Source organism: Gossypium hirsutum, chromosome A12 (assembly GCF_007990345.1).
Source record: "Gossypium hirsutum isolate 1008001.06 chromosome A12, Gossypium_hirsutum_v2.1, whole genome shotgun sequence".
Taxonomy (NCBI): domain Eukaryota; kingdom Viridiplantae; phylum Streptophyta; class Magnoliopsida; order Malvales; family Malvaceae; genus Gossypium; species Gossypium hirsutum.
In genome coordinates this window covers 44,255,860-44,324,387 of record NC_053435.1, presented here as the reverse complement: position 1 = coordinate 44,324,387, position 68,528 = coordinate 44,255,860, and the positions used below count along the sequence as shown (strand labels likewise).

The following is a 68,528-nucleotide window of genomic DNA, read 5'->3' as shown; positions in this document are numbered from 1 at the left end:
CGTTATGATCATCGGCACTGCCCTATTGACTCCTCCAAGAATTTGGTTCATGACAAGAAAGTTCCTCCGCCGCCTCCCTTCTCGAAACAGCCGCTACCGAAGAGGAGTGCATCGGTGAAGGGCTGTAGGTGGTGGCCGCAAGACCCTTTTCTTGCGGCTTATAAAGAGTGCACCAAAAGTGGGGGAAATGCTAAGTTGACGAGTGATGCTAGCAGAAATGGTGGCTCCAAATTATTAAGGAAGAAGAAGATTAGTTTTTCGTGCAAGGATTCGGCTGATGTTACAGATGATAATTTTGTGAGATGTTCCAATCTCCCTTCTCTTCCCAAAACGAGAATTCGTCCTCCACCGGAATTTGTTTATCCACTACAACATTTTTTCTGAAATAATACATAGAGCTATGAAGATGTAGAGGCATTGTATTGATGAATAAATTCATAACATGTATCAGTAGTTAATCAGTTGTTGATATAGTAATAAAAAGCTGCTGATTTCGTCGAAAGGAGCTTTTGGTTGATATATCATCAAGCATGTAGTAAACTAATCTTGTTTGGCTCACATGCAGATGGTGGTAAGAGCTAGGGGCATGCCCCGAATAAATTAAAATTTTTTTATTTAATATCTATCTATCTATACTATATTTAAGCTCTGAATTGAGTTAGTCTAATAAGTTAATTAAGTACTAATTCAGTTGAAAATTTAATAAAATGTTCTTCTATATACAAAGTAAATTATATTATTATGAAAATGATTTGTCTTTTTTATATAAAAACAATAAAAATATTAAAAATTTACACATTAAAATTTGAATAATGACACAACAAAATTTATTTTCTTTGGTGAAAAAACTAATTAAACTAACTACTTAAAACCTAATGTTCAACTACCCTATCGTTCCCATATCTTCCTAAAATATCCACAGTTTGTATAGAATCTCTTCTAGATGACTCCAAACTATACACTATACTATACTGTTTTGCCCAACTTATTGAGATCTTAATAGTGTCCATAAAATTCCAGGATAAGTCTTGAAATACAAAGAGATTCCTATTTTTCCATATGCGCCATGCTAACAAGCCAAATAATGTGGACCAAGGGACCACATTCCTTTCCATCCACCCAAAATTTCCCAAGTTTATCCTAGCCCATTCCAAGAGATTGAAAAAAAACTGTGCCTATCGATTCTTTGGCACAAAAGTACTTCCAAACATCTTTAATAGCCGAACAATCTCTAAGGCATGTAAAATACTTTCTATCTCATGATGACACACTAGACATGACGTATTCTGTCCAATACCTCTTCGAACACGTTCCTAGTTGGTAAGCAATCTTTGTTTGCAGGCTACCCATAAGAAAAACTAAACGCGGTGTGGTCTTTGATATTTCCAAACGGCCCTCCATCTAGTATCTTTTTTGTTCCATGAGACTGCTTTTAACATATGGTATGCACTTTTAACTGAAAAACCTCCAGTTGCAGTACGTGTGCAAAATTTTTTATCAAGGTCGGCTAGAGGTTGCAGTGGCGGAATGCTCGTAATCTTTTTGACAACTTCTAGTAAACATTTCTTAAAGGCCTTAAGATCCCAAGCTCTATCCTCTGTTACCATATCTTTAAGGAAACAGCTTCTGATTTGCCTATCCGTGGGAGATACATGTTTTTAACGGTCTTATTTTTAGGGCCCAGTAATCCTCCCAACAACAAACCGATATAGCTGAGCAATTCTGTTTCTTAATGTCTTCGAGAATCCTCTCTTTTATCCCGTATTTTAAGCGTAAAATCCTAACCTATAGGCCATTTTCTTTGGTGACGAAATTATACCCTAATTTTAACAAGAATGAGATATTTTGGTCTTTTAGGTACCAAAGGGCCTAAGCCACCACACGAGCGTAGTTGAAATACAGAGCCTTAATCAACTATTGTCCTTTTCTACTTGCCTGTATTGGACCCCCAATTGAATTACCTTGCTAGACGTTCGATTTCTTTACATACCCCTTTTGGTATTCGCATGGATTGCATGAAGTAATTCGGGAAGGATAGGAGGACTAACCGTGCCAATGTGAATCTTCTTGCCAAAGAGAGTTGTTTAGCATCCCAATTACATAATTTAGTTATGACCTTCTTAATTACGAATCTTAAGGTAGCATTGGCGACTCGTTTATGGAAAAGTGGCACTCCTAAATATGATCCCAATTATTGGACTTTTTGGAAACACAATAGCCTATTCAAATGTTGATAAGATTATCATCTACTTCTTGAGAGAAGAACACGTTAGTTTTTCGTGCATTAACCCAGTGCCCTGAGAAACTGCAAAATTGGTCTAGATTTTTTTTTGAGCAGCAAGCTGTGCTTGATATCTACTTTAGCAAAAATCACCAAATCATCTGCAAAAAATAAGTGGGATAGAGTTGGTCCTGTTGTAACGCGTAGTTTTGTGCAAGTGTACACAGTCGTTATCAAGTAATAGGTAAGTGTCAAGTTCTCGTCTCCACAGGGATTGTATTTGTGTTAAATCACTTGATTGTAAAATTACCTTTAACAATTTGGTAAATAAAAACACAATATGGTTGAGAAGTGATGATTAAAATATATTAAACTAAATGCAATGATCCCTAATGCAAATTATCCTAAGTATGCAACCTATATGAATGAAATAGATTTTAGCAAAATTTAACACAATTTGCAACAATTATAACGTAAATAAACTAGGACAATTACTTTAATTAAACTTAATTTATTATCAACATGCTTAATAACATTCGGAAAAACATTCCATAGCAACTCGATCTTTCATGAGTTTGGAAACCACATTAGGTCATTTTGGAATCTTTTACTTAGTAAATACGCATTTTACTGATCCTTATTTACTAAGGGTTTCTTTGTATTTGTGTGAGGTAACAGGGACGTGTTAGGTTTGAAACAGTTTAATCACACAAATCTAAAAACTATGCAGATAACAGAGCTTGATTAGAGTTGTTATGCAACCTACAGTTTAATCGGGTTAGGATCTAAATTGAGCATGCACATTTCAATTATGTGACACTAGCCATCGTCTGGTTAGGATCGCTCAGCTAATTCAGGTGCATTTCAATCATGTATGAACGAAATACGTACTTGATTTTAATTGAAAACATGATTGATTGAGGCACAAACATTGTAAGCATGAATCAAATAAATATTATTTAATCAAACATCCTAGCTTAAATAAAATTAAGCTAACATTGTTGTAAACAAGAACAGAGAACACATAGCAAACATTTTTAGATTAAATTAAAGAAAAGAAAGATTAAACCCAAATTAGAGTGGCTGTCACCTAAGACTCTGACCGACGAGGCTCCTTCACTCCTTCACTTTGCTCCTTTGCTGATGGCTCTCTAAAGTGGCCAACTAAGGGCTCTTTAAGAGGCTTAATTGCTAAAATCTCTATAAAGAGATGTTGCTAGGCATAGGGAATGGAAAATTCTAAAGAGAATTGAGAGAGAAGAGAGAATGATAAGGGATGATTGATGAGGGATCAAATGATGTCTTATTTATAAGTGAAGAGAGGTGTAACACCCCGAACCCGAGGCCGTCGCCGGAGTCGAACACGAGGTGTTAACAGACTTCAGACCACTTATTAAAATTTTTCCAGACAAGCTGTCAATCTGCGTACTAGTCGCTTTAAAAATCATATCTTGAGCTCTGGAACTCAAAATCCAGTTCCGTGAATTTTCCCTGAAACTAGACTCATATTCCCATCTACATATTTTTTTCTAGAATTTTTGGTCGGGCCAATTAGTACAGTTTATTAGTCAAAGTCTCCCATGTTACTGGGGTCGACTACACTGACCTTTGCGCATTACGACCTGGATATCTCCCTGTACAGAACTTCCATACTGATGCCGTTTGTTTCTATAGAAACTAGACTCAGAGAGGAATCTATACATATATGGTATGAATCCTAATTATCTCTGGTTAATTTATAATGAATTTCCAAAGTCGGAACAGGGAATCCAGAAACTGTTCTGGCCCTGTCTCACGAGAACCTGATTATCTCTTAACATACTGTCCATATGATCCTTTCGTTACTCTATATGAAAATAGACTCATCGAACTTCGATTACATAATTTATTCATCAATTAATTCTACTCCTACTATTTTTAGTGATTTTTCAATCTCATGTCACTGCTGCTGCCAGCATCTGTTACGAAAGCAACTATGCCCACTTCGTGTTTACTCCTTAATCTAACTAATAATTCATCATGCATATCACAAATTATGATCATGACTAACCATGCCAAAGGCTAATCATTGTCAAACTTCCCCCTACTACACTATTGCCATATCATGAATTTTAACACCAAAATAATCAACCATGACGTATGGCATAAAGAGGTCGAATTATCAAGATTTGCGACCTAACGTTATGAATCCAAACTCAACCGAACATTTATGCCATTTTCGCATGGCTAAAAGATTACGTACCAAAGTTCAGACACAACATAATAGCCTATACATGCCGAAATGTTCTCCTAAGCCAACTAAGAAGAAAGTACCAAAACTTGCTATCCGGTGTGATGACTTCGATGACGGCCCGACCACGCAAAAAGAGACGAGTCCAAGAAACCTAGAATAGGTGACAAGGAAACACCGAGTGAGTTTATAACTCAGTAAGTCATAAGCAATGCACTACCATCCATTAATAACATTATCACAATAGGAAATAAAATGGAACGAGGCTAGTTACTCCATCCATACCGAACCATGCCATGGTTCCTCAGACCTATCGGTTCAATCTCATACCAAATCATGCATTCACATTCCGTATACTCATCAATAGGATATTTGAGGCATTTTCATACATCATTTTATTTTCGTTACAATCATACAACTAAACGGCCTTTCACCTATTCCACGATAAATCTTATGTACGTGACTTCAAGTATATTTGTCACATAGGTTCAAACTTACCAAGCTCAACTCCAAATATAGACATAGCACCTATTAGCCATGAGCTCAAGATACTTACCCGATCCGCTGTCCGTGATCGACTCAATAGTGTCGCACACTTAGTGTCCATAATGATTCAAGAACATATTAAGTCCGCACACTCAGTGCTATATAATCAACTCGCACACTTAGTGCTACATAATCAAACTCGCACACTTAGTGCTACATAGTCAAACTCGCACACTTAGTGCTACATAATCAAACTCGCACACTTAGTGCTACATAGTCAAACTCGCACACTTAGTGCTACATAGTCAATTCGCACACTTAGTGCTGCACAATTTAAACCTGCACACTTAGCGCCAATCTCATGGTCATAAATGTTTATACCCGCACATTTAGTGCCGAGATCAACAACTCAATACATCTCACCTCTTTTCTTTTCATTCAACACTTTCATCATCACATACGTACATGCATATATATATTTATTCATTCCATTCAGCATCATTACATAAACGTTATGACCATTTGAATTAATACCAACTATATGCTTAATGACTTACTTTATGTTGGGTAAAATAATTCCGAGTCGGCTACTCGATGACCTTCGATTTCCCCTTGTTGGACGCCTCTCCTTTAGGTTCTTGAGCTTAAATAATACAAATAAGAGTATTCAATATTTAACCCAATAACATGAATTTATTTATCACATTCGGCAATCACATATCATTAAATTTTCAAACCAAAATGTAATTATATGACCACATATACACATATCCATATACTTAAGCTCAATAATTATAATGTAATATCATGTACCCACTTTAAGTATATTGCCGAATATACTTAATCATACATACACCTAACCAAAACAATTTCCTAAAATCTTTATATCATTTATACACTAAGCCGAATACTCTCACCAAGTTCACCTATATTCTTCAACAATTCCTTCATTGATCAAACACATATTCGGCTAAAGAAATGGCAATTTTAGCAACCTTCGATTTAGTACTTAACTTTTACCACATATCAAATAACTCATTTCCTTACTCATGTGACCACGTATATTCGGTCATGCATACACACATAAAATCAATTTGGAGACTCTATCAATCCAACATACATTCGGCACCTTCATCCACCATTCTACCAAGCATGTAATATTCAAACACAACCAAACTCACATTCGGCCCTAGCTCATAACAAGGTAGCCGATTCTTTTTATAGTTCAAACACTCCTCTATCATCATTCACCTAACTTTAACATGAAACAACAAAACTCACCATTTCTCATCCAAATAACATGAACAACAACCATTTCTTGAACACTTTCTCATGACCGATTGCTCATGTTACCAACAAGATTCAAGATTTGAACATGGGCTATTTAGAACTCAAGTCAATTACTAAAACATGCATGCATCTCAAGGACAACATCAAACATACCTTAGTCTAGCAAACCACCATAGCCGATTTTCTCAAGCTTTTCCCCTTCCTTTCTTTCCTCTATTCGGCCAAAGATGTTCAAGAATGAACACTTTTTTTTTTGTTTTCTTTGTTTTCTTTCTTCAATTCACGGCAACAAGGGGGTATGGATGAGACCATATTATTCTTTTTTTTCATCACCCTTCCTTTCATTATTTAATCACCATGCTCATTATTTTATTTTTCTTAACATACATCACTAGCATAACATGTTGGAGACATGTTTCCACCCATAGCATGGCCGGCCACTATGCTTTAGTTTGGCTAATTTGACATGCAAGGACAACACTTTCCCACTTTAATACTATTTGGTCCTTACTTATTTACCTATCATAATTTTCCAAGTCTTTCAACTAGATCCTTTCAAGCAAAATTCATATTCCTAATATAAAATTAAAACATCAAATTTTTGTACAAGTACTATCACACATATAAGATATGCAAATAAAATTTTAACTAAATTTTATGACTCGGTTTTGTGGTCCCGAAACCACATTCCGACTAGGGTCGAATTAGGGCTGTCACAAGAGGAGGGTAATTTGCTAAAAATAGTGAGGTTTAGTCTTTTCAAGCTTTTCCAATGAGTGGCCGGCTATGCGTAGTGGATTTTGAGTTGAATTTTGCTTGATTTTTAAGCAATTTAAATTCCATAACTGATACGATTGCGTCCCGGAGTGCATCAAATTCGAACAAGGATCCAACGGTGCTGCCCCAAGGACCAATCACGCGAGCAACTACATTGTCAATTACTTCTCATAGGCGATCGGGCATTCTTCATACGATTCGACTCATCCTGAGGCGGTTCGTATCAATAACAACTGAAGACTCAGATTCAGTCAAATGTAAATCTTCGGCCAAATCTCTAATTTCTTCAAGATTGCAAGAACCTTGTGTAATTAAACCAAAATGTGGTTTATGTGGATAGCCATGTCTAACCGAAATTGGGTTGATTTGGTCTTCAATTTGGACGGTTTTTGTAATCCAACAAAGCTATCAGACTTGTCCAAAATAAATCAATAAATTAAAAGACCAAAGAATAAAATAAATAAATTATTAATAAAATATTTTAAAATGAATTATTAAATATAATTTTATATTTTATTATTTAATATAATCATGAATGGCCCATTTTATGTCTTACAAATATAATATGTTCAAATAAATATAAAGTAAGTCATTTATGCATGAAAACTATATAATTTTAATAATTTCTATGCCCTAATTTCATATTTTCACATATTTCATTAATTTATTAAACAATTACTTAGTTTTTACAATGAATTTAAGTAAAAGGTGATAAATTGCATAGGAAAAATCCTATATATATATTTTAGTTTACACTTGTCCATGTAAGCTTTATAAGGCTCCATTCACCGAAGGACTCAGTCACTTTAATGCTATGCCTTAACCATTCTATACATAAAACAAATAAATAGGGTGACAGGGGAAACCCTTGACATACTTTTCTTGCGGGTTTGAACTTTGTTGTGGGAACTCCATTCCATAATACTTGCACAGTCAACGTTGAGATGGTAGACATAATCACTCTCCGTAAAAAATCCGGTATGCCTACTACTTGGATAAAGCTCTTGATGAAGTCCCAGCGAACCCTATCACAAGTTTTTTCTAAGTTTATTTTAATAGCCATCCACTTCTTACTTTTCCATCCCATAGAATGGATTACTTCTTGAACAATGATAATATTATCGGAGATATTTCATCCTGCGATGAGCCCAACCTACTCTTGCACAATAATTTTGGGAAAAACTACTTTGAATCTATTTGCAATAACTTTCATAACTAATTTATAAAGGACAGAGCAAAGACTAACAGGCTGAAATTGTGAAATTTCCTCGGGATAAGGAATCTTTGGAATAAGAACAATGAGTGTGTTATTTAAATCTTGATAAATGGGTCGTCTTTTAAAGACCTCTTTAACCCAATCACATATTGTGCCTCCAATGCTATCCCACTAATTTTGAAAAAAGATAGCATGATATCCATCACTTCCAAGAGATTTTAGTGAGGCCATGTCGAAAAGTGCCACTTTAATTTTGTTTTTCGAGACTTCTTTTCCTAGAAAATTAATATCTATTTTCTCCAATTGAGGAAAGCGAATAGGAGGTAGACTCCTCACCAGACTTGGATTTTCCCCATACAAAACCGCTTTTGATTGAATTTCATCTGGGTCATATAGCTATTCACCATGTTGGTTACGTAGGGCATTGATGCGATTCACTTTCCTTAAATGCATTGTATGCCTATGAAAAAACTTTATATTTCTATCTCCTAGTTTGAGCCAATCACACCTTGATTTTTGTTTCCATAATAATTCTTCATGATTTAGTACTTCTTCGAGCTCCTCTTTTACTTCCATTTCTTTCCTAGATATTGTTCCTGAATTTGACTGTTCTATTGCCTTTTGTATCTGAGTTAAAGAATGTATTAACTTTCATTTGCGAGTCCCAATATGTCCATATACACTCTTATTCCACTCTTTAAGGCTCACAGTGGGATTCCCTTAAGTAGTGGCCCTATTCCCATTATATTGCCACAAGTCCTTTACAGCTCTTGAAAAATTCTAATGGTGTCTCCATCCAACCAGTAAGCGAAAAGGGATGTCCTTTTGGTAAGTTAAACTCCAGGCATACGGTAATGAGCAAGGGTCGATGGTTTGATTTTATCCTTATTAAATGTGTCATGAGGCACTTTGGGAAAGTTTGTAGCCAAGCAGTATTCCTCAGTGCTCTATCAAGTCGTTCAAAGATCCTCTTTCTCATGTAAATGATGGCCCTCTAAACCCCAAGTCGTGGAGATCATTTGTCTCAAAAAAATCACCAAAGAATGAGCATCATTTTCCAATAGAATTGCCTTTTTTATCGCTTTCTAAAAGAACAACATTAAAGTCTCTTATTGCCATCCGAGGAATAAAACTGGTAGGGGCGGTTCCTTTTAGTGCTCCCTAAAGTGCTCTTCTTTTGGTTTTATTTGGGCTACCATAAATGAATGCAATTAAAGTAGTCCGTACAGAAAGCGTGAAGGATACCTGTGTTAAAATAGATTGAAGGTGATTTTGAATAATCTCGAGGTGTACCGAATCTTTCCATCCAATCCAAATTCTGCCAGAAAAGCCTCTTGCTTTGTTTTGATATGAATATTGAAATCCCAATTTTGCAATCATCCTATTTGCTCTATCATCACTGGCTCTTGTTTCCATTAGGCTAACGATGTCTGGCCTGTGGTCCATGCTGTACTCTCTAAAAATACGCAGAAACTTTATGTTTGTGCACCCTTGACAATTCCACGTAAATATAATAATTCTGTAATTCATTAGTTTAAATAAAGATGGCACTTCTTTTACTGTCGGGCATTGTCTTGCACGTTCTTAGTCTCCCCCACATCTTTAGGTGCTTCTGTTATCAAACCTTGCACAACTGATTTTGGAGCAACTCAACAATGTTACTAACTGACGACCGAAGGAACTTTAGGGGATGAATACTTAAAAGGGCTCCCTTTCTCCCTTATGGTCTAATTATGTCTTTTATTATTTTTATAATTAATATTATTTATTTTAATCCTACTAATATTCCCTTCCCTACATCTTAAACTGCCGGAGTCTATTCGAAATCCCAAGGCCTATGCACTGCTCATTGCTACCCTTGTCTATTGCTTGGGCCGAACATTTTCTTTAAAGGCCACCACCGATGTCTTATTGGGTCGAGAATTCCTTCTATCGAGGTCACTAACACTTTCTGCAATCCTTAAGCTCTGAGCAAGGCTAGACAAACGAATAACCTCCAAATTGTTTTCATCACCACAGCCCTGAAGCCCTCACTCTTTTCTTGAATTTTCAGTCATTATCGTGTTACTCTAGTGACCGTTGACTCGCGAACCCTCCTGCTCTTCTACCCCATGCTTCATTGGAACATGAGTTGTTTGCGGTTTTTTTAGGAGAATGTTGTTTTGCTCCAGATGCGATCCCCTTATTTCCCTACTCCTAATCGAAAAAGTAACCGGGCTTTCCTCACCTAATTCAATTTGCAGCAGCCTAATTTCCATTAACCCATCTTTGCAAACTTCATTGGGCCCCTCCCTTCCAGTGGGTCGGTGATGTCCTAGACCCAAAAAGATTGACTTTTCATTGTGGACCCACTGCTGCTGAAGGCGTATAGTTGATGCGTTGACCCCCTCTCCCACTCTTAACTCCAACGGGCCTGACCTTTGTGACCCTTAATTATTCCAAGTCCACTTCTATCCATAGGCCCTTGGATTCCCCTTCCCCCATCAACTGAATGATCCTCACCCTCTTTTTGTTGATCTAGGCCCAAAGGAGATGAGCCTCTTACTATTGCTGGAGACTGATCTGTTGGGCCAGCTCTCCTTTGGCCCGTATCAATATTTAACCCAATCCCCTTCCTCCTCTGCTAGGGTTTTTAATGCTTGGAACTTGGAGGCGTGCAATTGACCTGAGGTTTCTCTGCCCTTTCCTTTCGCCATTATAGGAGGTTGCCTATGTTTCCTCTCCACTAGCATCCACAAGCCATAGTTACTTGCGTCTATCATCGACTTAATCGGGTTCAAGGCTAAGTTCGTCCTCTATTCTTCCATGCCATTCACACCTTTCCCTTCCAAATCCTTTAGTCTCTTTACGTCGTTAGGGCAGAGCTCTTTCAAGTGGTCATAGTGCCCACACGTGAAATAGACAGTAGGTAGATACTTATATTCTACTCGTTGCAAAACCCCATTGACCAACACTTGAGATATCAATGCCTTCTCCAAGTTCACGTACACCGCCATCCTTGCAAACCTCCCCCGAACCTCATTATTCGTGTTAAAATCAAGTTTAGTAACTTTTCCTATTGTCCCCTTATTTCCCACAAAACCTTTCTTTTGTACATATGCCCAGGTAGACCCAAGAGCTGAATCCAAGCCATGACCATGTTTTGGATAAGGCTATGCTATGCTAAAATCCACTGTCGAGGGTTGAACCATTAGGTATTGCCCATACACAATCCATGGCCCTTGGCACAACACTTTCTCAAAATCTTTTAGATTCTGAAATTTTGCCAGAAAGTAACTGTTTCTACATCCATTAAGCTAAATGGTTGAAAAGGCTTCCAAAGGGTGCAAACCTTCTTATGAAGCACCAAATATCTGATTCTTCTTCTTAGGAGCTTAATTACCACCGTTTGAGCCATATATTTGATGAGAATTTGGTTCACTTGTTCGGATAACTTAATTGATGGGACCCCATTAACTAATGAGCGCAAAATGTCAGCTTCTGAAATCTCAAAGTCCCTACCATCATCAAGAGATCTCGATGTTTCTAATCATTCCCCATCCTTAAGGCCAGTTCCCACCAAACAATCCTTCCATGACCTAGGTTTTCCTGTTATCGGGTTGGTTGCATAACCATATCTGATTCTCCTTCCACTTCTCGGATGAGGACTTTCTTAGTTGACCGATTGGTACAATCACCTTTGTCACTACTCTCGTGCTCCGATTGCATGAGAAAGTCTTTTTTTTTTGTAAAATTTTATAAAATTTAAATTTTTAATCTCACCATTTCAACTAAAATTTTATTTAATTATCATATAAACTTTTAATAAATATATTTATTACATAAATATTTTAGGCGTACCTAGTGTATATTTATATATTTATATGTCAAATCAATCAAATTAGTCCTAACAATTCTAAAAATCTTATTATATTTTATATATTTAAATTAAATTAAATTACCCACAAAAATAAATTTTATAGTTTTATCTACGCTTTAATAGATTTGTTATGGAATTTAAGTTACAAACATGTAATATTAAACTAAGGTCATTTTAGATTTTTCTTAATAAGCTTCACTTAAAATTTCAATAACTTTTCCATTTTGAAGCTTCTTACTAAAAAAAATAAAACATTTTCTATGAAGGCTGAGATGCGAAAATTTTGGCTGTATTATTTGTTTATTTTTCGACTCTAATTTTGCTTTATTAATTGATTTTTAAGGCTCCGTTTGTTTCATTGAAAATAGTTGCTGGAAAATGTTATCTATATTTTTCTGTATTTGTTTTATGTTAAAACAACTTGACCAGCAGAAAATGATTACAAGTCAACGAAAAATAAGTTTCTTTTTCTGTAAAATAACTTGTCCTTTTAAAAACAGTCATTTTCTAGAAATCAACTCATTTATATGTGATTTTATTTTTGGGTAAACTGCAAAAATGGTCACTTTTGTTTGCCTCAGATTACATTTTAGTTACTTATGTTTGAAATGTTATGTTTTAGTTACTTAGGTTATCGTTTTGCTATGAAATGGTCACTCTACTGTTAAATTCCGTTACCTCTCTAACGTCAGTCCTACGTGGTAGTCCAAATGGGTTTTAAATGCCAACTTGAATGTCTAGTTGCTGGGATGAAAATAATTTTTTAATTAAATAAATTTAATTTGGACTGCCACGTAGGATCGCCGTTAGGGAAGTAATGGAGCTTAACAGTAGAGTGACCGCTTCATAACAAAATAATAACGTAAGTGACTAAAACGTAACATTTCAAACATAAGTGACTAAAATGTAATTTGAGGCAAACATAAGTGACTATTTTTGTTGTTTACCCTTTATTTTTATATAAAAATTAACTTAAGTCAAGCTTAATATTATTTTATTAATAATATTTTTTTATTTTAAAAAATATTTAAAATTATTAAAATATTAACATAATGTATTTTAATTTTTAATACGACTAAACATTCATATTTAATTAACTATATCTAATCATCTAATAAATGATTAATATAGTCTATTATTTTAATAAATTATTTAATATTTCAATTTTATTTTAGTAATAAATATTTATTACAATTATAAACATATTAATAATAAATATTTTGTAGTATAAAGGTTAAAATATGCCATAAGTTTATGTACTCTTCACAAATTTGAAATTTAGTCCCTGTACTGTTTTTTTTTTCAGATTTGAAAATCAAGTCCAACTGTTAACATTGTTAATTTTTTTCAATTTTTTTGATGTCACATTTTTAAATAAAAAAAATACTCGGTATTCATGTAACTAAAAAATGACGTTATAATGAACATGAATTTAACAAATTATTTTTAATAATGCTAACAGTTGAGCATGAATTTTGATATCTAAAAAGTAGGACTAACCCAAAAATAAAAGTACATGGAATAAATTTCAAATTTATGAAGAGTACAAGAACTTATGACATATTTTAACCTAGTACAAAAATATGAATATGTTAATTATATAGATTGTAACAGCCCGATTTTGGGCCTAGTCGGAACAGTGATTCCGAAACCACTATTTCGGGGCCGAAAAAATTATTTTTAGTATTATTTTATGTGTTATAGTGTGATTATATGAGTGCATGAAAATTTTGGTGAATTAATTTTAGCGTTTGTGAGCTTAATTTCGAAAAATGACTAAATCGCATAAAGGGAAAAAGTTGTGATTTGCTAGCTAAATATGTTAAATTGCTAGAGAATCATAATTGGGGGTGTTTAAAGTGCAAATAGACCCCTTTCACAAGCTTGGCCGGCCATAGAGACAAATAGGAGTTGAAAAGTCAAAGTTAGGTGACTTTTTTTGGTAATAAATAAAACAAAAAGAAAAAGTTGTCATCCTTTCATCCTTTTTTTCTTCTTCCATCGAAAATGGCAGCAAGGACGGGGCTTGGAAAGCTCAAAATATCAGCCACTTATATTCTTTGCAAGTAAGTGATTTAGATGTCTATTTTTGATAATTTTTGTACTTTTGGAACCCTTGTAGCATGAACTAGCTAATGAGGGGACTATTTTGTGAAATGGTTGATAGTCTAGGGATTTGCCATGAAAGGATTTATGTTGTTTGCTGAATTTTTATGGAAGAAAATGAGTCTTGGGTGTCTTATAAACAACTTTTGTGAAAGGTGTTAGTATGAAAACACCTAAAAAGACTATATTGCATAAGTTGTAAAATAGATGTTAAGTATGTGAAATAGTGGAAAATTGGATTTGCTATGAGAGTAAAAAGGGTTCGGATAAGTTTAAGATGTGAAGAAATTCGATAAAAATTAATTTTCGGACTTAGGAGTAAAATGGTCATTTTGCAAAACTCTAGGGGCAAAATGGTTATTTTACCCAAATATAGGTTATTGAATACCTAGATCGATAAAGTGATTAAATTTGTGAACTTTTGTTATTTTAGATCAAGAAAATCGAGATTTGGGCTTAAATTGAGAAAGTACGTGGTTAAAGACAAAAAGAGAATAATTAGCTGAAATTGCATTTGAAGTAAGTCCGTGTGATTAAATGAGCATGATATTTATGCCATTGTTATTATACTTGAAAATCTATCTTTCCATGATTGTATTAAAGTTTAGTTTGATGATTTTGTATATGAGAAAGTAATGTCAAATGTAAATAACATTTATGTGTTGATTGAATGCTTGGAGATTTGATGGAAATGATATTCCATTGGAACGAGTAAGTTGTATGTAAATAATACAACTACATTGTTATTATATGTGTTTAAATTGATATAGCATGAATTGCTTGGTTGTGGAAATGATTATGTTTGATGAATATTGAGATAGTAGAATTCCCGTTTGAACCTTAAGAAACAATTCAGATATTCATGCCATGACATTCGGGTTATTTGTGAGCCAGTGTAAGACCATGTTTGGGATATGGCATTGGCATTGAGACGAGAGCTAGTGTAAGACATGTCTGGGACATGGCGTCGGCCTCGATTTCGATAGTCAGTGTAAGACCATGTCTGGAACATGACATCGACTTGATGGATGAGCCCGTGTAAAACCATGTCTGGGACATGGCATCGGCATTATACCCTATGTTTGAGGCTTAATGAATATCCGATAGCTTTCTGAATGGTTCAGCGGTGAGAGTTATGGTTTAAGCTAAATGAGAAAGGTTATGACCATATTGTGAGTGGTACAGGTACTTACATGAAATTGATGAGATGTGAATTCAATTCATGTTATAAGAGTAGTATGAAATGAAAATGAGCATGTTGAGTAACACATGTATGTATGCCAAGCTCATGAGAAATGATTTCAGTTTATGATGCACCTTTAGTGAAGATGTAAATAGGTAATTTAGGCTTATAAGAATGATTTTGTGATGACCTTGTGATTATAGGTCTATACTTATGATGTATGAATATGTAACCTTACCAATATGGTGAAAGTGAATTAATTTGGTGTGATAAACTTAGTATCGTTAATTTACACTAAAACAGTTTTGGATAGCAGCCATAGTCCGAATTTGAATGTAACGCCCCAATTTTCGGGAATTCTGTGAATGTTGGCATAGGTTTAATTATGTTAGTGGGCCTCTAGAAGGCCCAAGCTTAAGATAGAACCCGACAATTTTAGTTAATTTTTGTTCCATAAGAAAAAGGAGGTGAAATTATGAAATAGAACCTATGTGAAAATGTTTGAAAATGCTATAGGCTAAATTGAAGTGGCCAAATAAATAGGAGTGCAAAATAGGAGGATTTGCATGACAAACCTCCCATTTTACATGAAGTGGCCAGCCATCATGTTGTTGTAGACAATATGTGCACTTGATATCCATAATTTATGGTACAAATTGATAAAAAGTGATAATGGGTTAGGTAAATATTCCATGATAATGGGTTAGGTAAATGTTCCATGATGGGCATTTCATGTCTTTTGTATTAAAGAATTAAATGGATGAAATATGAAATTTTATTAAAAGAAAAAGGGGTGAAAAGAACAAAGTTTTGTCCATCTTTGTTCATCATAGCCGAAAGTTAGAGAAGAGAAAGGAGAGGAGAAAGCTCTTGAATGTTTGGTCACTTGGGGAAGAAAATTGAAGGTAAGTTCATGGTAGTTTGCTTTTATCTTGATGTTCATGAGTTCTTCTTGATTCTACCTTAACTCTTGAAGCATACTTTGGTTTTTGGTTGTGTTGTGAGCATTTGGTCATGAATTAAAATGAAGGAAATGGTTGTTGTTTCATGTTCTTTTGATGAAAAATAGAAGATAGGTGAAGTTGAGCCAAACAAATGAACATGCATGTGCCTTAGATGCTAAGGGGAAAAATCGGCTAACATGTTGTGCTTTAAAATGATGAAATGGAGATTATACTTAAGTAAAATCATAGATATGTGATGATTGATTGGTGATATACATGTTTAAATAACAAACATGCAAGTTAGGTGTGAAAGAGTGATTTGGTAATAAATCTGCTTGGGACAACAGCAGTAACGTGACTTTGGAAAATCACCATAAATTGTGGGAGATGAGTTAGAAGATGCATAAATTATGTAATTAAATCTTAATAAGTCTAGTTTCAAATGGAATAAGCGAGAACATATTTTGAATTCTTTACAATGAGAAATTTAATTCGTAATGAAGAGTGGTCAGATTAGTCAAACAGTGAAACATGGGAAACTTTAAGAAAGATCTGGTATTAATTGGCTAAACCAAAAATTCTTAAAATTTTATGGATAGAAGATATATGAGTCTATTTTCAGGGAAAATTAATGGCATTTGATTTGGAGTTTCATAGCTCCAGTTATAAATGATTTAGTGACTGTTGCTCAGGAAGACAGCTTGCAGTGAAATTTTGATTATGTGGTAAACATTGACAAAAATTGTTAATGAGTTGCTTATTGATTTCTTATAAGCTTACTATGATCTGTAGGTGTGGTTGGCCGAATATTGTAAGGGGTTAATACGTAGTTCGTATTTGAATAGTTAGATTAACGTGTTAGTAATACAATTGTAGGCAATTCGTGTGTGGATCTCGTCAGCATATCGTCGTAAACAGGTGTGTAACTAACACCCTCTTATAGACTAGATCGGCACAAGCCGAAAAGCCGAAATGCCGAAAAGCTGGTATTTTGAGATCTTGCGAGTGTGTGAATGCTCATGAGATTAATAGTTTGATGTATATGGTAAATTAAAGTGATAAGACTGCAGAGTGCGCGATTCTGTGCATTTCGATATTTTTGGGCTTAATGGGCCAAAAACGGGATAATAGGCCAACGGGCCCAAATTTTTAAGAAAATGCGATAAGTGTTTCTGATCGTGCGTAAATGGCTATGTTATGTATGAAAACCTTAAGAATAGTTAAATTACTTGAATACCCCTATGTATGCAAAATTACCATTATACCCCTAGGGTTACTTTTGACTGAAAAGCATGACGATCTGATTCTGTATGATGTATGCGATGATTATATATCTGTTGCATGGGGACTTGGGTTATACTATGGAGGAAGCGTCCTGGTGGCTATGCCACAATTATCTGATCTGGTGGCTCTGCCACATATATTTGTCCTGGTGGCTATGCCACAATTATCTGATTTGGTGGCTCTACCACATATATCTGTTCTGTGGCTCTGCTACAATATCTGTATCTGGTGACTTCATCACAATATCTGGCAGCCTCACTGCGATTTCTGAGGTGTGTAGCGGTTGGGTGGGTCGAGTAGTCTCCCCACATAGTGTAAGGTTGGTACGGGGGTGTTATAGATGAATCTGGGTTGGGTTTCTGCATAAACATGTAATATCTGTTCTTTTCTGTTATGGGCCTATGGGCTTTATTCTGAATTTCTATTCTGGGCTAAGGCAAACTTATTCTGTTTCTATGGGTTGAGATGATTTAGACTATGGTTGGGTTATTTTACACACTGAGTTTTCCCAAACTCACCCCTTATTTTTCATCCACGTAGGTAAACCCCAACCATAGTGGGCTTGGAGCTGTGAGGGAATTCGGAGTGGCCACACGTTCTGCAAATTCTTGTTTTCTTCCGGTGAATTAGACATCTTTTCTTTTATTTTTATGATTTGGGTTTTAAGTTGCAATAAGGCCGCTTAATTATTTTTGATGGTTTTAATATGTATTCCTAAGATAGGTATTACTTATTTTAACTGTTGAAATTGGATAGCTTTAGGGCGCGTTTTCAAAAACAACAATTGATTTCAAAATAACACGATAATAAGCAAAGATTCCGCAATGAAAGTATTTTCCAAAATTAATCACTTTTCCTAAAAATGACTTAATCAAATTGGTTTCCTAGAAATATCCATGACGTTAAGGTGTGGCAATGGCGGTATGCATGTTTAGGATTGGATCTGAAGGGAGCTTGGTACTTAAGCAGTTCGATGGACTCACCAGCTCTTTTCCGGTTTCCTACCTGGTGCACAGCTTCCATTCACTTTAACCTATAATGAAATTATCTTTAAAAAAATAAAGTAAGTTTTTCTGGATCAACAATATAAAATGTTTTGAACGCTTCGATGTGGCATGTCGGATCCGGTCATAACGTCTGGGCCGGGTTTGGGGTGTTACATTGAAAATCCACCAAAAATTGTGAAAATTGAGCTACAAGTTGAATAAATGAAATTAAAGCCTAATGAGTCTAATTTCACATAGAAGAAACGGTGTAAGCAAAAGAGTTTCATATTATGAAATATTTAAATTGTTGTGAGATAGAGTCAAAATGACTTCGAAATCCCCTGTTATGATTTGAGAAAATCATTTAAAATTGTAAAAAAAATATTAATGAGTTATAATTTATATACATAGAATTCTTAATGAGTCTATTTTCAATATAAACAAACTAGAACATCATCCGAGTCTTGTATTATGAGATAATTAATTTTTAGCGAAAAAGGGTAAATTTAAGGAATAAAATGTACTAATTGGATGAACCAAAAATTCTAAAAATTTTATGGTAAGAAGATATGTGAGTCTAGTTTCAGGTGAAATTAGCGAAACTTAATTTGGAGTTCTTTATCTCTAGATATAAATAATTTAGTGACTCTGACTCGAGAAAATAGCTTGACTGGAACATGAGTAAAAATGCAAATAGGGTTGTATTACCATGAGAAGCAAGTTGTTAAATTGCTTATTATTTTCATACGGCCTTACTAAGCTATAAAGCTTACTCTTTTCCTTTCCTTTCCTTTAGTGTTTTCAGGTTAGCTCGGAGTTGGAGATCGTCGGAGGCAGCATCACACTATCAAGTCACTACCTTTGGAATAATGAAGTATATATTAGAATTTTCAAGTGAGTGGCATGTATAGAGATCTAGTTGATTGACATATATTATTTTGCTTTGGCCAAATGTGTTGGCTTAAATTGAGTTATATGTATATGGCCATGAGATGTGGCTCATATTGATCTTGTAAGCCTAGCTATTTATGTTATGTCTAATGTTTATAATGTGATTACGTTTGTTTGCCATGCGTGGTTAGTAAGATGACATGTGTGTTGGATGTATGCTCTATGACCAATTGAGGTGGTCATAGCCATGTAGTAATTGCACGTTAAATACATAACGTGATAATGATTGAACATGAGTGCTTGATGGATAAGTTGGTAACCATAGTATAATGGTAAAAGTGGTCATCAAAATGACCAGTCTTATGAATGTGAAATCAGGAATCTAGACTTGGTATTGCATGAGTAGATGCATTACTTGTAAGAGGACATATTAATGTTAAGGATATATCTTAATAAAGAGTGTTTAATCACTAAAATGATGCTATGATTTGCGATTTTGATGTGCATAAGGTTGTAAGAGATTATGGGTAACATGAAAGCTTGGAAAATAGCCTAAGTGTTGGTCACACGGGCTGAGACACGAACGTGTACATAGCCTGGAGACACGGGCGTGTGGCCTGGCCATGTGGTTCGATGTACTTGCTAACATCATAAATAAAGAGTTACACGGTTTGAGAACACGGGCATGCCAAAGGCACACGGGCGTGTGACCTTGTTTCATGGGAAAATTTCCTAAATTTTCCTGAAACTTTTCAAAGTTCTTGGTTTAGTCTCGAATCAATTCCGATGAATGTTTTGGGCTTCGTAGACCCAAATAAGGGACGACATGCATGTGTTTGAAAGGTTTTGAATTAAAAAAGATTTTATAGCCCAGTTTTTGCATGAATGTGTATGTTTAAGTCCAGTAATATCTTGTACCCTGTTCCGGCATTGGACATGGGTAAGGGTGTTACATAGATATGAGTATTTTCTAAAATAATGTTTAGCTTCATTTGTCCCTTACAATTCTAATGTGTCAATATGTACTCTTATATATGTAATTTAAATGAAGTATTATTTATTATTAAGTTTGTATATGACATTGATTATTATAAAATATATTTTTCATTATAAAATAAAATTTGGTTGTTAAAAAAAATTGCACTATAATATTTTATAATAAATATATCTATGTCGTGCTTGTTTTACAAAGAATAATGTAAAATATAAATTTATAGATATAAAATAAACTCAATTAAACAATAAAAAAGATAAGAAAACTTATGAAACATTTTCAAGAAATTTGCTTAGCAACAAAAAGTATTTTACACAGATTCATTCAAATATAAAAAAAGTATTAGGTTTTCCAAAAAAGTAAGTCATTTTCCAAAAATCATTTTCTTAAAATCATTTCCAATGAAACAAACAGAGTTTAGTTTTCTTTTACAGTATAATAATTTCATTACAAATTTTTTAAGATTTTACAAATTTAAAACAAACTAAATAAACAACAATTGTAAGTTTCTTTCTACCATGTTTTTATTTGTTTTTTTTATTGAAAACTGAAAGGATGCCATTATTAGAAAAATAAATGCATGATTGCATGCGTTACACGTGTCATCAGGTTACTGCCACTAGACAAACGATGTGACTGACCCTTAATTAAAGAAAAGTAAAACACTTATCAAAACCTAAAAGACACAACAAACAATTAAAGCAAAGACCATCGTCCACTCAAAAAACCCCAAGAAAACTACCAGAAAAATAACACAAAAAAAAACCTAAAAGGCATTTTGAAAGAAAAAACAACGGCCCCATCTCTTTGGCATCTTTCAACAGCTTCACTATTGCCATCATCTTTCCCTAGAGATCATTTGACCTAAATATACATGATGGATTCTAGTAGAAATGAACTGTCAGAGACCTCAATATGCATTTCCTACAACCCATTTCATCCTCATCTTAGGGACATTTTGTCTTTTTCAACCACTACTTCCACTCTTAAAGGCATCTCCTCCAATCCAAATCCTTAGCGAAGACCATTACTTTCCCTCCTCTACCATTGTATGCACCGCTTGGTTCACCGATCGACCCACAAAAGGACAGTTAAATTCTCTAAATCTTTGAGCCCTTTCTTTTATTTCTTTTATAATCGCAAGTATTCTCGATCTATCTTCCTTCAATGGCTGAACTTTTTTCATAACAGTCAAGGAGTCCCCCTCCACCACCAACCTCCAAAATCCCAGTTCTTTAGCCATCATCATTGCTTGTAAGCATGCTCTTGCCTCATCCATAGTTGCGTTAGCCACAAAGTTATTTGGGTAAGTACAGGCTGCCAGAATATAACCCTCACTATCTCTAAAAATTATTCCAGTCACTGAACTAAGCACACACTTGTTAAAAGTTGTATCATAATTACATTAATTGCATTTATCATTAGTGGAGTCCATACACTGCCATTCTGACTTATGCTTGTTGCTTCTATTGTTTTTGTATGAGCACTCTTTGTATAATAGGATTTAACAAAAGCAACAAGGCCAATTATACTTTGTCTTTCACCTTAATGATAGACCTTGTTTCTGTGGTGCCAAACCACCTAGAAAACAATGGCTAACCACTTGCATTGATCCTCACCTTTATTGACAAATAAATTTGCTGACGACGTTTTCCAACTCTATCCCTGAATACTAGGTGAGACATCAATTGTAACACCCTTAACCTGTATCCGACGCCAAAAGAAGGTTACGAAGCATTACCGGACTTATAACTTAAACAATCATACATTTCATAATTAATTATCATTCAAATAAAAAACCATTCAAATACATTCACAGTCCCTAATACAAGCCCTTGAGGCCCCAAATAGACATTAAAAGTGGTTCGAGACTAAACCGAGTACTCAAGGAATATTTTTAGAAAAAACATGGAAAATTTTCAAAGTGTAAGGGACACAAGCCCATGTGGCCAGGTCGTGTAAGCATTCAAAATGGGGTCACACGGCCGTGTCCTAGCCCGTGTTCGACTCCGTGTAACTCACTGACTTGGGTCACACGGCCACTCACATGCCCGTGTGCCAGATCATGTACCTTTTGAAATGACTTCACATGCCCGTGTGGCAGGTAATGTGCTAGGTCATGCGAAAACTGGAGGGTATACTGACTTGTGCCACACAGCCAAGCTACATGCCCCTGTGCTAGGCCGTGTGAAGCTACTGACTTGGTTTTTATAGAAGTAACAAGGGACACACGCCCATGTGGCCAGGCCATGTGTGACACACGCCCGTGCCCGTATGGACAAAAATAGGCTTTTCTAGGCCATATTCCTCACCTACATTGGTATCAACCTAAACACATCCATTTTCACATTACCAAGGTATAAATAGGCATTTAAAACAACCAATATCAAGTTTATAACATGTAATATCCAACATACTACATGATAACCATAAACACATTCACTTGACCACTTTAACACATGTCAAACATACTTCCAAAGTCTAGCTAGATGGTCAATTACATATATAAGACATTGTGCCTAAAACCTAGCATGCATACTCATCTCAATTCCAACCATTTAGTACCAAACACATTTGCACAAGCAAGGCATTCATATAGCAATTACACACCACATATCATAAGGCCATTTATACATATATATACATACAAAAATACATGACCAATTCACAAGCCAAATCAAATGGCCAAAACTCAACAAGACATATAGGCTATATTAACTAAAATACCTATACATGCTATTTAACCCAAAATATAAAGTCTAAAGTACCAAAGTGATCGTTTGATAGTGTGACGCAATCTCTTACGACTTCTGAATCGAGCAAGCTTTCGAAATACTATAAATCACGATAAATAAACAGAGTAAGCAATTAAGCTTAGTAAGTTCGTTTAACTAAAATATAACTTACCATTAATCCACAATTTAGATAAGCATGATTAAAACATAGGTAAATTCCAATTGGCCCTAAGCCAAACACATAATCATAATCATGTTAGCCATATATGAAAATAACAATTTAAATTACTTTCCGTATTACACATGAATACCTGTACTAGTTCATATTGAAATTGTATAACCTTGTATTATCACTATATTTGTTGAACCAATTGGAATACTATCAGATACTTGGGTATCTCGCACACTAAGTGCCAATACGTGGTCAAAACCAACTCTATCTCATATCTCATATAGAGATGCTCACTCTCAAGCCATCACTGGGTCTGCTCACACAAGTTGTGAGTCAAGACGTAGGTACACAGTGCTACTCACACAAGCTGTAAAGTACCCGCAAGACATGCCGAAAACATAGTCACCTATAGGACGTACGAGAACAGCACCCAAAGACACGGTAACCCCTAATGACTTGTCATTTGTATCCTATCTATTCCTAAGGTTCAACTGGGATCCATACATTGTCGATAGCTCGTCAAGAACTTCTGTGGTGTCGTATCATCACAATTATACTAATTAAGCATTTAAAACACATGTGATTTAATGCTTATTAAACATACGAACTTACCTTGAATTAGTACAGAGACAATCGACCGATTAATCCACTACTTTGTCTTTCCCCTGATCTAAATCTGAACGTGGCTTTTCTTCATCTATATATAATCAAATTTAACTAATTTAATATTTATTCTAATCAATTCAACCCAATTTCATGTTATGGAAAAATTACCATTTTGTCCCTAAATATTTGGCTTCCTTACAAATTAGTCCCTAGGCTCGTAAAAAATAAAATTCATGAAAATTTCTCTACACCCAAGCCTAGCCAAATTTTATAGGTGCTCATAGCAGCCCATATAATTCCCAATTTCACATATTTAACACACAATTTTCACTTTTCTTAATTTAGCCCCTAATTGACAAATTCAACAAAATTCACTTAACAAAAGTTGTTTATTTAACAACTAAGATTCATTTTCTTCTGTTAAACTTCAAGAACAATTAAAATCTCTCATGGATAAATCCTAAACTTTCAACCATATTGCAAATTAATCCTCTATTTAGCTAGATTAAGCTACAACAGTCCCGAAAACATAAAAATTAACAAAAACGGGTCAAAGAATCACTTACATGCAAGGGAACTAAGTGGCTGAAATTTTAAGCTTCAAAGACCCCTATTTTGCTAAAAATTTCAATGGAGCAGATGAAGCAAAGGGTTGGTAAATTTTGTTTTTATTATTTTATCTTTTAATTACCTAATACTAACCTAACATTACAAATTTCATGATTACGCTCCATGTACAACCATTAACTCAATTAATGGTATAATTTCTCAATAAGGACCTCCACTTTAAAGTTTTATAGCTATTTAACACCTTTAGCTAGTAGAACCCAACTTTCACACTTTATGCAATTTAGTCCTATTTCATAAATTAAGCATACAAACGGTAAAATTTCTTAACGAAATTTTTATACCATAATTCTAACATGTTGTTGATATTAAAATAAATTTTAAAAAAATAAATTTTTACAACCTCGGATTTGTGGTCCCGAAACCACTGTTTCGATTTCACTGAAAACGGGTTGTTACATCAATACCCACCACTTGCAAGACACTTTTGATGAATGTGCAATCCCAAAAAATGTGGCTCATTGAATCATCCATTATATGACATAGAGGACAACAACTCACCACCAAAAATTTCTTCAACTGTAAATTATCAAACGTAGGGATGTAATTATTAACCACTTTTCAAATTGTAATTTTAATTTTGCTCATGATTTGTAGTCTCCATAATTTGTTGTAGAAATTTTGTAATAACGTACTTTGTTGCATCCCTTCCCTAGGCTATGTCGCACCCCATTTAGTAGCCATTTGTACCCATTTTTTTCCGAATACACCCCTATGTTGTCACATCTCCACACTCTCTCATCTCTAAGATCAAATTCAACAACTTGGATAGTCAGTATTCTATTTACTTACTATTCAACAAAAAGTTTTCTCAAGGCCTCCAAATTCCAGGTAGCTGACTCCATATTAATAAGGTCTGCTACCATTGTATAATTAATATTAATATTCTAAACTGCTACTCTTTCATCTCCAGGGCGTGGTAACCAAGCATCTTTTCAAATGTTCATCGATACGCAATTTCCAACTCTCCAGCCCATACCTATTTCCAAAAGTCGTCGCGCACTCCAAATGCTCCTCAAGGTATATGAAGAGTAAGAACCTAATCTGGCAATCATAAAATAACTTTTTGGATAGTACTTTACCTTTATGGCATGAGCAAACAAACAATTCGAATTCATAACTAATCTCTAACCCTATTTTGCAAGCAACACAATGCTGAACTTTGTCAAATCCCTAAAACCCTATCCTGATTGTGTTTTCGGCTTGCACATCTCCCTCCAATCACACTAATAGATTCCTTTCCTTGATTTAGAATTTCTCCACCAGAACTTACTGGTAATACTTTTCAAATCATGACACAACGTAATAGGAAATCAATAGTATTGCATTATATAAACAAGAATGACTTGTAAAATTGATTTTATAAAGACTTCTTGAGGGTTAGTGAATCTCTATGTCTCAACCCAGTTGAGGGTTTGAATTTGTCTCATTGAACCCCATTTAACAAAACCAAGTATTTAACCATTCGAACGCACCCCATCACTAAAGACACCCATTCATCACAAAATATTATACGACTCATAACTTATTCTATGAAGCTCCATTTCATCCTATCATAGGCTTTACTCACGTTTAGTTTTAGTGCAAATTAACCCCGTGTCCCACTTGTTTCTATTTCGGAGACTATAACATCTCGTATGCAATAAACATATTGTCTGTGATTTGTCTTCTAAGAACAAAAGTTGCTTGTGCATTATCTATACATTTATCCAGCACAGTTAGAAATCTATTAACCACTACTTTAGAGATGATTTTATACACCACATTGCAAAGGCTAGTCGGACTGAATTGCACCATACAGTTTGATGTATTCACTTTCAGATAAAGTACAATAATAGTGCTATTGATTGCATTTACCTCTTTCCTCTTATTCAGTACTTCTAAATAATACTTAATTATCTCATCTCCCACAATGTGCCAGTACTTTTGATAGAATAGTGCAGGATACCCATACACACCTTATGCCTTTAATGGTGCCATACCTTTTACTACTTCCACCACTTCCTTAGGCCTAAGCTCCTCAACAAGCTCCGTGTTAATATCCTCTTGAACGCAAGTCAGAATCCTCGACAACATTTTAGCATTACTTATCATATGTGAAGCTGTAAAAAACTCCTTAAAATAGTTAGTCGCTACCCTTGCCTTCTCCTCCTCCCCAACGACCTACCTCTCATTCGTTCCTTTCAATTTCTTCACAATATTCTTCTTTTTGCATTGGTTTGCTAAGTGATGAAAACAAAGATGTATTTCTATCCCCAAAATGAAGCTAGTTTGCCCTTACTCACTTCTCTCAAAACAACTCATCTTTATTAGCTTCCAGGTTCAATGTCAACTTCGCTTCTTCCAACTCTGCTAATGTTTCGTCATTCGGATCAAATGAAATCAAGTAAGCTAATCTCTTCTTTAAAACTGTTGATGGTTTTCTCTTGCTGACAGAAATTCATTCCATACCAGCTCTAAGAAACCAACCTAGTTTACCAAACTTCGTAGGAACATCAACAAAATTCCCCTCTTAGAAATCTTTAACTATTTGTTCACAACAATCCTCTAAAATCCAATTTGTGTTAAATTTAAACCCTCTTTCCCGAAGTCAAATACCCTCTATAGTCAATTGTCAAATCCACCAATATCGGACAATGATCTGAAATAACATGAGGCAAACATTTTAAAGAATACCCTGAAAAAATCTTCCACTAGGCCAAATTAGAAACCACTCTATCAATTCTCTCACGAGCTTTATTTTCTGCCAATCAGCCTCTTACCTATATGAATTATCTCCCCTAAAAACCCAAGTCCTGAAATTGCATTCCTCCAACACCTCTTTGAAGTGAGCCATGTTTTTTTCATTCCTCAATCAACCCCTCCTTTTTCAAATGAAAACATAATCTCATTAAAATCTCTCATAACCATCTATGACAAATCTTGATAATTCCCTAACCTCCTTAGTAGATCTCATGACTCCCTTCTTTTGCATTCCTCCAATGCACCATAAAACCCTGTAAGCCTCCAAGACAGCATACCCTTTCTTTCCTTTACCTCCAAATCAATATGGCTGGCTAAAAAACTTCTCAACTGTACGACATACTCCATCTCCAACCTAGTGACAACCCCATTTTTACCAATACGCTCCCACATGTATTTTATTAACAAAGCCACACTTTAGTTGAACCATTTCCATTCTCTTTTCATTTAATTTTATTTCTATTAGAAAAAAAATCTAGGGTTGTACATGCCTCACCTTATTCCTGAGGTGATTAACTGCTCGTGGATGCCCCAATCTATAAATGTTCCAACTTAAGATTTTCATTATTCTCAGTTAGCTCGCTCGCCAGCGTCTGTCGATCTCTCATTAATTTTAATCAGTGAACCAGTACCAGACCTAGTTGATTGCCTTTCATTTATTCTTTGTCTCTTCTTCCTAGCACATTTCTTAATTAGCTTATCCTCCAGTATAGCTTTAAGCAACCACGCTTCCTTCTTTACTCCCTATATTCCCATAGTAGCTACTAATCTGTGTAACCCCAACACCCTTTCCATTACCACAATCATCTATATCCATGCCAAATGGATTACTACCCCATTGGGATCCATTTGAACCATCCTCTCTAAGCCATTTACTGCCAATGAAACTCTACCTCTTGAACACCTATTATCATCCTTACCAGACAAAACCCTCACCATGGCCTAACTTTCCACACAAAAAGCAAAAAAATGTTAGCCTTTCATTTTATAAATAAGCATATCCCTCTAGCCCTTGTCTTAAAGACAATTTTTGTTGGAAAAAAGGGTTCCGAAAATGTAGCAGAAAATAAATTTAGGGAAAAACTAGAGTTTTAAAATTTTTCCACATTAAGATCTTGGTTGTGATATCTAAAGTAATAAACACTTAATCAAAGTTATACCTTTTCGATTCGTCTAGGATAAGTGCTTCGATCGAGTAGTCTTCTCCGCTATCCTCAAGCTCACCTTTGTCGAGTGTGGGCTCACTTCGAATAAGAAAAGTATTCAAAAAAATTAACAGTGGGGTAATTTCATAATTTCTCTAAACTTTTGGGTCAAGTTGTAAATCAAAAAAATATCTCTACAAATTTTCTGAAATAATCACTTCAAAGAATTTTCTCTCCACAACTTTCTCTTAAATTCAAGTATGTGTTAAATAATTATCCAAGGCTCTCTTTATATAAAGAGAGTTTAGAGAGTTTAACTATGATTAAACTTAATCACTTTAATATTAAATTTAATCTAATATTTATCTTTTAATTACCCAAGGCTCTCTTTATATAGGTACGAAACCCTTATGGTACCCCGAGTAGGTTTGATTTAGGTTAGTGACAACCTAACGGGTCTGGTTTCCTCATCGGTTGGATCGTCAGCCCGGTTTCACATACCGGGCCCAGTTCAACCAGTTCTTAGGTGTTGGTCTTAGTTTTGGACTGCTGAGCCTAATTTACGATCTCAAGTCCAATTTTCAAGTTCAATTACCCATTGGGCCAAATTATTTGATTGTTAAACGACTAAGGCATACATGTAACATCCTTAACCCATTTCTATTACTGAATTAGGGTTACAGAGCATTATCGATCAAAATAATACATTTAATTCATAATGGAATAAATTTTATAATTAAACACTAACAAAAAAAATAATTCAAATCATGGCATAAATACAGATATGGGCCTTAAATTGAACCTACAAGGTCCTAAAAATAGTTTGGAAACAACCCAGGATCAAATTGAAACAAATTATAAATTTACAAAAAAAATTAAAAAATTGGAAAATAGGGATTGCACGGCTGTATGGCCAATCTGTACGACATAGCTTAGACCGTGTGAACATTCGAAGTCAGGTCACACGATCATGTCCCAGCCCGTGTGTCCGCCCATGTGATTATTTGAAATAAGGCCACATGATTGTGTCGTAGATCGTGTGCTAAACTGTGTGTATATTTGAAGTTGGGTCACATGGCCGTGTGACAGCTCATGTCCCAGGCTAGGTGCAACTTATGTTACCCCTAAAACAAGCCAAAGTAAGCTTAAATCTTGCACATTAAGACATACCATACCTAGGTTGTTTCACATGGTTAAAAACACATTCAAACACATATAAAATCTCACATCATACGTGCCAAACCAATGCGTCTTCATTGACACTGCAATTGTTACACAAATACAATAAGCTCATCACTTGAAAGATTACTATTGTACACATACTATTCATTTAGCAACTATATTACCATTACTTAATACCAAACACATACCATAAACAAGTACAACATAACCAACACCATAAATTACCTATCAAAATAGCCATACCCCATTTCAACATCATTAAAATTACCAAATCAAAACAATGCTTAATCAAAGGCACAAACATTTCCATACCAAAACATTATCAACTTGGGACATAGCTTACCAAATCATAACCATAAGACATTAATTACAATTCAAATAATAAATTAACCTTAACCACATCAAGTCCTATATACATGCCACAACGGAAATGACTCAAAAACAAAAACTACCGAAGAGAATCTGGATAGTGTGAGCGTTGAAGTTGATTCGTCCGAACTGTTCTGCAAAACGTTAACTACATAAACAAAAATGAAAATAGGTAAGCTTTAGAAACTAAGTAAGTCCATAGCTAAAGATTCAAATCAATTTACCTCATTCCTTAAATGAATACTAAAAGAGTATTAAACTTCTTAACTTGACAATCGTTTCAAAAAATACATAATGTCAGTACCGAAACTTTCAATTAAGTGATTCATAAACCACTATAATACAAGTAAAAACAAATCATTCTTTGATATTTAAATTTATAACTCTATCACCAATATTGCATTACAAAGCATATGTTTCATACGTATAACTATAACTTTCCTTTCGTTTCAATATTGTTACAAACAACTTTTAATCACATAGTCATTAGTTCTTCAATTTCATCATTTAACATCTTCATATTCACCTAAACATATCATTTCCAAATCATTCATGAAATCAATATCAACTTACCTTAAACAAAATAGGTAATCAAGAGGGTGAATTTCTAATCCTTGATAATCAAATGCAAAATCACATTGCATTAGTATATAATCATATAGAACATAAATGATACTTATCAAAATTTATACATAAACATTTCATGGTGCTATTTAACAAATAGTAACAATTTAAATGCTCTATAGAATTGAACAAGTAAATAAGTTTCAAGTCATTTAATATATGGCTCGATAAACTATAGTAACTTGACTCGGATACTCAGGTAACTACACCACATCAGAGGCATCAAAGATGTGTAACAGAGGCATTGAAGTGCAGCAGAGGCAATAATGTTCAATCAGAGGCACCGAAGTGCAATCCCGTACAAGCGCGCCTTCTAATCCTATTGGCATGCCAATCGTATCCTAATCGTTTACTATGTTTAAACGGGCATTTAAACTGAGTTCATCACATTAACAAAATCAAAGGCACTCCCATAATATCTGTACACATTCCGTATATTTATTTCATCCATTTCGAGAAATATCATTCATATTTCACAACCATTTCTCAATTTTTGAAAAGTACACTTTTACTTTATCAATAATTATATAAAGTTCATAATTAAATTTCATTACTAACTATTCAATCACAACTCAATTTAAACAAATAGAAAACAACATAATTTATAAACACATAAATTTATTCAATAATTCTAGGAACTTACCTAATATTTGCTAACAATTGACTCATAGGGACTGACATGCAATTTTTCCTTTTCCTCGATTATCCACCGTTCGAGTCAAATTTTGACCTATATTGATTAAATTCAATTTATCAAATCCAAATACATATTCCAACTTATTTTTATGCCCGTGACCCTCAAGTTTTTATTATTTACATATTTTTCTTGAGCTTTTACATTTATCACAATTTAGTCCCTAAACCCTTTCAAATTTAACAAAATTTAATAATTTTCCATGCTAGCCAAATTTCTTTCTAAACTAGTACAATCCATAATTATTCACAAATCACAAAATCCATGTAAATTTTAGCATTTTGTCAATTTAATCATTTAACTAAAAACTAACAAAAATTACTTTACAAATTACTTTAAATCAACAACCTTGAATACAAATTCACCATTTAACATCAAGAATAATTGAGATTCATTAATGGTAAAATCTAAAATCTTTAGTAGTTTCAAAAACGAAGGTACAGGTTAGCTGGACCTAGTTGGAACGATCTCAAAAACATAAAAATTACGAGAAACAGATGAAAAATGGCATGCATGTACCTATGCTTGGCCGAATCTCAAGCTCATTCAATAGAGTTTTTGGTTATTTTCAGTAGAATTGAAGGAAAGATGAAGATGATGTTTATTTTATTATTATTTTACTTAAGTTTTATTTATTAAATTACAAATTTTCCCTTTAATTATCATGCATTTTAACTAATTCAAAGTCTAAATCCGTCCATCAAATTATACCATGGTTTAATTACCATATAAGTCCTCCCCCACTTAATAATAAAGCCATCGAATCATTATAATTCAATAGTGACTAGATTTTACATCTTTTACAATTTAGTCTTTTTTAATTAATTAGCCAGTCAAACATTAAAATTTCTAAACCAAAATTTTAGATAACAAAATAATATCTTTGTAAACATTTAGTAAAAATATTCATAGGCTCATTTTACCAAAACGAGGTCTCAATACCTCATTTTTCGAAACTGTTTGACTTTCGAGACAACCACTTAAATATACCCATTTATTTAATTTAATTAAATTTATCAAATAAAAAAATCAATAAAAATTTAAATTGACTCATACGAATTAAATAATAATTATTACAGACTTACTCGTCGGATTTGAGGTCTTGAAACCATTGTTTTCGACACCACTGAGAGTCGGGCTGTTACAATACAATCAAAAACCCTCTTTATATCTACCTCATAGAAAAACAGAATACATACCTTTTCTCCCCTATATCCGTAATTGAAACTCCACCTAATGGGTGCCATAGATTAGCCAAAGTTTTTTTTAGAAAGAGAAAGTGAACCACACAATCCGTTAATACTTTCCCTACCAAGCAAAACCGATAATCATCCTTTGTCTCAATCGAATCTTTCTCACACGAAATTGGCTCCTCATCTTCTTCATCATCTTCATCTTCAAGATTTAGATTTGCTAGATCTGCCTTCATCACCAACTGAAACCCCTAGCAGTGACACGCTACACCGTCAACCCTAAAATCCCCCCCAAAAAAAGCGTGCCTTCAAGTAGAAGAAAAAAACTTTTTTATTTAATATCTGAGTTAAAAGTTAAGTCATATACAAAAAATGATTTTTCCCATATTTCATAGCTTACATAAGAAGATGACTTATAAACTTAAATTATTGACATTTATTTTTATTTTTGAATAAATTAAAAATTTTAAATGAAAATAAATGAAACTTAAAACTTTTATGATATCTATGTGACATGATGGGTTGATGGCTAAAAGTGTTTAAAAAGAACCTTATTTTATTGTATCCATATTGCTAAAAGTAATTAATTTTAACATATGTATCTTGATTTCCATGAATAAAAGCATTTCTTCGATAATTAACAATTCTAATTTTAATTTTGATACAAATAACTCAATTACATATCAGTGAAAGAATTTATATTTTTCCTGAAAAACTATATTTAACGTATTAATAGTAAGTATATTTGTTAAATTAATAGTAATAAAATTTTGAACCCTTTAAGATTTTATCTTTATATAAATTTAAACTAATAGATTTATATTATTATTATAGGCTGTGTGAATTTATTATTTGGAGGAAAGTAAAAAAAGATTGAATTTTTTTTTCTGGAAAGAAAGATGTCGATGCTAAAAAAAGCAGTATACAATTCAAAATTTCAAGGCTTGAGTATCAAAGTTATAGTTGATATCCTTTGAAATCTCCACTTATGGGAGCTAAAGAAGTTCACTATGCTATTACAAAACATGATCTGCGGTTTTCTTGGTTTATTCAATTTTCTTTTTAGCTTGAGTGTTCTCCAACTAAGCATATTGTATATTGTTTTCCACATTGCCTTTCTAAAATGAAATTTATTGCTCAACCTAGTAGGGATGTTTTCACTATTAAAGGGTTTAGAAGTTGGGAAAAAAAGTTAATTATGGGAAAATTTGTGCATTTCTTAATCACATTGGGGATGATCATTGTTTACTACCAAAAAATTCCACGAAATCTTGTCCAAATTTTGTATCAAAATTTTCGATGTGACATGTGGCATTATTCTGGTGACAAATACAGTAAATTGTTGACAAAATGTGGAATGTGAGTTAAATAAGGGAATCTTATGAAAACAAAGTTAATATTTAAGATGAGAATTAATGAAAAGAATTTTAGAAGTGAAAATATGATGAAAGGATCAAAACACGAATTTTGAAAAGTTTGAAGACCATGATGCAAATTTACCAAAATGTGAAAAATGTGACTAATCGGGATAAGGATAAGTTGGATTAGATTTTAGTGTAATAAAAATAACTTTTGGGATTAAATTGAAGGAAATGAAAAAAATGTAACGATTAAATTGTAAAATTTCAATTTTAGTGCGACAATGAAGAATGTGTAATTTTTATCATCCATAAATTTATATTAAATATTATAAGTGAATTATGAGATTTGGACTTGATGATTGGCTATTATTGTGAAGAAATATTGTTAAGTAATAAAAAAGGTAAAAATGTAATTTTACAACAAAAAGGTAATTTGATATTTATAAAGTCTTTTATGATGAAAACATTGATATGACGTTATAAGTGATATATGGATATTAGGCTATTGGATTATAATTTAAGTGGGTCATTATTACCTTAAGGTTTTGGGCTTGTATAACAGAATTGGGGCCCATGGCCTACTTAGATTTTTTTTTAAGGGGGAAAAGAGTATAGCACACTCTCCACCCTTCCCCTACCGTCCGACCATCATCTTCCATGGGAGTTCTCTCTCCCTTTCTCATGTTTCCTACATATTTCTCTAAAAATGCTTAAAAACTTCACCTTCTACTTTGAGATTTTGCTAAAATATCTTAGAAAATAATTTTCATATTAGTTTTCCATCATCATTTCTTTAATTTTAAGCAAGGAGTTTATGGTTTTATGAGAGAGAAAATGAAAGCTTAAGAGAGAAAGCTTCATCAAGGTAAGAAATTGTGGTTTCCACCTCTCCTAACTATTTGAGTTTAGTTGTGTTGAGAAAACATGGGAAGCTTGGATGTCAATTTTTTTTTATATTTTTGGTTTATGGAATATGAGAGACTGATGGGTATTGAATTTTCTAGCAAGAAGGGTAGAAACAATAATTTGAAAGCTTGAGTTTTAATGTTTTGGCATCCAAGAGGTAAGTACTCTTGGATTACCTTATTTTCTTATTCTAATATGTTTAGGAATTAATGAAATTATGTTATGAGTATGCAAAATAGTTATATGTTGATCATGTGAGATTTCCCACAAGTTAGTGTGTTAGAAAAATTGTTGAGAAATATTGAAGCTTAACAAGCCTTGGTTATGATGTATCAAATTGACTAATAATGAGTGTGTTAGAAAAATTGTTGAGAAATATTGAAGCTTAACAAGCCTTGGTTATGATGTATCAAATTGACTAATAATGAGGTATGATATTTTGATTTCCATGAAAGAATTAACAAGTTCAAATTATATTGTTAATGTGAAAAATGTTAATAATGTCATTAAATCCAAGAATGAGCCTAATTTGCTTATTCATGCTTTTAGTCGATACCATTTTAAAATATTAAATTTGTTATGTAAAAGTTAAAAAGTAATGGGAATAGGTCTTCTCACGAACTATTATATGAAATGGATATTTGTATAAAATCTAAGGAAATGAGAAAATGTATCACAATGTAAAGCACCTTTGAAACTTACATGTCAAAAATCATTTTGCTCATTAGGCCTTTATTAACGTGCAATTCATTGTAAGTATGTGAAGACTAAGGCGCTACATCGGGTCACCGGAGCAATCCAACAATATTTTCAAATAATTTAAAACATTGAAATACATTTTATTTAAGAGAAAATATCATACATAGTTATACTGAAAATAGTAATAAAAGTAGTTATACAAAATATGTAGAGCTCCAATGTCATCGTGTATCAAAATAGTCAAAATAACCAAAACAATAAATGAGTTACAAACCTACAAAATACAAGTAAGGCCCTAGGAATACAATGCCCACAAGTAGGTAAGGTATTGTTTTCTTCATATGTGATGCTGGAAGTCCCTCGTCGGTGATGTTCCTTAAGCACAAACAAAGTCTACTAATCTGAAAATGAAGACAACTCGAAGGTTGAGCTTTACAGACTTGAATAATCAAATCATGAGTCATTCAATCTACATAACCAAATCACTTGCATATCAAACTTCTCAAACTTGTTAGACTGCACATGTGCTCAAATAATTGGGTATTCGAATAGTCTCACGCCACTCATGGCCGCTAGTTAAATAATCTCGGGTATCCATAGGGTTATCCCAAATGCCACTCATGGCCGCTAGTTAGGTTAGAGCCCTAAGGTTGAGTGCAACCAAAGCATCAAACATATAATGACAAATATACAACCATGACATTCGAGTCTCATACTTGCGTATCATTCTGGCTAAAATATTAACTAATGAAATATGACAGTTTGCTGCCTTGATATTTTGACCTTTGCTTATTTAAAAATTAATAACTCTTAATATATAACTTTAAATCGAGCACCGTTTGTTTTAAACGAAACTAGAATTTCATACTATTATAGAGATATAAGGCTCACTTCTTATTTTATCTTGTGAAATTTTTGGTGATTTTTTTTCAAAGTCGCTGCTAAATCTATTTTATAAGAATTCCCCTGCCAAATTTTTATGACCTTTCAACACTCAAAAATTCATATATTTTAAAATAAAAATAAAAATCGATCTTTGTTTATTGTAAACAAAACTAGACTGACTCATGGTTACAATGATGTATAGATCACTTCCTAATTATTTTACAGAATTTATGGCGAATTTTCAAACCTATTTCTCATGTAATAATTTGTTTCTTGCAGATTTCACAACTAAATTTTTAGTTTCATTTTAATCATCCAAACACGATTTCCACCCAAAGACAGACAACATGCATACATTATCACACAAGCATCATATCTATGAGTTATTAAGAAGCATAGGAGAGTTAGAAGGTACCACCTTGATGGAAGAACACCAACCATGCTTCTTGCCAAGCTCTCCGCCACTTTGCCTTTACCCTTAACTTTAGAAGATTCAGCACCCTCTTTAATTAATAACCATGCACCATACAAGATTTCCCACATAAATAAGGGTCTATAGGATGCGAAAATACATTCTTTAAATAAAAATATGAGAAAATGGGTATAAACTTCCTCAAACTCAAACCCTCCTAAACACCCAATAACATTTACCTTCATCTTTGAAGAACATAGATTTTTTTCATGGAATTTTAAAAGGTTAAATCAAGTCTCTTACCTTCTTTGAAATTTGGAGGAAGAAAATGGTGAGAAAACTCACTCCAATCTCTCTCCCTCTACACGGTTTGCTAAGAAAAAAAAATAGAAGAAAGAAAAAAAATGAAGAAATGTAGAAGAAGTGTGTAGAAGCTATAGAAATGAAGAAAAATAAAGAAAAAAATAGAGTGATTATAATATAGTGAAAATGGGGACAAGTCAACTTTATCCATCACCTCAATCTGCCGAAAAATCTTTTCCCATTAATTAGGAGCAGATTTTTATTCAAAAATGGTACAATAACCATATTAGCCATCCATCTTCCCTCTACTTCACACAAGCCTCCCAACATCCTTAAATTCTTATAAAAATTTCCAAAATTGACCCAAATTATTTCCAAAAAAACTCGACCCCTAAATAAATTTATCTATCACCAACCCGAGTCATCACTCAACTATTGACCTGAGAATTTGGGTCGTTACAACTCTTTATCTTTGACACATCTATTGACAAGCTAAGCATCAAGTTAAAAACTTTGACATATCTCTCTTTATCTTTGGCCACCAATAAAATGGATGAAGCTCCTGATACATCTTGTTACTAACTGTGTGCATAATATATGGACTACTATGTGCCTCACGAAGGACCTTATCCCTCAACTTACTTGCTGGAACACAAAGTCACCCTCTGAAATACAATACATCGCCATCTTTCAATTTGAAGCCTGATGCTTCTCCTCATCTCCCTTTGTCTGCGCTGGCGACCAAACTGTCATCAGACTTCTACACCTCTTTTACCCCTCGCACCAACATTGATTCAACCTGAAGCTCAGCTAATAAACCATCATGCTCTAACAAACTCAAACTCACAAACATCACTCGCAACACTACTACTGATTTGTGACTCAATACATTTGCTACCACATTATCTTTACTCGGATGGTAGTCAATAATGTAGTCATAGTCCTTAAACAACTTGATCCATCTACACTACCTCAAATTTAGCTCCTTCTGGGTGAGAAAATACTTAATACTCTTGTTTTTGGTATAGATATAACACTTCCCTCCAAACAGATAGTGTCTCCAACTCTTCATTGCGAAAACCACTGCTGCTAACTCCAAATTATGATTAGGGTAGTTACACCCATGCGCCTTAAGCTACCTAGATATGTAAGCAACTATCTTACCTTCCTGTATGAGAATGTAGCCAAGTCCATTCACGGACGCATCACTGAACACTACATAGACGTTATCTGACTTTAACTGGGTCAAAACTGGTGTCTTTGTCAAAATTGCCTTAAGCTGATCAAAACTTTTTTGTCACTTCTCATTCCACTAAAATGGAACTCCTTTCTGTAGCAACTTGGTCAACAAGTAACAATCATTGAAAAACTTTTAACAAACTACCGATAATACCCGATGAGGCCTAGAAAACTATGAACTTCAGAAACATTATACGATGGCTCTAATATACCACTGCCTGAATCTTTTGTGGATCCACTTGGATACCATCCACCGTGACAATGTGACCTAAAAAGGTCACCTCAGAAAGCCAAAATTCACACTTACTAAATTTGGTAAAAAGTCATCTCTCTTTGAGGGTTTGAAGCACAACTCAAAGATGGTGATCATGCTCATCCCCAAATCACGAATACATTAATATATCATCAATGAAGACCATCACAAACTGATCTAAGTAGGGCTGCAAGATACGATTCATTAAATCCATGAAAGTTGCAGGAGTATTTGTAAGCTTAAACGGCATCACTAAGAAGTCATAATGGCTATTTCTAATCCTAAACGCTATCGTCGATATATCCCTCTCCTTAACTTTCAACTGATGATACCCCGATCTCAAATTAATCTTAGAAAACACACAAGCACCTCTCAACTGGTAAAACAGGTCATCAGTCCTCGGAAGTGGGTACTTGTTCTTCACTGCCATCTTATTAAGCTGATGATAATCAATGCACAATCTCATCGATCCATCCTTCTTTCAGATAAATAACACTAATGCTCCTCATGGTGACACATTAGGACATATAAAGTTGTACTCAAGCAGCTCTGGCAATTGAGTCTTCAATTCTTTCAACTTAGACGGTGTCATGCAGTACGGGGCAATGGATATCGGAGTTGTACTAGGCAATACCTCGATCCTAAACTCTAACTCTCTATCTAGGGCAATCCTAACAACTCCTTAAGAAAAACATCTAGAAACTCCCTCACGGTCCACAAGTCCTCTAATGCCGAACTTTAGACCCTTGTATCCACTACACAAACTAAGAAGGCTTTATAGCATCTACTAATCAACCTCCCAGCTACAGTCATACAAATGACACAAGATGAGCATTCACTAATCTCATTAGTCACTAAGTCTTTGGTTCTGTCCAACTCATAGAACTTAAGCTACCTCGCTCTACATTTTAAACTTACATTATGCTCGGTGAACCAATTCATGCCCAAAATTACATCAAACTCTTGAAAAGGCAACTCCATCAAGTTTTCCAGAAATAGTTAACCCTGAATCTCAACTAGACATCTCTGATACACCTTATCCACCAATATATCAAGTCTTAATGGACTGATACTCGAACCCCAACATCCAACTCCTCAATAGGAATATCTCTCTCACAGATGATCTCACTGTAGATATATGAATGCGTAGACCCGGAGTCCACTAATGCAATAATAGGAATAGAGAACAATGTAAAAATACATGTAATCACATTAGTAATGTTACAGTATTCTCAAGCTTTCACAGTGTACTGCCTAAATGGAACTCAAATATTAGATCTGGCTGCAGATCCAATCTTACCTCTACTTTGTTGGCTTGTTGCGACATTATTACCACCATGAGCTGACCCTCTATCACATTAAAAAGAAAGGTGTGATATCTGAGTCTGAGTAGGCAAAGCACTGCTAGCTCTAAGGCAATCTCTGACAAAATAATAGGTCAACCTCTACTAGAAATAGGCTCTAGTTCTTCGATAATACTCCCCGAGATATCTCCAACCATAAAAATTACAAACTAGAAAAGCCAGGGTCCTAACTGACCCTCTTGAACTCGCTAGCGATGAGGAAGTCAACGGTCTTGTACGAGCTCCTAGTCTTGACCACTAACATGACCTTTTAGACGATGCCAATGGAGCTTTCCAAAATCCTCTAGAATCGTAAATCCTCTTAGCTGCTATCTGAGACAGACTTGTACTGTTAGAAACCCTCTTACTCTAGATACTAAACTAGTTTGTCGAGCTCAATCTCATACCTAAAACCCTCTCTAAAACTTTAGCTTACCGTACTAATTCCAAAAATACCTTGGGCAAGTTTACCGCCAAATAAGTGTGGCTATCAATATGTAGCCCCTCACAGAATCTCTTACACCTTATACTCTCAGTAGCCACTAACTTCGCCGAAAATCTCTCTCGTACCCATACACTATTCGGTTACCTTGTACAGTCATAAAAACTACATCTTCAAGTCATCCATATGTGCCTGAGCAATGTACTTCTCTCAGAACTAGGACAAGAATTGATCCCACATCGGTTACTTTGGTTGTAAAGCCATCTTAACCGTCTCCTACCAATCATATTCATCACCCTTCAACAATGAGATGATGCACTTTAAGTTAACCTTAAGGGTAAAGTGGAGCGGCCTCAAAGTCCTTAGTGTGTCCCTTAACCACTAACCAGTAGCTATTGGGTCATCCTCGCTAGTGCCATAAAAGTCCTCCGTCTTACATCTATGAAATCTTTTTATCGGAGTTTCTTACAGAACAACAAGTGGTGGTGTAATAGCTTTGGTAGGTCGAACCCTCAAGATCGCTCGAAGGATCCGATGCAATGCAAAATTAAGATTCTAGAAGTAAGTTGCCCCATCCACGCCCGGACCCATTAGAATGTCAAAGTCATCAGTGTTTGGGACAAACTCATCTCCCGTATCATCCATTGGAGAAGCAGGACTCTCCTACCTAGCCTCATGGGTGCGATATGAATCATTAGGCATGTCGAATCTGAAACGAATCAAAAAAGAGAAAGCATCATCAGACTTCCAGTCTTAAAAGAGTACTCTTAAACTTAGGGGTATGTATTCATCGACACCTTACTATGACTGACCAGTTGATCTTAGAACAGACTAAACCTAAGCTCTGATACCACTAAATGTAACATTCTAATCCCGAATACGAAGTGCTTGAAGACTAAGGCGCTACATCGCGTCATCGGAGCACTCAACAAAATTTTCAAATAATTTAAAACATTGAAATACATTTTATATAAGAGAAATTATCATACATAGTTATACTGAAAATGGTAATAAAAGTAGTTATAAAAAATATGTAGAGCTCCAATATCATCTTGTATCAAAATAGTCAAAATAACCAAAAATATGAGTTACATACTTACAAAATACAAGTAGGGCCTTAAGAATACAATGCCCACTAACAGGTAAGGTATTGTACTCTAGATACGTGATACTGGAAGTCCCTCATCGATGATGTTCTTCGAACATGAATAAAAGCCTACTAATATGAAAATGAAGGTAATTCGAAAGCTGAGCTTTACAGGCTCAGTGGTACACAATTAATCTACCATACTTCAAGAAATTCATAAATATAAGCATGTAAATCAAATATATACATAAAATCATGGCATAAGTATCGAATAATCAAATCATGAGTCATTCAAACTACATAACCAAATCACTTGTATATCTATAACAACCCGTTTTTAGTTAGATCAAAATAGTGGTTTCAGGACCACAAATTTATGTTGAAATATTTATTTTATTATTATTTTAATGTCTGGAGCATGGTAGTATGATTGTGTGAAAATTTCATTAAGAAATGTTATCGTTTGAGTGCTCAATTTGATAAAAATGACTAAATCGCGTAAATTGTAAAACTTGTGTTCTATTAGATAAAAGTGTCTAATAGTTATAGAACTTTAATGTAGAGGTCCTTATGTGGTAATTAGCTCATTTATAAAGTTAATAGACATTCTTGGACATGATTAAATGAATTTTAATGTTTTAATTAAAGGTTATAATAGTAAATTAATAATAAAGACTAAATAAATAAAACAAAACCTTATTTTGATGTCCATCTTCTTCCTTTAGCCGAAATTAACAAGAGAAGAAGCCATTCTTAGGGTTTTTCATTTGGCCAAGGCATTTTTGTCCAATTAGGTACGATTTTTGTCCCATTTTTATTGATTTCTATGTTTTTAAGATCGTTGCAGCTTAATCTAGCTAGCCCAGGGACTAATTTGCAAAACTGTTAAAGGTTTAGGGTTTTTCCATTGATGAATGTATATTTATTTTGATGTTTAATGATAGAAAATGTATGCTTGTTGTTAGATAAACAACATTTGTTAAGAGATTTTTTGATAAAATTGTCAATTAGGGATTTATTTGTGAAATGTGGAAATTTTATGGTAGAAATGTGAAATAAATGAAAAATATGGGCTACTATGATAATAAGAGAAATTCAGCTAGCATGGGTAGGGACTTCATTACATGAATTTTTATTTTTATGAGTTAAATACTAAATTGTAAAGATGTTATACTATTAGGGGAAAAATATAATTTTACCATAATGTGATTTTTGGGCTAAGTTGAATAGAATGATAATTAAATAAGTTAAATTTGATTACATATAGATCAAGAAAAGTGAAGTTTAGATCTAGATCAGGGGAAAAACAAAGTATTTAACTCCATTTTGTCATTTTTACGATTGAGCTAAGTTTGTATGTTAATAAGCATTATTGTAATTTTGTTTTAAATGCTTTAATATTGAATTAATTGTGAATACGAACTTACGAATATGTTCGACCAAGATTCAGCAATGTGAAATCCCGATTGAACCTTAGGAATAGATTAGGATACAGATGACATGTCATTAGGGGTTATGTGATTTGGGTGCTAGTCCGTACGTCCTACTGGTGGCTGAGTTATCTGGCATATGTTGCAGATTCTTGTCAGCTTGTCTGAACAGTACCATGTAGCTACGTCATAACTGTCAGCTTGTGTAAGTAGACCCGTCGATAGCTCAAGAGTGAGTATTATATGAGATATGAGATTGAGATAGTTTTGGCTATATATTTGGCACTTAAGGTGCGAGATTCCTGAGTATCCAATATTATTCCAAACGGTTCAATAGGTATATCGAAAATATGAAACAGTAAGAAATAGATACGTATCAGTATAGGTATGTATGGAAACTATATAAGCATTGAGTCTATGAAAGTTGTGAGTTCATGATTACTTATGTGATTGAATATAAGTTAACCTTATGATTTGATGATTTTGTAGTATATTATGTTCATACTACTTGATTTGGTGAATGAATGGTGAGCTTTACTTATTAACTATACGAGCTTACTAAGCTTTTTAGCATACTCTATTTACTTTTTCGTGTTTTATAGTGTTTATCGAAGCTAGCTCGAATTTAGGTGTCGTCGGAGATTTCATCACACTATCAAGCTTTCACTTTGGTACTTTTGAAGTTATGTGTTTGTTTATATGGCATGTATAGGAATTATGGTCATTTTGGTATATTTGTTAGTAATGAATTTAGCCATTTGATTTGGCTTATAAATGATGAATGGTTAGTTATGTGTATAGCCATGTGACTTAGCTTATTTTGGCATGCTTAGTGATATATATATGTGCAAAAAGGCCTTTTGATATGTTGTGTATAATTTCCATTTATATGCTTGTTGTGAATTGGTATTTAGAGTATTAAATGGTTGAATTTGATATTGGTATGCTTGTGGTTTTAGGTAAAGTGATGCATAATTGAAAGTGACCATATTGATGATTTTAGAATGCGAATTTTTGTATGAAATTGGATAGCTTATTGTGATACTTGTCTATATTGTGATTAATGGTATGGATTTAGTATGAATTATCCTTGATTGAGATTGGTTGAAATTCCTATTTATGCAAATGTTATATGCCATTTGGTTTGTGTAGGTGATTGAAAGTTTAGGTGAGAAAAATGGCTTGACAAATAGCTTATTTTTGTCTACATGGGCAGAGACACGGGTGTATGACTCAACCATGTGTGACACACGATTAGGTGACACGGTCATGTGTCCCCTAGTGTTTAATTAGAAATCGAGTCAATATGCTCCACACAGCCTAGCACACGAGCATTTGACTTGGTCGTGTGGCATAAGTCAGTATACCCTACAGGTTTGGCATAGCCTAGCACACGGTCTGGCACACAAGCGTGCATGGCCATTTCGAAGGGCACATGGGTTAGTCAGATAGGCGTGTGTGTTGGCCGTGTGACCCAAGTCAGAGAGTTATACAGGGTCAGACACGGGCTGGGATATAGCTATGTAATCCCATTTTGAATGTCCACACGACCTGTGACACGGGCGTGTCTTCGGTCATGTGAGGTACACCCTATATTTTGAAAAAACTTTCTAAGTTTCCAAAAATTTCATGAGTTATCAATTTAGTCTTGAACCACTTCTAATGCATGATTTGGGCCTCGTAGGCTCGTATTAGGGACTTTATAAATAATTGTGAATGATTTATATTTGATATGGAAAAATGTATGAGAAATGTATGTTTATTTGTGTAATATGTCCGATAATGCTCCATAACCCTATTCTGGCAATGAATACGGGTGAGGGTGTTACAATATTAAACTTGTCAAACTTGTTATATGGAACATTTGCACAAATAATTGGATATCCGGATAGTCCCACACCAGCCATGGCCACTAGTCAATTAATCTCGGGTGTCCGTAGGGTTATCCCGGGAGCCACTCATGGCCTTTAGTTAGGTTAGAGTTCGAAGGATGAGCGCTAACAAAGCATCAAACATATAATCAGAAATATACAACCATGACATTCGAGTCTCATACTCATTTCAACTTGCTTATCATTTTGGCTAAAATATTAACTAATAAAATATGGCAGTCTGCTACATTGACATTCTGAGCTTTGCTCATTCAAAAACTAATAACTCTTAATATACATAACTCTAAATCAAGCATCGTTTGTTTTAAGCAAAACTAGACTTTCGTACGGTTATAGAGATATAAGGCTCACTTCCAATTTTATCTTGTGAATTTTTTTGTGATTTTTTTTCAAAGTCACTGCTAAATCTATTTTATAAGAATTCTGCTTCCATATTTTTATGACTTTTCATGTAACAGCCCAATTTTTTAGTGGTGTCAAAAATAATGGTTTGAGACCATTAAATTCGATGAGTGAGTTCGAAAATTTTATTATTTAGTATTTATGAGTTAAATGTGATTTTAGGAAGACTTTTGAAATAGTAATATGTGTTTTAGAAGAAAGTATTAAGTTAAGTGGTTTCAAAAATGAGGTATTAAGATCTCGATTTCATAAACCGAGTCGTAAATATTTTTATAAATATTTACGGAGTGTCATTAAGTTAGTATTAAAGTTTTGTTAAAAAATTTTAAAGTTTTGATATTTAATTAAATTAAAAAGGTGCAAAACTTGCTAATTAAAGAAATAATGATTAAATAGCTTAAGTGGTAAATAAGGGAGGACCAAAAATGCAATTAGACACTTATTAGAAGGCTTGGATGGCATAAGCAAAGAAAAATCTTGAAATTAGGTGATTTAGGGGCAAAATAGTCATTTGGAAAATAAAGGTAAAAATTAAAACAAAGACCAAATTGAATTTCTAGACATTTCTTCATCAATGTTCAGCCAAAAATAGCCATAGGAGAGCTCTTAAAGCTGGTTTTTCATATTTTTACTTCATGTAAGTTCAATTCTTGCCTTTTTCTTGAAATTTTTATGTTTTTAAGACTTTTACAATTAGATCCAATTATCTATTTCATTAGTTTTTGATTTTATGGGTAATTTTGAAAGTTACCATTGATAACTTTTGGATTTTTTTGATGAATTAACATGGATTTAGAGGTTTAATTTTGTTATATGATGATTTTATCAAGTGATTTCAATAGAAATTGATTTTAGGACCAAATTGTGAAAATATTAAATATTAGGGTTTGATACTAAAATTCTGTTGATCAAAGGTTGTATGATAGTTTAGAATATTTAGATAAATTTTCAATTGAGAAAAATTAGCTCATTTGATAGGCTAATTGGTGAGGGACTAAATTGCAAAACTTGTAAAAATTGGGGTAATTTTGTAATTTCAAAAATTGAAGGGTATTAATTGTGAAGTGAATTAGAAATGAAATATATGCTAATGAATGAATAATTTTATATTTTAGATCAAGAGCCCGTAGATAATCGTGAAAAAGAAAATTAGCATAATAGTCCCTGAACTACTACAAATTTCACAATTTAATCCAGGTAAGTTCGTGTGGTTAAACTTTAATGTTATATGACAATTTGATAAATGGTATTATATATTTATTCATATCATTTGTTAAAAATAAAATTATTGTTAAAGTTATGAAATTGAATTGAATATTCAAAACGAACAAAACGCAGGATTGAGTATAGTTGTTCAGCGCAAAGGAGGAATTGACAGCAAATTACCTAAGTAAACCAAGGTTCAAAATTTGTTGCAAAATTTCGTGTTTACTTTCCATTTAGCTCTCATGAGCTCCAGTTACTTATGAGTTTTAGTTCAACCCTATTGGGTTTCTGTTCAGCTCTTCTGAGCTTCAACTTAACCCTTATAGGTTTCCGTTCAACTCTTATGAGCTTCCATTCAACCCTTATGGGTTTCTATTTAGCACCTATGTGCTTCTATGCTGCCTTCAGGCTTCTGTATATGATGTACTCATATCCGTAAGACGTTCTCCGATTTGACAAGAGTTGGTAAGTGACATGTGGAATTAATGTTTGATGATTTAAAGTTATTATTGATATTGATCTGAAATATGTGAATTCATTGATGGAAGTTTGTTTGGTAGGAATTGTATATTGAATAATTTATTTAAATGACTTTTTATAGTATGTTCGGTAAGATTTATGTTTTGAGCCAATGAACTTGCTAAGCTTTATTAAGCTTACTTGTATTGTTTAATGTTGTTTGTAGATTTTAGAGAAGTCGAGAGACCGGATCAACACATCGAGCCACACTATCCAACTTGTTCTGGTAGATCTTGAATTACATATTATGGTTTATATGGCATTTATAGGGATTGAAATGGTTGTGTAAATGTCAATAATTACATTTTGTTTATGTTTCAAGTTAACTTATATATGTATGGTTTTATCATGTTTGGTATAAATACTAGTGTGGTTAATGGATGGATAGTTCCTAGCTATAGTAATGAATAAATTGGTAAAACATATTGATATAGGTAATTACATGTGTGAATTGATTTATGTTCTAATTTAGAATGTTAAAATATATATTACATATGATCATATTATAATATGTATGAAAGTTGAAATGTGTAGGTTGAAGTCAAGAATGGGTGAGAAAAAAGGCCATAAAATAGTCTATTTTTGTCCACATGGGCAAGGACACGAGCGTGTGTCTCAACCATTGTGACACACACCTAGAACATAGGGATCTGGTCGTGTGTCCCCTGCATCTTAAAATTCGAAACAGAATACTCAGGTTTTTGCACATGGCCTAGCACGCGGGTGTGTGGCTTGGCCGAGTGACCCTTGAACCTTTCACACGGCCTAGCACATGGGTGTGTGGCTTAGCCGTGTGACCCTGAACCTTTCACACGGCTTAGCACACAGGTGTGTGGTTGGCCGTGTGACCCAAGTCAGAGAGTGACACGGGTATGGACAAAGGCTAGGACATGGTCGTGTGCCTCACATCGAATGCCCACACGGCCTATGACATGGACGTGTCTCTTGGTCGTGTGAGTCACAAGGTCAGCCACACTAGCGTGCCCCAAGCTCCTAAGAAAATTTTTTGAAATTTTGTGAAAAATTCTTTAATTTTCTAATTTAGTCCTGATTTATTTCTAACGCGTATTTTGGGCCTTGAGGGCTCATACAAAGGACAATATGAGTATGTCATGATTGGTTTCTGATATGTTTATTAAATGTTATAAAATGTTTGTATTTATTTTGTAAAGTTCGGTAATGCTTCATAACCCTGTTTTGGAGATGGATTAGGGTTATGGGTGTTATATTGTAACACTTAAAAATTCATATATTTTAAAATAAAAATCAAAATTGATCTCCATTTATTCTAAATGAAACTAGACTGGCTCACGGTTACAACGATATACAGATCACTTCCTAATTATTTTTATAGAATTTATGGAAAATTTTCAAACTTATTACTCATGTAATAATTTGTTTCTGGCATATTTCATAACTAAGTTTTTAGCTTCATTTTAATCATTCAAACATGATTTCCACCCAAAGACATACAATATGCATATATTATCACACAAGCATCATATTTATGACTTATCAAGAAGCATAAGAGAGTTAGAGGGTACCACCTTGATGGAAAAACACCAACAAAGCTTCTAGCCTAGCTCTCCACCACTTTGCTTTTACCCTTGGCTTTAGAAGATTCACCACCCTCTTTAACTAATAACCATGCACCACACAAGATTTCTCACATAAATAAAGGTCTATAGAATGCAAAAATACATGTTTTAAATAAAAATATGAGAAAATGGGTATAACTTCCTCAAACTCAAAACCACCCAAACGCCCAATAACCTCCACCTTTATCCTTGAAAAACATAGATTTTTTCCATGGAACTTTAAAATGTTAGATCAAGACCCTTACCTTCTTTGAAATTTGGGGGATGAAAATAGTGAGAAAACTCACTCAAATCTCTCCCTGTAATATCCCGAATTAGGGCCTAATCAGAATAGTGGTTTCGTGACCACAAATCTGAGATGGAAATAATTATTTTATGATTATTTTGAGGTCTATGATATGATTTCATGATTGTGTGAAAATTTCGTGAAGAAATTCTATGCATGAAGTGCTTAATTTGAAGTTAGGGACTAAATTGAATAAGTTGCAAAACTTGCATTCTAGAAGTTTCTAGTATGAAATTGCTTTGAAATATTAATTAGGAGGTCTTAAATAGAAATTTAACCAATTTCAAAGTTTATGGACAAATATTGGACATGAATGGAATTTTTGAAAAGTTTAGTAGTAAGGGAATTTTGGTCATTTAGGGGTAAAATGAATTAAAATACAAAATTAAAAGCCAATTTTGCTCATCTTCTTCACCATGGACGTGTATACCAAGGGAGACTCCATGGCTAAGGTTTCCAAGCTTCCAAGCTTCCAAGCTTGATTATGAAGGAAATCGAGATTCGGGCTTAAATCGGGAAAATACAAGGTTATGGACTAAAATGGTAAATTATTGTTTCTGGATCGAGGTAAGCTCGTATGATAATAATAATGCAATGTTATGTTTGAATTATATTTCTTACTATTATTGAATATATTTTATGATTTAATATATTGGAAAAGTTGATGGAATGGTGTTTATGATGTGGAAATATGACATGAAAGAATGTTACATGAAATGCAAGAAAATGAAGATACATGACAAGTGATATATGAAATATGTGATATATGTTATGTAAATTCTTAAAAGCTGATTTGATATTTGAGTTGTGTCTTATTATACTATGAATGGACAATTGGTACTATGGATAGTGAGATCGACACTTCGAGTAAATTCGTACACAAATAATCTATCGATTCTTTTTATGTTATTATATTTTGATATCATATGAAATGTGGCTGCCTATCAAATGGTTATTTGGTGTAAATTATGAATTTAAATTGATTACGGACAATTTCGTAAAATGTTGAAAAGTGAAGAATTTCCCGATTGAACCTTCGGAATAAAAACGATACGAATGATATATTGTGAGGTCGCATGTGTAGTACTAAGTGCAGGCTACTATGTGTACCTGAAAACTGTGATCACGTGTGTAGTACTAAGTGCAGGCTACTACGTGTATCAGATGGTTAGGTCACGTGTGTAATACTAAGTGCAGGCTACTACGTGTACCGGATAGTTGGTCACATGTGTAGTACTAAGTGCAGGCTACTACGTGTACCGGATAATTGGTCACATGTGTAGTACTATGTGTAGGCTACTATGCGTACCAGATAGCTTTGGCTACAAGTGTGAAAATATGTGCAGGCAATTGAGTATCAGTTATTATTCCGAAGAGTTTAACGGGAAAATCGATTAAGTAAAAATACAATTGAACATGATTATATGATGAATAAGTGTAGGTATATGTTTATGAAAAATTATGAGCAATGTGCTCGATAATTGGGTTAATTTCGATGAGACAAAATGGATTAAGTGGAATTATGTAAGAATGAATTTTAGTGGTAAAACAGCGTTGGACAGCAGCAGTTGCATGACTTTGAAAATTCACTAAAAATTTTGGAAGTTGAATAAAAGTGCAAATGATATATGAAAATAAAGATTAATCAGTCTATTTTCACATGAAAGAAATAGGGAAGCAAAAGAATTCTATATTGTGTGATATTTGAATTCTTGTGAAATAGGGTCTGAATGAATTCGAGATTCCCTGTTCTGACTTTAGAAATTCACCATAAATTTTAAAAAAAATATTAAGAGTTATACCTTACATGGATGGATTCCGTATTGAGTCTATTTTTAAGGGAAACAAACGTCATGGTCGTTGGCATTCTATACAGGGAGAAATTTGGTTGGTAGTGCACAGAGGTCAGAGTAGTCATACTCTGAAATAGGGGAGACTTTAACTAATAAACTGTACTAATTGGCTAAACCAAAAATTCTGGAAATTTTATGGGAGAAATATATATGAATCTAGTTTCAAGTAAAATTAACGAAACTAAATTTGGAGTTTTGTAGCTTCAGATATGAATGATTTAGTAACTATAACTCGATAACACATCTTAACCTGAATATGTGTAATTGTACAATTATATTGTTTTATCTTGAAAAGCATGGTCGTAATTGCTTATTATTTTCATATGAACTTACTAAGCATAAAGCTTACCCATCCTCTCCATTTCTTTAGTATTGGCAGGTCGGCTCGGGGTTGGAGGTCGTCGGAGGCAAAATCACACTATCAAACTATCATTTTTGGGAAAATTAATTCAAATATTAGAAATATCAAGTGAATGGCATGTATAGGAAGTTGGTTTGTGATATGTATTTTTATTATGATTTTGACCTTACATATCAGTCTGTATTGAGTTATCGTATATGATCATGAGATGTGGTCCTTATCCATTATAGTTTATAAGTTTAATTAATCGTGCCATGTCCTACGTTTTGATGTGATGATATAGTTAGCTTTGCTTGTTATGCATGTGTCCGAAAAGTTTTGAATTAAATGAAATTTTATGGCCCCGTTTTCGTCTATGTGTATTGTTAAGTCTAGTAATGCCTCGTACTCTGTTCCGGCCTTGGATACAGGTAAGGGGTGTTACACTCCCTCTACACAGCTTGCTAAGGAAAATAGATGGAAGAAAGAAAAAAAATGAAGAAATGTAGAAAGAAGTGTGTAGAAGCAATGGAAATGAAGAAAAAGAAAGAAAAAAATAGAGTGATTATAAAATAGCTAAAACAGGGACAAATCAACTTTATCCCTCACCTTAATCTACCGAACAATCTTTTCCCATTAATTGGGAGAATATTTTTATTCAAAAATGGTAAAATCACCATATTAGCCATCCATCTTCCCTCCACTTCACGCAAGTTTCCCAACATCCTTAATTTTTTATAAAAAGGTCCAAAATTCACCCAAATTAATTCCAACAAAACTCGATCCCTAAATAAACTTATCTATCGCCAACCCGGGTCAATGCTCAAACATTAACTCAAGAATTTCAGCCGTTACAAAAGTGCCTTTATATGATATGTGTATATGCATGCGTTAATGGCTTTGATGAATATATGTTAATTACATTTGTAAAGTATGCCCTAATAGACTCAGTGAAATGTTAGGATACGGTTGGCATGCCAATTAGGGTCTATAATGCATTAAAGTCTTGTATATGGGGTTCTATTGTATTCATACTTGGCACTTTGGTACCTTTTGGTGTGGTGGAGGTTTTGCACATATTTGTGCTTTATATTGTTTTAGGCCACAAACTTTGGTGTATCTTGGTGTGGTGTAGTTTATGCTCTTATGAGCTTATTAGTGTGGTTGAAGGATGTCTTGTGCTACTATGTGCAACACTCCTCCTAACATAGTCTTAGATGATAGTTTGTGTGGATGGATAATTAGCTAAGATTAAGCTAAGGAAAGGTTGATTTATGTTCTATCTGCTAATGGTGTATTATGTAATGTTTATTACACTATGAGTGGCAGACTATTTGATTATTTTGGTAGGTCCGTAATGATTTTGGTTGAAGGGTTAGCCTTTTGGCGAAGTGTTAGGTTTTTGGTTTTATGTTTTGACGTGGTTATTATGGGCACCCTCCAATCAATGTTTTCTCTTGGTAATATGTGTGATAGATCCTCTTGTTAGTATACGCTAGTAGTGGATTGTACGTTGTGGACTGGATTATTTTCTATTTGAGCATGTTTGTTATTGTTCAGTTTTAGTTGAGTTCTTGCTAAGATCCATAATGACTATCGGAACCACCGAATATAAATTTCCTATGCTCTAACTTAATTAAACAAAGTATAGAAAAGTAGTGTCGATCCCACAAGGACTGGGACTCCTAATATCGTTTCTACGTGACCAGATTCCAAGGTCGTGGCAACTATCATGCCCACAACTTATCGTGTGCTGAAATGAAAAATAAATAAAAGGGGATTTTAGTTGATAAATGTTAAAATAATAAAATGAATAGAACGAAATAATAACAGAACGATAATTGCAAATAAAATTAAATTGGTAAATCAAATATGCGAATCCTTAGCCTTAGACTTGGTAAATTCCAGTCTTGAATCGATCCTTAAAAGTGAATATTTCCTTTCAAATGATAAGTTGGTTATAACGACCAAGGATGCTTCAATCGCCAACTTTTCCTTGTGCAATTGATTATGGTACGACTTGCAAACCGCCCCTTACCAACTATCTAACCACATAACACACGTCCGCAATTTAATATCTCGTCAGTCTTGCGATCTAGAAAAGCCCAACTTGAATTAACGGCCTCAATAACGTAGGTCCTTTAAATACGATCACTATCTCCCTTGACGAAATCCAACTGGCCTTTACCCACCTAGACACACCAATTTATTGTAGAAATCCAAATGCAGTAGATGATTGACTCACTTTCCCAATTGTACGCCAAACAACTCCAACCCAATAAACGCTTTTTGAATTGAAATTGAATTAACTTTAAGGGACAATTGTGACTATCCCATATTTTAGAGAGATAATGAATACTGTATTGTAAGGTGTTAGCATGTGTTCATATATCACAATTCTCTATTGGAATGATGACCGACCTAAAGCTAAATGGAGATTAGTTGAGTATGAAATTAATCATACTATATTGGGGTTTAAGAGTGGAAAGACAATTGTACCAAAATATAAAAAAAAGAAAAAAAAAGGGCAAAAAGCTTGAACAAGAATATGCTTAAGTGCTTTCTAAATTCAAGGGTTTTCCAGTACATCTTTATGCCACAAATACAAAGTTTTTTTATACACATCCCAAAAGCTAATTTAGCATGATTTTCTCCTAAAATCATATTTAACAACCAATACAAAATCTTTTATGTTTTTTAAAATATAGGATTTGACAAATTCAAAAATTTTGATTTTTTTATTAGCCCAAACATAATCTTGTAATTTTCGATTCAGCCCCTTATATTGCTTTTTATTCTAATATTAGCCCGATTTTGCTTGTTTTTTAAATTTGGCATTCTAATTGTGTCCTTGATAAAATTTAAGCAAGAAATAACAAGCTTATTAGTATTCTATTAAAAAATTTATCAAAATAGGTACATTAAGCACACGAAATTAGCTTGCTATCAATCCAGTTAGGAATTAACTAAAGTTTAATAATTATTTTATTGTGTGATATGCCTAGAATGATTATGTTGGCCACATATAAAGTATGAGTTAGCTTTGCATGTTAGCCACGTGTTAGTTCTAAGAGAAAGAGAGAGAGTTGTGAGCTATAAATATTAGTGAAACTTTTGTAGTGTGGGTTTTTTTTCCTTCTTCTCTTGCTTTGTTATACTTTGGTATCCTACTTAAGGAAGAGTTCTTCGTTGGAGAGGAATTAGCAAGTGATTGATTAGCAAGAAAGGATTGTACGTATAGCAATAGAGATAGTATAACAACCTCGTTGGGATTATTTGTGAGTATCTAGTTTGTTTTGCTCTTCTTTGAGTTTGCTTCTATCTTGTGTATATCACAAACTGTGGTTGTTATAGCTTAAAGTTCAGGTAAACCCATTGGCATGGAACTTCTGAATCTGTTGCATGTAATCTTCTATGTGTGCATGTTTATGGAATGAAATGGATATGACTTCCTTGGGATATAAACTTAGTATCCAGATATAAAGAGCCACTGGTAGGGCATGTTAATTGCAAACCAGAATGGTAAATGTGCGAGACCACTGGTAAGGCATGCTAGTTGCTAACCAGGTGGGAGTATATGATGGACCATTGGTAGGGCATGTTAGTTGTTAACCAGATTGGCGGCCACTAGTAGGGTATGTTAGTTACTAACCAGTTGGCGCGAGTGTTAGGTTTGGTAGGGCATGTTAGTTGCTAACCACGACAAAGAGCCCTGAACTCACGGGAACACGCATGTGTTCGAAATGTTAAGAAATGTGATATTTTTTTTGCTATTTGATTGGAATATTCGAGGTTTAAGCCAAGGAAAGATTTGAAAAGAGTAAGTTAATATGACTCTGTATGTGATGTATGTTATGTATTGAAAAGAGTAAATTAATATGACTTTGTCTTTGTTATACATTATGTATAATTGCTTATAGTAAGGAAAAGTTGAATGTTAAGTGGTAAGTTTTGATCCATGTTTGTTGTGTTGGAAACATAGCACATTTTATAAGTATTGGTATTTGGCATATAGAATCCGCCCTAATAAAAGTGTATATGATTTAGCCTGCCGAGATGTCTAAAATGCAAAGGTATGTGCTAGTAAAGATTGTGTTTGATGAGGAAATGTCAGCTCTATTAAGGTTAGAATTATCGTTAGATGTAAGGAAGAATGTATACGCCCAACGTTAGAGTTTGCCTGGAAATGTTATCCACCACAATTATGTATTTGTCAATAGTTGAAAGTATGCACCCAAATGTCTATGCATGTAGGGTGTTGATGTATTAGTTTCAATGTTTATATATGCAGTTGTGGTATTATTTGTGCCTCTGTAAATTTGTCTAAAAAGTTGAGTCTTTCTTTTTTTTAAGCTCATTAAGTTCTTTTAAACTTACTCCATTTTCTTTCCCCTCTTTCCAAGTAGTGATTTGTCGTAAGCTTGTAGAAGGGACTTAGTCATAAAGAGCAACCTCTGTAGTAAGCTCATCTGTGTTAGGTTTGTAGCATGCATATGTTCTTTGGGGGTGACATGTATTTCTATTTTGAATCTAAATTTATAATAAAGTACCTTTTATTTAACTACAATTTTATAAGAATGTTACCTTTTGAAGGAATGGATGAATTTTTATGAATTATGTTTTGTGAAGTGTTTTCTTCTTGTATACGCCAAACTATTTTATATGTTATGACCACTACCAGTAATACTTTACTTTCAAAAGAAAGGTTTTCAACTTATCTGCGTATAAGTTACAGCGTATACCAGTTTTGTTAGTTGTGTTTTTGAAACTTTTCCAAATTAACGTCCCAATTATTGAACTTTGAAACGATGTATATGTCTGCTTCTGTGTATGCCTCAGTCGACCGTTGGGGATTGGGGTGTTACAATATAATTTTGCACTTTGGTGCCTATTGGTGTAGTGGAGGAGTCCCTTGTATCCGAGTCAATTTTACTAGAGTTTACTATGGGGAAAATGAATTTGATGTTGCTAATAAACTTTAAATGTGACTATAGATGATTCAAAGCAAGACTAAATGTCATGTACTAAATGACTCGTAATTAAAAGAGATGGAAATAATATAAATGAATGGGTAAGTAAAAGAGAATTTCACTTGATAATGAGCTTAAAAGTGTTTGGCGTAATAAACTTACCTTAAACAATATTAGAAGGAATTGGTGATTTATGCATGCTTTAGTTTAATGAAATGAAAATGATGTATATGATTCACATAAAAGATGAAAGGTTATAAGTGGGAACTATGAAAGAACACGTCTTAATTATATGAATTTTACCTTAAGGTCACGAATAAGAATTATATTAAAAGAATTGTTAATGAAACTCATGAGTAGAAAAAGAACAAATTACTCTTATTATGAGATTTGTTGACAAAGATGGTTTTATTAGGGAGCATAACCTTGCTCACGTCAAAGATACATAAGCATTAACTCTTAAAAATGAACTATGTGTTATTCTCTCTCGTCATAGCCTTGATGTTTATGATATTCATGTTCAAGGTTACAATAGGACTAGTAATATGCACACGGAATAGAAATGATTGCAAGCATTATTCTTCTATGGTTATCTTGCTTATTATGTGCATTTTGTAGCTCACAGCCCATAATTGACTCTTGTTGCTGCACATAGAAAGGTACATTCCATTCTTAGTTTTTCAATAATTTGAATTTCATTATCAATTCTGTTGATGCCTTTTGCAACATTGTGAAAAATACTAACTGTTCAAGAAGCTAAAATTGCACACAAGTAAGCAATTAATGAGCTCAAGATGGGAAAAGGTGCTAATCAAAATGATACTTTAAAACAAGCTAGAGATAGTCATTGGGGTTCTCATATTTATTCTATATGCAATCTTATAAAAGTGTTTGATCCAACTTGTTCCATGCTTGAAAGTATTAAAGTTGGAGGATCCAGTAATTCTCAATGAAGGGATGGTAGTGTTGCATCCAAGTTGATTCAATTATTTGAAGTCATTTTGATTTTGCATTTAATGAAAGAAGTCATAGGCATTAGTGATAAATTATGCCAAGCTTTGCAGCGAAAATCTCAAGATATTTTAAATGCTATGCATTTGGTTAAGTATAAAGATGTTGATTTAGATTGTAAGATAAATTTATTTAATTTATTTTGTTTTCTTATAATTTTATAATTTTATTTATTTAGGCTTAATATCATTTTTAGCTCCTATACTATAGGGAAATTCTCACTTTAGTCCTTTTACTATCTTTTTGGTCACTTTGTCCCCTCTGCTTTCATCCATTCACCCAAGTTAGCCCATTAGCCGTTTTTATAGAAACACAAGAAGCATTCTTTTGCAAATCTAGTAACTCGTATCATCGTCATAGAGACCAACCGAAATGAATCTAAAGTTGTCAAAGGAAAAGAGATTACAAATGCCAAGGGAAAGCCAAAAAAAAGTATGAAAAAACCTTATTACAAGTCCAAAACACAAAACTAAAAAAGGAATTGTTTTGTTTGTCGCAAATTAGGCCATCATGCACATCAATGCAAACACTGATAAAGGAGAAATGATAATTTAACTTGGTCAAATGTCGTAGATAACATAATTAATCTGGACATTTCTTAAATTAACATAGTGTCTAACATCAAAGAGTAGATGATAGATTTTGGTGTCATTAAACACGTTTGTGTCAATCGAAATGTGTGTGTCTTACACCCAAGTGAAAGGAGAAAAAACAGTTTATCTTAGAATCACCAACTGCAAATGTAATTTAACCCAAAAAAGAAAAAAAAATTCTTACTCAACCTTACCCACCGGTGGCTCCTGAAAGCAACGACGAACTCTCTTATCATCTCTACAGATTGGATGATGGGGCTAAGCAGCGTAAATCCCGCTACCAGAAACCAATTCCCATTTGTCTTTGTATCTTATAGTAAGCCCAAATGTTGAAACAAAAAATAGGAAGCACAAAATGCTTTAAATGGGCGGAGCAAAGTATTGAAATAAAAAGTGCCTAGTGATTTAAATCAATGAAGTGGGCTTACCAAGACATTAAAATAATAAAAGACCCCAAATTAATATTTTTAAATAAAAGAAATGGGTTTAATAAACAACTTAAAACAAAAGGAAACATTATAGTGCATCAATTAATATCATGGGTCTTGAAGCCCATAAAACTGAATTAAACGGACCCTATTTTTGGGAAGATTGATTTAAGTATACTTTTTGGGTTGAAAGTACCATGTCTAAACACATTATTTCAAATCACATAATTATGTTGAAAATAAAAGTTAATTAACTAAATAGGTTGTTTTTCTTTTAATTTAGGGAAATAGGTTGTTTTTTAAGAGAGTGTGAAACCATGTTCAGCTGGACGAGCTTTCCTGCTGGCATATCAGGAAAAGTTCACTCAATTAGACGTGCTTTTACACACTCTCTTTAAAAACGATCTATTTCTCTAAATTAAAAAAAAGGGCTTATTTGAACAATTAACTTTTTTTTCGACATATTCAACTAATTTAGCCCCATATTAGTATAATATAAATTTATGATATTTAATTATTATATGGAGAAATATTTGATAATATGGATGTATGATTTTTTATTTATTATACAAAAAATTATTTGATACATTACTTGTAAAAAAATTTAATTCCACAAATAAGAATTTAAGAATGAAAAATATTTGTCAATTAAGTTTTAGTTTAATTGGTATGGACGTTGTTACTAATGTAGGAGGATGTGGGAATTCAAGTACACTAAAACACATTATTCTCTTATTTATAAATTAGGAAATGACTATACCTAGTTATAGCGTCACCTATAAAAAAATTTATAGCACTCCCAGAAAATTTTACTGGTACTAACCCTTTATTATAATATCTTTGTTAATTTTTATTTTTTAAAAAAGAAAATTCATGGTTTACAATGGACAATCGTTTTCCAACCTTCTTTAACGTGTCATCATCGTAAAAGAAAAAACCAAAAAGGATGGGATTTGGTGCATCCCACAAGATGGGTAATAGGAAGACAGTGTTGGTGCTGGTGTTTGGATCCATTTTGTTGAAAAGAGTTGGGTAACTTTTCATTTCGCACACCCCCAAGTCTTTTCAACACACTCTTCTCTTCACTGTTGCTTCCTTCATTCATTATCACTACCTAATCACTTTGATGGCTCCAAACCAAAAAGTATTTCATCTCACAGGGCCATCCTTACTTTCTATATGCAAACTGTATTATCAGGCTTTCTTTTAAGTCCTCTAAAATTTTTAATTAATTATGAAAATAATTTAATTTAAAAATTATGTATATAAATTATTTTATTTTTATAGTACTTGTCAGTTCTGCCAGATACATCGGCAGCAACGCCCCCCATAAGCAGCTAATGATTATTTTTTTTTTAAAATAGTGATTCCACCTGATAAATTGACGGTGTCAGACTAAAGTATAATTATATAAAATGTTTAAGGACTTAAAGAAATAATTATCCTTTTTAGATTGGTTTTATCTAAATTTAAATGCACTAGGGAATGAATTTTATATAATTTTTTAAGTTTGTTATTTTTTTTAAAATAAAAAAATTGAAAAGAGTTTATTTTTGTTATTTTTATATATTTTAAAGGCTATTTAAATTTAATTTTAAAAGGAACAGACTTAACATGCAAATAAACCAAAAGTTGAAAAAACGTACCCTTTTTCAGCCAATCTAAAAAGGGTAATTGCTTCATCAAGTCCCTAAATATCTTATATAATCACACTTCATTTCTATGCTGCCAATTTTTCCGGCAACATCACTATTTTTTTTTGTTGAAAAAATGCAATCATTGGCTGATGTGGGGGTCGGTGCTGTTGATGTGTCTGATGGTATCGACAAATACTGTAGAAATCATGTCATTTACATACATGATTTTTAAGTTAGCCCATTTTCGTAATTAATCAAAAAAATTTAGAGTACTTTTATTAAAAAAAGAACCATATTATCACCTTAGAAATTTCATGAGCTTTCTTTATAAACTTATGTGATTTGGGGGAGAAATTAGATTGATGGTTGAATTAGTCAAATAATTAGTTTAATCTATTCAATCAAATCATTTGATTCGTCTAATTTGATTAAATAAATTATTAAAAATTAAAAAAAATATTTAAAAAATTAAAAACCTGGTGCAATTCAAAAAACCTTGATACAAAGTTGTTTTCCATTGCTTTTGCAAAATCAAAAGTGTTTTTCCATAATAGAAGTAACAGAGAATATTTAACTTCTCAATAAAAAAAATATTGTCAAAAAAGTAACTTTCAATTCAAATGTAAAAGTTGATATTTAGGTAATTTAGTTTTTTTTTAAATTTTATTTTAAAGTGAAATTATTAAAATATCATTATTTATATTGATTATTTAAAAAGAAAATAATAATTAAATTAATTTATATTTTATGTATCTTTATATTAATTTAAATATTATTTATTGTTTAATTTATATTTTAAAAATATTTTATGTATCATTAATTTTACAACCAAATTATATTAATTACTTAAAAAATTATATTTCATTTGTTATTGATATAGATTTAGTTTCAAATATTTTATCTTTTAACTATAATTTTTTACAACTAAAAATGAAGCAATCAGAAGAAGTAAATAAGTAGGGTGCACCCAGTTGTATTTTGGATTTGTGGCAAACGCAATCAAGAATTGTGGATGAACACAGGAGGTGCAAGATCTTTTGTGGCTCAAGTGGGAAGATATTTATATTCTCTTCTTTTATTGAAGGAAGGATGATAAAGTGATTGGATTGGGGTTTAGTGGGAAGATCTCCGCGCTCATCATAAAACTAAACTTAATTAAAAATAGGTGATCTAAATTCTAGTGGTAGTCCATACATCCTTCATTTCTCTATCACATCTTCTTTACATTTTATTATAATCTAAATTTATTTCTGAAATATAGGTGAATTTTTTGGGGCCGCAGGGGGATTCATCATTAGCCGTTAAAACCTTTCCTTCACTGTTAATTTTAGCATATTCTATTTCACTTTATGCCAAAGGGAAGGACAACCTTACCCTTCAATAACTTTTTTTTGTTTTTGTTAGGAGCATAATCAAATTCAGCCGAGCCTAAATATTATTAAGTTCTAATTTGATTTGAAATTTAAAGTTTAATATTTAACTCGAATTTGATCGAAGATATATTTTTAAGTTTGAGATCGATTAAATTTATTTATTAATTTTTGTATTTAAACTTGAACTCAACTCAATAATTACATAATTTAACAAAAATAAAAAAATGAAAAGCTCAATATAACTTGTGAACTGTTCAAATAAAGTATTATTAAATTCGAATTTAATTTGATAATTATCGAATCGAATTTGAATAGTTTACCAACACCAATATATTTTATCATATATAATATTAGAGCAAGAGTATCTTAGAAGCCCAATGGAGTGATGAAATGAAACCCAAAATTAAATGATAACTTTGAGACACTGGGATGAGATATACAAAATAATAAAAAAGTAAGTTTCAATGATTTGCTATATTGCATAGTGGGAGGGATTTTTCAAAGCTAACAATAAAAAAGAAGAAAACAAAAATAACGTTGACAAAAACCAAACACTGACTCAACTTATTTCTACACTATAATACTCTGTGGTTTCGTATCTCTTTAGCAAAAAAGGAAGACAGAAAAAAAACCCATCCATTTTCTTTCTCTAACACCATTTTAATTTACAGAAAGAGATAGCTAGTTTCTCGCTTTTGGAGAGAAATTTAATGTAGTTTTATTGTGAAGTTTAATATATGTATGCGTTTAGATGATTAATGGTGGTGGAATTTTTTCGGACATGACAGTCACATTATTGCATGGCCATGCAGATGAAAACTGCTGCAGCTGCTTGAATAGCAAATTTTGATGCATGTCCGACAATTTTTGTCGGAGCAGAGTGGACTCGGATCGGAGGCGGTCGTTGTCAGTCCTTACACGATGACAGTGGTACAAAAGGAACCTCAAACGGTAAGTCAGTTGTCGGTTCTCGATTCTAAGCCGGTTCGCCTGGTTCCTTAGGTTTTCTAAATGCTTCTGTTTACGCATCCGTGACCTCCTGGCCGATTCCCGGTTCGATATCATGCGTCTTCTCTTTCTTTCATCGATGATGAAAAGCGTTTGGTTTGATTCGTCCAAACCGGAATTGGAGTGAGTTTGGGTTTGGGTTTGGTTCAGTTCAGTCGAAGCGGAACCGGACCGAGCGGGTCCTACTGATTGGGTAGTGGAAAAAAGTTGGGAGCAATCCCAAGCGCTTTGGAGAGAGGGAAATGGATCACTTTCCATCATGGGATTGGAGGAAATAATGGCCGGAACAGTGGACAACATGGCTTCCTTTAAGAATAACAAACATACATGGGGAAAGAAAAGGAGGAGAAAAGGGAAGAAATGCAGCGTAGGAGGCCTGTATTTATGGGCAGCTTAAGGGTAGTTTGGTAATATTATCAATAAAGTAGAGTTAATTAAAAAGCCATTTATTTAGGTGATGGGTGGGAGTAGATAGATGGTTCAAGTCTCCATCAGATCAAAAGCATTCGATCATGTCCATCTATGAGGCCTACTTTTAAATTTTTATTATAATTTAATCAAACTTTTCTGGGGCGGCATCATTACCCCATAATTAATTTAATTCAACTAATGAACAGGAATGTGAAAGAAATTTAAGTTCCTGCTTCTTAGGAAGTTCCTGAATGTAAGGAACATCACATAAATTCCTACTTCCTCATAGTCATGGATCATTTTCCAAAATTTTCAACAAAGTTTAGTACAATGTTATGCCATAAGGTGTGTGTTTCAACCAAGGATTTAGAGTGTTGTTTCGGTAAAAATAATATAGTAATTAATTTTTTTTTTGAGGAATTTGATATCCGATTTATTTTACATAATTTTAGTTTTTTTAAAAAAATTATTTTGTTAAAAATATTTATAATTTTTACAAATCTAATGATATTCCTATTGAATATTTTCTATATTATTAATTTTCTTTTATAATTATATTTTTAGTTTGTAAAATTTCATTATTTCAAGTTTTCATGGAAGAACTATTTATCCAAACTAATCAATTACAATTATTACCATTTTGAATTTATGAATTCTAAAATACTAACATTTTAAAAATCTCTAAAAATTTAAAATTCTTCGCCCAACCTCACTCTTAAAAGTTTAAACATAAACATATGTATTTAGTATATAAATCAGATTATATACAACAATTAAGGGTAAATTATAAAAATAGTCACCTAACTATGTCTTTAGTTCTATTTTAGTCACCTAGCTATTGTTTTTTTATTTAATCACTAAACTTTTAGAAATTAAATAATTTAATCATTCCCCCATTAGTTGCCGTTAGATGAGTGACGGAAAGCCCTTTTTTTATTAGTCTAATAACAAATTCAACCCCCTAATGTTTAGGCATTCTATTAATTTGATCTTAAATATTAAAAAAATTCAAAAAATTTAACCCTTAATGTTTACAAAATTATGTTCAAATTCTAAAAAATCCAATAACTTTAACCTTCAATGTAACGCCTCAAAATTTTAAATTTTTGTTTGTTAAATTTAGTCATAAGATATGTATTTACTTCAGTGGTTTGGAGCATTGGTTGTGTGTTTGAGATTAGGGATTTAAGTCCCACTATTGGAAATTTTTGTTATCTTTTTTACTCAACCTTTGTCTTTGAACTCTCAACTTAAGTTTAATTCTGTGTAAATTTATATTAACAATGGGCTTACTGGTTCAGTGGTAAAGCTTTAACTAATTCTTTAGTTTTGCGTTCAAGTCTCTATGGAACCAATAAGGAAATGTTTGGCATGTTTTTTTAAAATAAATAAGTTTTGTTTTTTAAATCACTTAATCAATTTATTTTTTCTCCACTTTTTTATTTTTATTTTTCCCAAAATTTGTCGATTTTTTGTTCCCTTTTGTTTTCCTTGTGTTTTCTTTTCAGTTTCTTTTCTTTTACTTTTGCTTCAATTCTTGACATTAGTGTGGGAATTCTTCGCTCGATATACTGTTAGGTGTTCTAATTCATTCGGGTAAGTGTGTAATTCTATTTATAGATTATTAGTTTAGTGAATTTTTCAGTTTGTTTCTTGAGATCTTTGTAAAGATTGATTCTTCGTTGGTTGTTGGTTTAATTGGTTTGTTCGAATCAGGAGAGGAGTGAGCGACGTCTAATGTTTCTCCAACAAATTAAGCTTTGTGTAATTGCTGCTTGTTTATCGGTAAACGTTAGTTTTCATTTTGGGGATTTTTTGTCGAAGTTCTTAAATGTAACTACGGTTTTAGATGTTAATTCTAGCGATTTGATTGTGAATAAATGGTCTGATTGGTCACTTGAATGTCGTTTTTAGGTTCTAGAATCAGCATTTTTGCTTCTACATCGAATTCGTATCAAGTGTTTAATGAAAACCCAAGAAATCAGCGAACAGAGAAAGCCATAATTGGGATTGCAGACTCCACACGGCTGTGTGCCAAGTCATGTATCAGAGCATGCAACTTTCTGACTTGAGTCACACGGGCGTGTGTTAGGCCAGGTGCTAGACCGTGTAACTCTTTGACTTGAGTCACACGACAATATGACAAACTGTGTGAGGCACTGATATGAGCCACACGGTCGTGTGTCAGGCCGTGTGGGCCACAAGGGCCAGCCAATTAGGCCATGTAAATCCACATGGGTTTGTGGGCCAAAATGTTGAAATTATTCTTAGGACCGTAAACATCATTCTAATCGAACGTAGGCCTTCCGTAGGGTCTGTATGATCTGGATTAAGCTGTAAAACTTGCTATCTGATGATCTGTTGGCGTATAATTTGTTTTTGTATATATGTCTTATATGATATCTACTAAGTAAGTATGATATCAATTATTTGAGTATGTTCTGAATTTGTATCACTATATACCTATCTCTGTTATCTGTTAGTTCTGCATATGCATTGGGATGGGATTTGCATTAAAGAAGGAAGTGTGGGCAGTTTAATAATTTGTCGACTCTGTTGACTAAGCCACATACATATATGATTCTAGCAATTTATCGTACTCTAATTTGGCAGCTAGCCTGCAAATAATCTGAAATGTGACATATAGTCACTATGCGGTATGTAGGGATGGATGAGTACTTGATACCCTATATAGTGTGTAGCGATGCTTGGAGATAGTGTGTAGTGGATGGGGGTAAGATTTGAATCTATTTCTGATATGCTCTACATTTGTATCTGATATACGTTGTTTCTGATTTTGGTTCTGATTCTAAAATCTGTCTGAATAAAGATCCAAAAGCATGTCTAAGATCATTTTTGTTAAATTGTTTAAACATGTTACACACTGAGCTTGCAAGCTCATTTTATTTGTTTGTTTGGATTTCAGGTAACCCTTAGACTTAGGCAAGTTGGCGTATCAAGAGCTTAGCCTTTTCGTTTAGTCGTTCTACTATTTTAACTGGATTTATACTATTGCAAACTTTTGGAATGTTGTTTTTAAAAGATTGGATCCTTTTATGGTTTGTTTACAAATGTTTAAATGATTTTGGATTGCTTGAATTTTAATTATATAAGTTGAACGTCTCAAAAATAGTTTAGTGTAACTCTCTGGATTTAACTATGATGTTTAGGCCGGGTTCAAGATGTTACATTCAATATTTGTAAAATTTTTTTAAAAAAATTAAATAAACTTTTAAGAAAAATTAAATACACATTAGATTAAAAAAATAATTTTTAAAATTCTAAAAAATTCACTTCCATCCAATCACATTTAAGGCCAAGTAAGTCTGAATTTCAAATAATATTTGTTGTATATGATATTTTTGCTACGGTTGCTTCACTTGTTCAATTATAGCTCCGTGACTGAGATTTTTTATGGGATTTAAAACAACTTAAGAGGAAATATAAATGTAGAAAAATGGCGGGAAATCTTATTTAAAATTAAAAATAAAATAGTTAATTAGTATTTGAAATTTATGATTACTTTTGAAATACTACAATATTCATCATTATTTTCTCCAATCTATTCTTACTTTAAGAAGACAATTGCCTTTTAAATATTCATTGGCAGCATCAATTGGAACATCCAACTTGATAATGGTGTTGTACTAATTCACAACACTTCTCCAAAACCATCTTCAAAATTTAATTTTTCAACTTTGTTTCATTATGGTAAAAAAGTTTAATTTTTATAAAAATTAATAAATTTATTTTTCAATGTTTATAAAATTCAAATTTAAAATTTTTAATAATTTAACCTTCAACATTTAAAAAAAAACCTTTAAAAATCAAAATTTGTTATTATTATTTTTTTTAAAATTTGAACGAAAATGATAAATTTTGTAAACATTAAAGGTAAGTCTATTATTAGACCAATAAGAAAAGCTCATGTCTAGTGGCGGATTTAGAAATACAACTTAGAGGCAAGAGCAAAATCAAAATTTTTTTTGGGAGGATCGTAATTAAATTATATATTTTTATTATAGTAAAAAAAACAGTTTTGCCATTTTGATAGCCTATATTTTAATAATTTTTAAATGATTAAATCAAAATTTTATCATTTTAGGGAGGGTAAAGTGCAATTTTACCATTACTAATTTAAAATTTCATAAATTATAAAGGGCCTAAATGAACAAAATTTTAATTTTAGATCCACCCTTGCTTATGTTAGCTTTCCTCCACTCATTTAACAGCAATTAACACGAGAGTAACTAAAATATTTAATTTTAATTGACTAAATAAAAAATTTAATAATTAAGTAACTAAAATAGAATTATTTTTACAATTAAGGAGCGGATAAATCTCCACAATTAATAGTGGTTGAGAAAGTTCATTTAGAAAGAAAAGAAGAAGCCATCTTTGTACATCTCAACTTCAACCGTAGCTTTAATGATAAAGTAAAATAGCCATGAGTCAAAGGAAGCCAAATTACATCATAATTAACCCCTAAACTTTTTTAGGTTGGGTTCACCAAATTAATTCCAATATCTTTGTAATTTTGTTTGAGCGTGTCATCACTTTCATATTACATTCAAATAATAAAATCCGATTATTTTTCTATAATAATAATTATTATTATTCTTATGTTATATCAAAGGTGTTCATTCAATAATATATAATAAAAATATCAATTTTTATAAAAACAAATTAGCATAATTATAAATTTAGGTTTTATTTTTTTTTGTTAATTTAGTTATTTTTTAAGTTAAATTTAATCATTACCTTTCGAAAAAGAGTCGAATTGTTCATTTTTTTAAAAAATGTTATTAACGTGTTGACATGGCAACTGACGTGGCATAATTGAAATGACTTCTAAAGGCATGCATAACACTATTTTTAAGGATAATTTATGTAAAACATATCTTCCCAGATTCAACAAACACTTCTATTACAAAAACAAACAATGAATAATAAGAACAAAGTAGTACTCAATTAAAGGAAGAATGATTGTCAATTGGTGTTTGTGAAAAACTTGACAATGTAGGGTATTTATAAGTACCATGCATTGCCTAATTTTAGGGGAAAAAAAACAAACATTAGGTTAATTTTAGAAAACAATGAACTCGAAAAAATATGCTTTTTAAATAAGCTTATTGTTGGTGAGAAAAACTGGAATAACTGTTTAGGTGTGCGTAACATTATCCTTAAAGGATAATTTTCTCGAAACATATATCTTTTAAGATTTATCAAGTATTTTTGTTGCGGAAACAAATATGAAATATAAAGAACAAAGTAATACTCATGTAAAGGAAGAATGATTGTGAATTGATGTTTTGTAGAAAGGTTGGCAATGTAGGGTATTTATAGGTACCATGCATTGCTTAATTTTAGTAAACAAAATTAGCTTTAGGTTGATTTTAGAAAACAAAGAACCTTAGTGAAAATGAATGTTGAGAGATTTAAGGAAGAGAATTTGGTGAAATTAAAATTGTTTGTTGAGGAAAAATAGGCTTTCTCGAATAATTTTCATTGAGAAGCAAAATAAAGTCATTCTCGCGCGCAACACTAAATAGAGTTTTCGGGCTCAGTTCTCGTGTGCAAAAAGCTATCCTCTTATTTGGCTCTTACAAGCCTAATAACATGTTATGATTTATAAACAATTATTTCAATTTTTTAAATAAGTATTAAATACACTTATCTCTCGTTTCAACAAGTGCTAAAGGTTGGCATCAAATTAGGTAGCTTTTATATAATATAATTAGTTTTTTTACTAGACGATGCACGGATTTAATTGTATTTATCAATAATTATAAATTCAAATAATTTTATAATTTTTTATATTTTTGTAATTCAATATTTTATTTGATAATTTTTTTAAATTATTATTATATACAATTTCTTAGATTAAACATGGATGAAAATGTGTTTCTCAAGTCTATTAAAATTTTATTTATGAAACCTATTTTATATTAAATGTTTTAATTTTTTTTTTAAAATCCTTTTTTATTTTTTTTAGAAACTCAGTCTCATAAATATTCCTTACTATATTCAAATTCAATTAGCATAAAATTCCTTATAATAAAAAACCTAATTAGCATAATTTTTA

General features: G+C 33.0%; 1 protein-coding gene and 1 long non-coding RNA gene across 2 annotated transcripts; one reads left to right on the top strand and one right to left on the bottom strand.

Moving 5' to 3' along the window:
- The first annotated feature begins 14,052 nt into the window (after nt 1-14,052).
- Nucleotides 14,053-18,301, top strand: LOC121211282 (uncharacterized). Its single transcript, XR_005906588.1, has 2 exons — nt 14,053-14,145; nt 18,137-18,301. It is a non-coding gene; the product is annotated as an uncharacterized lncRNA (long non-coding RNA).
- A 43,178-nt stretch (nt 18,302-61,479) lies between these two features.
- LOC107938881 (basic leucine zipper 4) lies at nt 61,480-62,381 on the bottom strand. The gene has a single exon (XM_016872132.2). It carries the CDS (start codon nt 62,330-62,332, stop codon nt 61,772-61,774), a length of 561 nt encoding a protein of 186 aa, XP_016727621.1. The 5' UTR covers nt 62,333-62,381; the 3' UTR covers nt 61,480-61,771.
- Nucleotides 62,382-68,528: the final 6,147 nt, after the last annotated feature.

Excerpts from the sequence above, each read along its gene's own strand:
- LOC107938881 (XM_016872132.2), bottom strand. The coding sequence starts at position 62,332 with ATGTTGTCCACTGTTCCGGCCATTATTTCCTCCAATCCCATGATGGAA.